This window comes from Tubulanus polymorphus, chromosome 6, assembly GCF_964204645.1.
Source record: "Tubulanus polymorphus chromosome 6, tnTubPoly1.2, whole genome shotgun sequence".
Classification (NCBI taxonomy): domain Eukaryota; kingdom Metazoa; phylum Nemertea; class Palaeonemertea; order Tubulaniformes; family Tubulanidae; genus Tubulanus; species Tubulanus polymorphus.
The window spans coordinates 5,793,038-5,853,985 of record NC_134030.1 but is presented as its reverse complement, the minus strand read 5'-3'; the positions used below and the strand labels follow the sequence as shown (position 1 = coordinate 5,853,985).

The 60,948-nt window shown below is 39.0% G+C and overlaps 3 protein-coding genes across 6 annotated transcripts; 1 reads left to right on the top strand and 2 right to left on the bottom strand.

Moving 5' to 3' along the window:
• The first annotated feature begins 1,312 nt into the window (after window positions 1–1,312).
• LOC141907266 (uncharacterized) lies at window positions 1,313–10,839 on the top strand. Its single transcript, XM_074796865.1, has 13 exons — window positions 1,313–1,394; window positions 2,074–2,184; window positions 2,386–2,493; window positions 2,568–2,717; window positions 2,796–2,927; window positions 4,444–4,575; window positions 4,898–7,525; window positions 7,703–7,840; window positions 7,994–8,030; window positions 8,177–8,217; window positions 8,328–8,412; window positions 8,562–8,656; window positions 10,090–10,839. The coding sequence occupies exons 1-13, from the start codon at window positions 1,313–1,315 to the stop codon at window positions 10,146–10,148; spliced, it is 3,798 nt and encodes a 1,265-aa protein (XP_074652966.1). The 3' UTR covers window positions 10,149–10,839.
• A 4,120-nt stretch (window positions 10,840–14,959) lies between these two features.
• Window positions 14,960–18,264, bottom strand: LOC141907609 (uncharacterized). Of its 3 annotated transcripts, none has more exons than XM_074797305.1 (2): window positions 18,146–18,264; window positions 14,960–17,114 (listed from the first exon to the last, which is right to left on the bottom strand). In XM_074797305.1, the coding sequence occupies exon 2, from the start codon at window positions 17,098–17,100 to the stop codon at window positions 16,540–16,542; it is 561 nt and encodes a 186-aa protein (XP_074653406.1). In that variant the 5' UTR covers window positions 17,101–17,114; window positions 18,146–18,264; the 3' UTR covers window positions 14,960–16,539. The 3 variants fall into 3 exon arrangements, with proteins under 3 accessions (XP_074653406.1, XP_074653405.1, XP_074653407.1); XM_074797304.1 differs by lacking the exon at window positions 18,146–18,264 and adding an exon at window positions 17,931–18,134; XM_074797306.1 differs by lacking the exon at window positions 18,146–18,264 and adding an exon at window positions 17,535–17,850.
• A 5,503-nt stretch (window positions 18,265–23,767) lies between these two features.
• On the bottom strand, window positions 23,768–45,271 carry LOC141907527 (sex peptide receptor-like). Of its 2 annotated transcripts, none has more exons than XM_074797199.1 (3): window positions 45,215–45,271; window positions 26,750–26,810; window positions 23,768–25,318 (listed from the first exon to the last, which is right to left on the bottom strand). In XM_074797199.1, exon 3 carries the CDS (start codon window positions 25,179–25,181, stop codon window positions 24,003–24,005), a length of 1,179 nt encoding a protein of 392 aa, XP_074653300.1. In that variant the 5' UTR covers window positions 25,182–25,318; window positions 26,750–26,810; window positions 45,215–45,271; the 3' UTR covers window positions 23,768–24,002. The 2 variants fall into 2 exon arrangements, with proteins under 2 accessions (XP_074653300.1, XP_074653301.1); XM_074797200.1 differs by lacking the exon at window positions 45,215–45,271 and adding an exon at window positions 36,167–36,218.
• Between the last annotated feature and the right edge of the window lie 15,677 nt (window positions 45,272–60,948).

The window sequence follows — 60,948 nt, the reverse complement described above, 5'->3', positions numbered from 1 at the left end:
TCAATTTACCCGCATTTAAATCGTTACATATAGGCAGGGGCGTAGCCACCGGTCCTGCAACTGCGATACCGGGTATGTCGCACCAATAATTGAAAAACCTACTGTACTTAAACATCACAGTAAACGTTATTTCACGTTGGGGCTAGTAGGTGGGGGTTATCAAATTGTTTTGCCGGTGACAGTTGTGCAACACTAATAAACTTATCATTTCTTTTATGAATGTATATTTCATTTAACAGGTCAATACGCCATATTTTGTGGATGAATATGAAAAGGATAGATTTGATGCCCCACATGTGCCTAGATTGCATCTCGGAGCCCCATTGGGCTATGATACAGTTCAGCAGTACTCAGAAACCTAGGCTTAATCCGCCCCTCGTGGTATTAGAACATCTGGAACTGCCCATAGACCAAAGATAACCTTAGTGCCATTATATCATCTACAGACAGAAAATTCACTGAAATATGAGCTCTCATTATCACCAGAACATATCTCAGACGTTTCAATATTCAAAATCTTCTTGGCGGAGGACCCGCAAAACAAGGTGCAACTCTAAGGTGATATATAATGTGATTTTGACGGAATACGATATTTCGATGAATAAAGTATGGAACTGTCTGAACTACATTTGATTTGTTCAGACAAACAAACGAGGTCGCTTGGTTTTAAGACTATAAAATAATGAGTTCTACATCACTTGCGTGAGAATTACTCCGTTGAACCTTGGCCAACAGTTACTAGATCAAAGGCATCCTTCAGAAGGACGTGTCACCTGATTTTCAATTGAACTTGGTATACCGTATTTAAAGTTCACAAACACCTCGTTTATAATGTTATAATATCATCGTTATCTATGTTTGTGCTTAATGTATCGCATTTGATGAGAGAATGACGAGAACAATCGATTTTGCAGTAAATTTGTTATTCCGGTATCGTAGGATACGAAAACAAAGAGCATCGATATATTGTCTACGCCGTCGATGAAAGATGAGGTAAACAATCGAATTTGTGTTGTCCGGTGTTGGTCACGTCTACCTGTCCACCCTTCAGCAGCGTCCAGTCGGTATATATGGCGCCTTCCACGCCATACCTATCGGGTGCTTCAATCCCTATTTACCGCCATATTCATAGATTTACATAAGCAATTAATAAGGACTACGATTTCGTTAATTACTTTCTAAATAAAACTAAAGGAAACACTACCAAACTTTTGCAAGCATTTGCGCGGAATTTACATAGAACTTTTCGCCAAGTTCGGAATCAGGTATCTATGGACGAAAATTAGTTTTTGAAAAAAGGAAAATCGCAACTATGTGTCCGAAATCAAACATGGATCAGACAGAAGTGTGGATTATTTTGATAATGCTGACACTGTCATCTCTAATCACAGGAGGTAAGTTCGAAACTTTTACCGGAAATAGAATCTTATAGTTAGATTCCTTTTCAAACGGGGTATTGAAAATATATATGCGATTTTCGAGTTTTCTAGCGAGCGTGATATATTAACATTTCGTACAAGATAAATAAACGCATTTCGTGCATTTTCTCGAAGTTAGGCAAATGTACTGTAAATTGATTTATATACTGATGTTTTCCAAATAATTAAGATTAGTTTCTAAGAAATAATTGAATTTTATATGTGTTTGTTTTCGTTTCGACACGGTATTGATGTATTAATGTACAAAATGAGTCATTCACAATGCAATAAACCCGGGATGTTTCTGACGTTTCGTGACGCAATTACTACGCGTACTTCCATATATAATATGATTGTTTATAACGCGTTATTTAGAAATTGTTTAGTGCACGTCAGACGTTTCCTCCACTGTGATGCATATATGCGAAAAACCACAGCCAGTTCTATAAGAATATATTCATATTCAATTATTCCATTAACGAAGAAAGAAAAAACTCAAAATTTACAACAAAGAATTACCATTTTTTTCCTTTCCTTTTACCATATGTTATATCATATGTACCACGACGCGTGCGGGCAAAAAGCGAAGTAGAAATGACGAATAACCACGAAATGCAATATTTGAGAGAACAAACTCATGCATTTTTTTCTTCAGTGACTACAACTTGTAATGGTACGACGGAATTTACGTGCAACGATGGAACCTGCATTCCTTTATCCGCTCAGAAAAATTCCGTCAACGACTGCACAGATAATAGTGACGAAGGTAGACAATGGAAGTTATAATTTTCTAGAATTGGAGGGTCCTATCAAAAAGATACCTTATTACGATTTCATCCGAAAATTCTTAAGTACCCTACTCTGTCATGTATTGGTTGTTGACAATTAGTTCAGGACGTTATTGATAACCTGAAGTTAATCGTAGTTTTCTACTCTTAAATTTGTTTTTTTTCTTTCGCTTTTTTAGTGGACAATCCCTGTAAATATCCAGCGTTCTCCTGTTGGAACGGTTTGTGTAAACTGCAATCATGGGTACTCGATGGCGACGATGATTGCGCCGATGGCACTGACGAACGTACGTAGTTTTCGTAGGCTTTTACTATTGAAGCAGCAACCAAATGAAACACTTTAATTCATTTTATCTTTCAGAAAAATTAGTCGGGCACAGTTGCGCTTCTTTGAAACCGGGTGGTTGTTGCCAGTGCAGCCAGTACGTTCCTCATTCGAGTTGCGTTAGCTCTTTTTGTGTCTGTGATTCCGGTTTTTACAGGAATCTGTTGGGAACGATTTGCCACAGAAGTAAGGTTTCGTCCTCAGTTCCGACTTCCTATATAACCCGCATTGTCTATGTGTAATTGATCGTGTTTTTGTTTCTAGGAAAAGTCGGAGATGCGTGTTCAGTGGATCCGGATTGTTTCAATGGTTTCTCTAATTCGAATTGCACGAATAACCAATGCGCATGCAACACTGGGTATTATGGCAGTCAAGACAATACGACTTGTATAAAACGTAAGTTTGTATTCGTAACATTATTAATTTTGTTCCTTAACGTAACCGTCCGACATCAATACGTAGTTGACCTCCGGACTATCGAATTATTAAAACCGTTCTACATTGCATAAACCCATTCCTGATTGATAGATATGGCTACGCAGCTCGTCGTAGACGGCCTATAATTGCCAGTCGGTTCCCACGAAGAATCACAAACTTCGCCTGAATTGGATTTATATACATGTACCTGTGTATAGTTATGGAAATAATGCTAAGCTCTATTAATAAGAATATATGTACGAATCGAATAGAACAGGTTACAATCTATAAAACAATTCAATTAATAACCCATGGACTAGCATATACAAACTATTCAATAGACCCTTTGTGTCAGATGGGGACGCAGGGATGAATAATATATGTAATGGATCTTACCCTTAACCGGGGTTATCTTTCCCGGTGCACGATCGAACACAGCAGCCAACCCATTAAAGCATATATTCAAGAAGATTTTCGACTCATTATCATAAATTGCAAATCTTCAAGATCATACATAATCGAAGACAACTAATCGATTTTTAAAATTCGGAAATACGTTGCTAATAATTGCTATTCACTCTCTAGTGTCATATATTTGTTTTATTTTTCACACCTTTGAATCTTTACGCATCCCTTATCCGTGTGTGATTAACCTTAACAAATCAATTACATTTCAAACGTCTCTTATTTCATCTTTCATCATCTTATTTCAGTTCAACATTTTATATATTTTGTTGATACCTCAATAAATTTAGAGTTATTTTCCGTTTCAGTTGTTTCAGATGTTTTCCCAACTTTGCTTTTCCAACTCGTCATAAATCATTGCTTAAGTGTGTTCCTATGACTTTTGATAATAGATTTAATTTTAAAGCCTAGCGCACATCGACACTGCGATTGGAGACAACTAGTTGCAAGGCAGTTTTCGGCGCATGAGAGAAACTGGCTGGATGCGATCAGTTGCTTGAATGTGTCGATGTGAGCGAGCTTACGATTGGTAAGCGTCGATCTATCTCCAGTTCCAGCCAGTTGCCCATGTTCTACTTTTGAGCAACTGGTTGTACTCAATCGCAGTCATATCCGTCGATGTGCGCGCTCTGGATCTCGACGATCGACACGCGCCATGGAGTTGCTGCAACTGACCGGTTGTAACTAGATTTCGATGTGCGCGGGGTAATCGTTCGGTAGGAACTAGTTGTCTCCAATCGCAGTGTCGATGTGCGCTAGGCTTAAGGGTTTTTGATGATAGAAGACCTTAGGAAGCTGTCGTATGGTTTGGCTAAATTGATACCTCAAGTCTCATTTCTACTAATAAGTTGACCCGGCCGGCGCCTATGTACCTTGTAAAATATTTCTTTTCAAATCATTTTAATCAATTTTACCATAGAAATTATTTGTTTAGCCTAAAATGCTGTCGAAAACAGAATCCCGGCATGGACATGTGGGCGTTTGATCTCTTATCGATTCATTGATCTATATTAATATGATTGATTTTCAGGGAAGATATCGGACGCTTGTTTCGTAGACACAGATTGTTCGGACGCCGTTGCCCTAAGCAACTGTACCGACAATAGCTGCCACTGTAACTCGGGTTACCGGCCCGAAAACGCCAATACCCAATGTGTATTGCGTAAGTAAATGATGTGTAGTGCGTAGGATGTGTAGTTAGAAATTTCATTAATTTTTTGCACTTTTCCATTTTTTTGCGGAGTGACCTGAATGGAATGAAGAATTGCAGATGCCAACATCCGAGTGCAAGTGATTGAATGTCTCCTAGAATCGACAAACTGCTTTTTTATCAAACACATTATCGTTGTATTTTATTTGTTCCATGTTTAGATATCCGAGAAGCACTAACGTCATCAGTTTTAAGTTCGTGTGAAATTGATACACCATCTGAGAGATACCAAATTCTTTGATCTATAAATGGAATATCTCTGGTCGTTTTTCAGGACGGATTTACGATTCGTGCGCGGTGGATACCGACTGTTCCCACGCCGTCCAACATAGTAACTGCGGCAACAATGTTTGTACCTGCGACTCCGGTTACTACTCGACCAACGTAAACGCTACGTGCACATTGCGTACGCTGAATGACGTCACGCACTGCAGCGTGGACACCGACTGCAGCGACGCGGTGGCGAACAGCGTATGCACGGCGGGGGGTATTTGTCTTTGCGGATCGGGTTTTCGCGAAGAAAACGGCACATGCGTACGCCGAAAAATATACGAAACTTGCTCATCGAACGCGGACTGTATAAACGCCGTTACCAACAGCAATTGTAACAATAACCAATGCGCCTGTAACCCGGGATATTACGTTACTGCCGGTAACACGACATGCGTAGCCCGCGAAGTTAACGACGTTTGTAACGTTGATGGGGACTGTACCCCGACGATACAAAACAGTAACTGTACGGATAACACGTGCTTATGTAATACGGGATACATATCCACGTCTAATGGAACTGCGTGTAGATTAAGGCAGATAGACGACCACTGTTCTTTGGACACGGATTGCAAAGATGCCGTCGTGGACAGCTATTGTCCAGCGACTGATCAGTGCACTTGTGTGCATGGCTTCATCTCAAATTCCGCTAAAGACAACTGCACCCTTCGTCGTATCGGTGACGACTGTAACGTGGACATAGACTGTTACAGTGCCGTCAACTCGACGAACTGTACCGCTAATACTTGTGTTTGTAATAGCGGCTACTACGCCGATATGAACGACACGACGAGTCGAACCTGCACGAAGAGGATGATCGGGGACGTATGTTCATTACACACCGACTGCGCCCACGCGGTCGCTGACAGTAACTGCACGGACGGTCTGTGTGTCTGCAATAGCGGCTTTCTCGACGATGGATCGAATGCCGTCTGTTTGAAACGAAAAATCGGCGATGCGACGTGTAACCTCGACTCGGATTGTAGCGATGCAGTAACCGACAGTCACTGTTCAAATGGTACGTGCGTCTGCGATAGCGGCTTCAACGCAATTAGCGCAAATACTGTTTGCGAACGTCGAAAGATCAACGACCAGACTTGTACCGTCGATGCCGACTGTGACGATGCCGTAACTAACAGTAACTGCACCAACGGGACGTGCTTGTGCAACAGCGGTTTCACACCCGGCTCGAATCTAACCACTTGCACATTGAGAGTGATCGGTGATCAGTGTTCCGTTAACACGGATTGCGAACACGCGGTCAATCAGAGTTCGTGCACCAGTAACACTTGTTCATGCAACACCGGTTACGTATCTCAGGATGGCGACACTCGATGCGTTTTGAGGCGAGTTTTTGATGCTACATGTTCTATCGATGTCGACTGTTCAGCTGCTGTTACAAACAGCAATTGTACGACTGGCACCTGTTATTGCAACAGCGGATTTCACGCTAACTCAGAAAACGACACTTGCACGCTTAGAAAAATCACGGACGCAACCTGTTCAATAGATACCGATTGTTCGCACGCTGTCCCCAACAGCAACTGCTCAAACGGCGTCTGTCTTTGCAACAGTGGTTACAACGCCGAATCGGGGAATAGCCAATGCCGGAGACGAAAAATAGGGGATGCCACGTGCGTGGTTCACACGGACTGCTCACACGCAGTCACCAACAGTTTTTGCAATGTTGGTACGTGCGCTTGTCTGAGCGGGTATAATGCCGAGAATGCCAATACGCAGTGCATCCGAAGAAAGATAGGAGACGCGACATGTAGCTCGCATCCGGATTGCTCCGACGCCGTTATGTCCAGTAACTGTACATCGGGTACATGTGTATGCAACAACGGGTTTTACGCCACTGTAAGTAACACTGTGTGCACAGAGAGACAAATATCGGATGTTTGTAGCCTTCACACAGACTGCATTACGATGACCAACGTGAATTGTCACAGCGGAAGATGCACTTGCGATATGGGTTACAAACCCGTGAATACAAGTCATTGCGAAAAACGAAAGATTGAAGACTCCTGTTCGACGAGTGCCGACTGTAACGCGGCAGTAGTGAACAGTAAATGTCACAGCTCCAAGTGCGCCTGTTTGGGCGGATACCAACACTCTGTTGATTTGACGAGCTGCGACAAACGTAAAATAGGAGACAACACTTGCCTAGCGGACTCCGACTGCAGCTTAGCCGTAAATAACAGTCGATGTCTGAACCAAACCTGCGCTTGTCTGGTCGGTTATCATCCGTCAGACGCGATGGATGACTGCATCAAAAATACAATACACGACACGTGCTCGATGAACGACGAATGTAGTTCCGCCGTCACCGATAGTTCGTGTCAATCCGGAAGATGTCGCTGTTTGAGCGGTTACTACGAAAACGCGGACAACACGACGTGCACGAAACGTACGGTATCCTCCGATTGTTCGAGTCATGACGATTGCACGGCTGCCGTGCCGAAAACTTTTTGCAACAACGCAACAATCGACAGCAACGTCACCGTTACTACAAACACGACCGTGAACGGAACGGAAACTAACGTCACCAGTCACGTCGTCAGTTATAAAAACACGTGCGCTTGTATACCGGGGCATAGTGAAATAGACAACGGCACTGAATGTAAAAAACGTAAGTATTTCACAATGTATACATCTTCATCACATTTCGCTTTATACTTCTTACTTATCTGTCTTACTAACAAGCACTAACATCGTGTTTTAATACGTACTAAGCAACAAACCGTCGGATGGAACGAAATGAAGACGGTGAACGATATAAACCGAATATTTCTTTTTCCTATCATAGGTTTTATCGGTGACAATGTAACATGTTCGACTAGTGTCCAGTGTTCGGCTGCTGTGATCGCCAGTACGTGCAAGAACGGACTGTGCGCATGTCTGGACAACTTTTACGACATTCAGAATGGAACTGTTTGTCAAGAAAGTAAGTTTTTGATGGAGGGAACTTTCGAAAAAAGACTTTCTAGATTCGTAGATTTCTCGGACAGATAGATACTTTCATTTATGAGCTTTTCTGATTTGACAGTATAGATTCACTACGTTCAGCATCAAAATTACAATTCCTTTCTGATTTCAGATCTGATGCCAAGTCAAGGAGCATCGACGGATGACTCGTAAGTTAAATATCCGATTTATACTTCGTACCGTACACGTCACTACATGCATTTCTATTCAATGGCCTGATAAATTATCAATGTTAATTTATCTTTATTAGATTTTTCGTACAATTATTTTATCAGTTTTTCCTCTGTTGATTTAGTTGTGAACTGGCCGGATGTATATCGGCTGTTTGGTGGGGAGGTACGTACAATTTTCGATTTCTTTAAAACATCATCTCTATGTCAATATATCAATGAAAATATCAATTACTGTTAAAATAATCAACGAAACTTAAATTCGCTTCTTTGCAGTTATTGGTGCGTCTATCATACTCGTGTGTTGTTTGGTAGCGGGCGCCATATTCTTTGAGTTCTATTGGAAAAATGCTAAATTAAAGTAAGTCCTCCTAATTGTAAAATGTATCAAGAAACCGTTAGTAAAGCATAAGTAAGTTTAATGTCAGCATTGATTCTAATACCAATCCCAACATATATCGAATAATATTTCTAGGTTGGTTATTCATTTATTTCTCGTTTTCTGAATAGGAAAAACGCCGTCGATCCAGCTGAGAGTTACAACGACAAGAGCAAAATGGACGCTAAGAATATAGATGAAACAGATAACCAATCTGTCGATGCAGGTATGGCGTTGAAACCTCTGAAGATCTATCAAGATTTTGCTAAATCTTTCATCATCGTTGCCTCTTAATCATTTTCGGTTATTCGATTTGCTTAGTTTTTATTACTTAACGTTTGTGGTTATTCAATTTATTTTACTTTTCGTTTGATTACGAGATCGAAATACACTCCTTGATATCAAATTGTCCGAGCCCTTCAAATACGTAATTTGTCTGCCGCGCACAGTTGCTTGACTAACCTCAAAGTTAAACCCCCGAATTATATTTGCAGCTGATAAATAAATCGGTAAGCGAGTAGACGTTATGTATCAATTTCATATAGAGGAGTCGTTTAGTACATATAGCTTATCATTATTCCGATTTGTTACTAAATACTGTGGTACGAAAGGTGGGCAGGAAGCTACCCAGCAAGATGCCAAATATCTATAGATGGAAAGATCGTTGATGAAGTCAATATACTCACAGTATTACAATCTACGGTTTCGAAACGATCATAGATGTTCATATTATTTGGCTTGTTAACTGTTTTAGCAATAGCATATACGTGTAGAAAACTCACCCTTCATACTCACCATTGTGACGATATAGTTGATGTATGCTTCATAGATTTCGATTATACTATTTCAGTTTGGTCGTGGAAGTTAGTATGTCCTAGTTATCATATTCATTATCACAAAGCATTATATGTATCATCATGATATCATATACTGTAACACAATCACCACAGATAATTCACCGTATTAAAATATATATGTAAAAAACATGATTGCAAGCAGGACGTCCCGGTCATACACAGTGATTTTCTGTCACATGAGGGCAACCTATGACGATGCCATGCCAAAACAAAACCCGTGCAACCTTCACAGGTTGGTTTCTTCTCTACAGGCCACTGCGGAACTCGGGATAGGATCAATTAATCCACTTGGTTGTCTCGTTTACCAGACGCGTTGCAAAGGTTATTGTCTTATCGATGGAATTATCTTTCAGCTTATCCATTCACTCTACCCGGGTGACCTGTAGAGATGAATTGACTGATTTTGCTGCTATTTCTCTGGGTGGTATTCTATTTGCACCCACATGCGTGTTATGTACACCATCTTTTGAAACCGATGTTTGAAAAGAAAACATAAGAGGTTATTGCAAGCAAATTTCACCGATTTTGCAGTGACCTTTGCAACGTTTTCTGTATTTGCACATTCAATGATTAAGGAACTAATGAACTAAACCGTCGTAATGGCCGATTAGACGCTGCTCAGGTTGAGTAAAGAGAGCTGGAAAAAATCGTCAGAAATATAGATACATAGATGTTGTAAAGCTCTGTAAATCTCTTTCAAATCTTCTAACGGATTTCTTATCATTCGCATCATTAGAAGGATGTTAACTACTTCTATCTTATTTCTGTCTGAGGATGTAATTCACATTCGTTTTATTTCTAGATGGACTGGTGGTCAAGAATGAGGACGAATTCTTCGGAAAACCCGATTTCGATGAATGACGATAAATATCGTAGTTTTACGATCGGACGTTATAAATACGGCATAGGAATTGTCGCTAATTTACCGGACGTTTCTTAAAAAACACTCGCACCACCATTACCGTTACATACTTGTTGCCGATACTAAAAGACTTTAAGAGATTGATAACTTTATATTCTGGAATATTTAAATATGCCGTCTGTTCAAACATAACGATGTGGCTTTTACGCTATACATAGTCTATGTCATTATTATTTGTTATGTGCTTTATGTAAATATTAATTTATCGGGTCTGCTTATATATACTCGCACGATGGGCTAGGCTAGTGGTATCATAGAAACCGATGAACACACTTGAAATGTGCCCATATAATAGGGCTGGTCGTATGACTAAGTTTCAATAAGGTCGGGAGCAAACGTTGGATGGAAATATTTTTGTGGCATCGCCAGCGCAAATTGAGGAGAGTAGAGTTTGTGAAATGATCAAAATGTATTTTTATAGATTCGTTGGAAATTTACATTTGAAACATCAAAATGTTATCGAATGGTTATACGTATTAATTGGTTTTTTAAGTTTTAGATTTTTAAATAACGCATAAATATAACCGAGTAAATTATTCACTGTAAAAAGGGGTTCGTAATTATAACAAATTTGTTATTGCTCAACATCACTCGATTTTGTATATTTAAATGATTGTGGAAAACGAACGAAACCGAAAATATACATATTATAAGTTGTTTACGAAAAAATTAATGAATCGTTTATTTGTTTTTGTCTACCTGGCTACATCAGAATTCACTAGGCTTGTTCGATATTCCAACGCAAATAGCATGAATTAATTTCGCTGATACATCTATCCCCGCATCACAAACACGACTTTCAACTATTAGTCAACTGTAATGATCGGCTGGTCCGAAATAATTACAGATGATTTCATATTATCGAATACAATCGACGAACTGAAATATTCAACGCACGAAATCTTCGAATCTAGTCAAAAGTGGAATGTAATCGATGCGGCATAGGCTACACAAGCGGTGCGATGGTTACCTCAACCTGTTTGGCGATATTTGCCTATTTAGCTGTAGTTAGTTTTTCTAGGGAAACTACGTTCGTCGCACGAAATGTGGAATTGAAAAAAGACGTTGAAATCGAGATATTGAATGGAATGAATTCGGCGATACAATGCGGCAGGGGTTGTGCGTATAGAAGATACATAGGTGTATGCCTGGCGTTTAGATACGACGTTGTTAGCCGAAAGTGTTCGATTGTAAAGACCGGTTCCGTCGTACTGCGGCATTACGACGATTTCCCTAACGAGGAATATCTACTCATCCTGAACCACATCAGATACTTACAGCAAGGTATGATGAATATGATTGTCGTGTTTCGAGCAGCTTTAGATATAATTGAATGTAATAAAACCAGTTTATACCCAGGCTTCGGGGCTGGGTCTCACAATACCAAAAACCTAATGAATGAATACTCGATTTTGGGTGGATATTAGTTTTTATTTAGTCATAGATGCTGGAAATTCATTTTAGCATTCCGAAATGCCTAAATCGAGTTGACAGCAGCTGTGAATACAATATCTAATTTAACAAATATCACGTCTTGATATGTTCAAATGCTGCAGAAAACTGAGAGGTATTAAAATTCGATGCATTAAGTTATAATGCCAGGCATTATGTACAAATATATTAACCTATAGGCATAAGATAATTTCCGTCTCCTTTCGCAGGCGTTCGATAACGAAGTGATCGATGCCCATACCACCAACAACATGTTCGAATCTTTAAATTTTTCATCAAACCCTATCTGGACCATTTTCAGCGAAACATTGCAAATGGACCACGAAAGGCAAAGAATATCGTGGCTTCATCATCAGACACGTTCGGGAATCAATTGTCAACGGTGGGACAGTACCGCGCCTCACAAACCATACCGCCGGCTTGTACAAGATATCAGTGAATTCGAAGACATCAGCTCCGAATCGGTGAACTATTGCCGAAATCCTGACGACTCAGCAGAGCCATGGTGTTACACAATGGACCGCGAGATGAGATGGGAATATTGTGCCGTTCCGACATGTTCGGATGACCACAGTGTACTTTGAAGAGCTAATACTGAAAAACTGCTAAATTATCTGTCATTTGGAGTAAGGTATATGTAATATACCTCGATTTGACTTACTACAACTAGAAATAATTGAGAAATTATCGTCTTTTCATCGTAAACGAAACGTTTTACAGTTTAAGTTTTTCTTATCAATACAACCAAGTCTCAAGATTGTCAATGAAACAAAGATAAATAGAGATGCGAAAGTGCTTCGTACTTCGAGAAAACGAATTTGGTAGAAAAGCGTACTTACCCAGTTTAGTCGATATGGCAAGGTTTTCTATTTTGAACAGGATAATGTGAAGGCGATAGAATGTTAATGCTAGGTGCAGGGCTCAGCATACAACACTGATCATATACATTTTGCATATTCTGTGTTTGTCAAGTTGATAATATATCAATGGATGGGCAAACAACACTGGCAACACACGAATGCAATATATTTCCCACCCAAAAATGTAATTAGATTACGTTACCGACGAATGGCAAAAACAAACGAGTAGCAATATAACACGCAAATTGTGTTTGTTAACGAGGTATGGGGATACGCCCCGTTTTGTGCAGCGAAAGTTTCGTATGGTGTATGCACATTATACCTTAGTGAAAACAGATCCAGGCAGACGTTTGACAATTACATCGAGTTCCACGCTGGTCTGGATCATGGTGGTATAAGGCTAAAAAGACAAGTGACACCTTGTTTCTCCTAATCGGTCGGGTCATTTTGTTAATTGCCGCGTCTATAATATTTACTTTATCATGACTTTAAAAGAAATTAATGTAGGTATATAAGCGGCCGGCCGGGTCAACCTTTAAGCTCAGCAAAATGAGAAACAAGGTATCACTTTTTCAGGCTAGACTAGTTTATGCATCCATGTTACGAACTAAGATGTCTTTTTTGTGGTACAACAAGCGATCTTTTAAACCGTGAAACATTCAAATATTTCTTACCAGTTTAGACCGGTTGTTTTGATCACAATTGCTGTAGTCCTTCGAAAACATTTTGATGATAAAATCTGCAAACTTCTTTTGAGAGCCATATGGAGGCACACCCCAGTGCCGTGGAGCAGCATATGGAAATCAATGTTTTAGAGTCTAAGAATCCACTGACGTTATTGAGGCCATGCTATGTGGCCAATGACAAACGCTAATACGATTTAGATATGATAAAAACGGCTTATGACAAAAGATAACAAGTGTAAAAAATGTCGCGCATTTGTTTAAAATTCCGATCAAAAAGCTTTTTGCCATGTAGTCTTTTCGAGAGATTCCTCCTTGCTAAACCTCAACCAAACGATTTTCAAAAGAAGTAAATCTGCCAACAAAACGGTTCGGTATTTTTTGCGGTCATCCGATGTTCTTAGTTCGATTTATTCATTCGTCTAGATCTTCCGCAATTGTGCAACAAATATTTAATTAATCAAGTCTGTTCTCGATAATTCTTACCTTTTGTTTTTAAGTACTATCATAAGTGTTGTTCTTTCTATTACTCCAAAAACAACAGCGACTGTTCACAATTTCTAAACCGTTTAAACTTGTTACCAATCAATAATGGAGTCAAAAGAAATATCTTTCGGTATATGCATCTCTCTAAATCAGTATATGCATATTATATGTATCAGGCTTGGTCACATCTGTTGTAAATCATTATATTCGTGTGATCTATTCAAAATGAATATGTACTATCTCAATCGCAGACGCGGCGACCTTCGAAGTGGCATCGATCATTCTACTAAAGGTTATTCAACACGGACATTATATGTTTTTATGTAATTTGCTATTGGTAGTCCGGCTTGTTGTGTGCGCAAAGAAAGAGTCAACGACGTACATTTCTAAATCTGATTGGTAATTCTAATAATGATCTTATTAAGAAACGACTGTAAGACAAAATCCATAAACAAGAAGCCCATGGGCCTTGAAGCTTCGGTACTGATGTTATGAATTGAAGAACATGTATCGAAGAGTGCTCTTTAGATTGGCTGGCATTGGACGTTGGCAGTGGATTTGGTAGGTATGAATACTTCAGGTCAATTTTTCCCTTCGATGTATTTTATATAAAATCGAATTAAACTTGATATGTTTTGGAGGTCGAATTGAATTTACACATCTGTCGCTTCAATATTTGATTTATAGTAAGCGAATTTCCCTACCGGCCACAGTTAGCCGTTTACCCTAATGATTTGAATATTGATACTTCATAAAAGTTTATTAAACTTAAGCCGTACCAAGCGGGTTACTCGACTACGACTGATATTTCAGAGTGAGATGTGGTTTAATCTAATCATACTGATGAATTAAAAAGACCAACAGGTGAAACGGTCACACGACGTATTCGTTCACACCAAGGTAGTCATTGATCGACTTGGACGGACCGATGAATGAAAAAATAGTTCTATAAAAAGAGACAAACAAAACGATCAGTTGTCATACAAATAATTCTTTTATTTTATTACATACGTTCCTGATGCGTCGTAGTTTATAAATATAGATAAATAATATTACTTTTTTCAAAATCACCATTAAGTTATTATAGGTGTTATAATGTAACGGCGAAATTGATTATTTTTTTACATCGTCAACATAAGCAATATACATATATATATATATATATATATATATATATATATATATATATATATATATATATATATATATATATATATATATATATATATATATATATATATATATATATATCATATAAAGAATATCATATTATATATAAAGATGGCTTGTTATGTTTTTAAACCGAAAACAGACAAAGATTGAAAGCAATTAGGAAAAGCCGCGGGACTAAAACTAACAATTTCAAAGTAATCATCCATTTGCAAGTTAAGTTTTTGCAAAAAGGACGTACATACTATGTTTAACAGATTATCTATAATGTTTTCTCTAATTCACCTGAAAAAAATTATCGCATCGAAATTTTCAATTCAAATCGAAATGCGTGTCTGTCGACGGGGAGGGGGATGCAAAGCCATCACTGAGGTAAATGCATCCGAAAAGTTTCAATTTTATTTCATAATTTTCTTTTAAGAAGTGCATTTTACACGATACGTATAGTTGAATGTATGAATATATTTACAAAGATTAGGTTTGTTGATATTTTTAAGCTTCACCACGGATTCTGAAGCCATGGCTAATTCATATCAGTGGATAAACTAACGAATTTCATAGATAAACGGAATAAAGACGGTGGTTATAACCGACATAGAACGAGGTTCCATTAATTCTGACTGAACAAATTTCACAGGGTTTACACTACTGCGGGGTGCCTCGATACACTCTTTTGGACCGTCTAAAAATGTATGAGTTTGAAGCCGGTGAATTTCTCAAATTTAGCGGAGATCTGAGGTCCTTGTAAGTATTTCTAGAATTTCGAGGAGTTTTCAAGAAAGACGAACCCTTTTTAATAGTTTCGCTTTTCGCGAAGTATAAATGAACATGAGAGTAATATGTTTAAAAGTTGCTGTAGAATGAATAAATATAAATCTAAAACGGACGAATATTTATACTCGGGGCCGAGATACAAAGGATGGAATTAAATGGAGGATGGAAACGAACGCGAGTGAACTCATTCACCTCAGACCAGCAGGACGGCAATTAAGTCTATCTTATTATTATGATTATTATCATCATCAATCTACTCCAAGAGACTGAGAGGGACGGTTCAGATTTCGAGACGGACTTAAATTCAGAACTGGATTTTGTAGGAAAAATATTTTCATTTCGTATATACGGCTAACTCGATCTGTTGTATGGAGTTTCAAAGTGGATTTTTTTCTTCATTTCATTACACGGAAACTAAGAGTAAATCTAGAACATGGAAATCCAAATAATCTATACATGGCCGTTTCAAGTAACGTCCAGTCCAACAATGGAAAAACATAGATTATACACCATAATACGTGAGTACATAGTCAGAGTAAAATACACGAACTTTGAAAACTTTGTGGAAAATTATATATACTATCTTATAAGGTTGTTTGCGGAATGTACAATGTTGAAGTATTCCATAGCTTTTTTCCTGCTGCAATTTTAAAAAATTAATACGTATATATACATTTAAAGTATAAAATAACATTTAAGACTTAATTATACTAGTAAAATAAAATACATACTTAATACAGCCAGGCATATAAAACACAAACGTCATCTTTTTAGTCAATAGATTCTTTATGAATCTGCGGTCTTAATTTCAGGTGTTATACTTTGCAGTATCCACACGTACGAAAGTACATATATGCTAATAGAAACTTAACTCGACAGGAATGGTACAAAGTCAGACGTGGCGTTTAGGCTTTCGTATCTTGAATGCTACTGATGCCGAATTTGTGCGGACGTTGATTGTTCGATTGCCTTTCACGGTTCATTGCTTTCCTCCAGGCGTACAAGAAGCCCGCTTGTACGATGCACATGATGAATACTATAACCGCTAGGCACATGGCCATAACCAACATACCGTACGCCACGTAGAACTCCTCGCATTTTTTCAGGCTACGGGAGCTGACCCCGGTTTGATAGTTTTGGTAATAATCCAACGAGTCACAATAACCTTTCGCGTTTCGCATTCGGAAATAGAAATACAACGAGCCCAAAACGACGGCTGCAATGGAGAGGACGGCGAGAACGATACTCAGACCCATCGCTATACCAGCAGGCGTTCTCTTGACCCGGCAGGCGGCATACACGCAGAATGCACCCACAACGATATCACAAATACCCGCCCAAAACTCGAATGCTCCGTAATAATTAAATTGGTAGACCACAATTTCCACGGCTCCGGCGACGATTGAAAGCATTCCGAACATAACCTCCAGCAGTCCAAAAATTATGATAAACGCGTTGCGTCCCATGGTGACTTGCTTTCCTGAAAAATAGAGCAAACTTAGCGGTGAAAGTTGAACCCTCCTTTGCATACATTAGTTCGTACCTAGTTAGTTTAACGATATACGACGACGGAAGTCAAAACATTCTTCAACCGTGTATAATTCTTTCTCTAATGACACTCATTGTTTAACGAACTATGCGGCTTACGGAGATCTATTATTCATGAAATACCTACGTCTGTTGCCAATATTCTTCAGTTCAATGAATGAAAAAAAAAAACAGGTTAGAATGTGTCTTGAGTCTATACATGTCACCTCATTAGTGCACCGACAGGAAATATTCAGATACTATTGCTTTTCGAAAATCAGGATTCTTCAGGGGGTGCAAAATTCTCCGATATTTCCCTGACCCTTGTATCGACCCCTGACAACAATTCCGCTGATCATATCATAAGGCATACTCAATTGCAGCTATTCCTCATAAAGAGGTTTCTTGTGCTCGTCATGAGCAAGAACACACGACACCAACCAATTCAAATTCCCCAGATTTTCTAACAACAAAAATCAGTTTCCTGCATGAAAAAATATCAAAAATTACCTGATATTCCCTGATAAGAACCCTGTTACATAAATTTTCATATAGATTCCAACTCCTTAGTTAATACCTAAACTTTACGTATGTTCTATTATAATTCCGTGATGAAGGAGTTATTTGAAATGGGTTTGGTCCCATCACTGACGCGGCATTTAAGTGAGTCATTCTTCAATCTTCTCCCTTGGAAACCGTTGAGTGTGACCCGGGATGCAAACGTGGATTAATTTACATACATAATACAAAGTGCGTAGATTATAGCTACCTTTTTGATTACCCGAATGGTTTAAAATCCTGACCAGGCTTGCCGTATTTATAACTACGTACACCGTGAGCATACGATTAGTACATATGTATATATACGCAATTTACAACATGTCCGCGAATCGAAGGGTTCTAGAGATAACAAAATCCTTATCACCACATTTATGAACCGTGTACAAATAATGGAGATACCGTGTATTGGTATACCCTACGTACCGTCGTTCGGCTTTTATTTGAGTTTACGAAATGGGTCAAATATGCACGACAATGGCCCCTGTGTATGTCGCGCCTACATAAATTCCTCGGCGTTCCTTTGTCGTTCGATAGTCGTGCGCCACCCGATGATGACGCGTTAAAATGGCGGCGGATTGTCAAATGATATGCGACATGTTTATGCGACACGTAGCGGCATATAGACTAATTAATTTTCGTTGTGACATATAGCGAGACGACTGTCAGAGGGTCTCCCATTGTAGAAATAAATTGTTAATTGATCAATTTTGATAATTCTAAACGTGGTATTTAACATCGATAGTGTCGCGTATTAAAGGCCGCAGTCGTATTGATATCTTATTCATTTTTGAATGCTTGCGGTGGTAATTTCGCGTGGTCGAATTTTTGTAAAACTGTTAATCGGTACAAATATAAAAGATTAGAAACGAAATTGAATTAAGATGTCCCACGATGAAATTTTATACGATGGAATTTATTAAGATGACGTTTCGACTGTTTTAGATCAGCGATCATCAGGTGGAATGACCAGAACCAGAAATAGCAGGCATTTATTTTTCTGATCATTCCACCTGACGATGGCTGTTAGTCAACAGCCGAAGCGTTTTAAAAATTGTATCAGATTCCTGTGGGACTTCTTAATCCATCTACAATTTACGCGGATTCGAGCGTTTTATTCGACTTCTAGAAACGAAATATCGTGTCCTTTAATCGTTTTAATTTTTATTCTTGATGAATACGTTTCGTTTCTAATCTTTTAGATTTGTTTCGATTGGGTTTTAATTCCGAGTGTTTTAATACGTCTGAGTGTGGCTTACCTTACCTCACTGGTCGTCACGTTCAACTCGACAGAAGTTGAATAATCCCTGGCAAGCGAGGATGTTTTATAGCGGCACTGACTCCTCACTTTAATCCGTTCATCACGTATTTATGTAAAAATCGGGCTTTTATCTTGGACACGTTGTGGCTCAATTCGTCAGCGCTGTCAAATTCTGACTAATAAATAGAATCGATTCCCATCAACATTCACTCGAGATTTGAAACAAAAAAAGAGAAAATCGACTTCGTTACGCGTGGGGATTTTTTTTTCTAGATTTGACAAGTAAATTAAACGCTGCCAATCTACTCGAAAGGAAAAATATCCGCATCCGACAAGTAAATCAATCGCTGTCAAAAATGAAATAACAGAATAATGCATATAGATTTCACACCGCCGTCATTTTATTCGAAAATTGCATGCATACATTCTTTTTATAACATATATTTATATATATTAATATCGCAGTATAAATTGTACATTAAAGCGACGTTGTTTTTTTTTTGTAAATTTTCATTTCACAATCAAGTCAGGTGAAGCTTCAGGAGAGAGGAGGGACACGGGGGTGCCACCGACACAACAATGAAGGGAAATATGGATTTTGTGACTAGAATTAACGATTTGTGCCTGAATTTATGAATTGGCAAACAGGTTTTGGGACTGAATTCTGAGAAACATATCAGTCAAAGAAGGCATATATATAACATTGGTCGAAATTGAGTGTCTTCGATCATCTCAACCTGGGAGGAAAGTTGAATTTTATTGAAATGTTCGGATCGTAATCGAAAAATATTAACATCGCAAAATATTAACGCTTTAAATTTAATTCAAATTTTTTCAGGGTCAAAGAACAATCGCTCATGTTGGTCTCATTGCCTACCTATGTTAAAAATGGCCTGTAACATATGCGAAAAAAATGTCAAGCCTTATTGAAAACGCGTGCTGTTTGCTTTATACACTTCGAACACGAATATTCAAAAATGTGCTCCAACGAATCTATGTACACCGGTTACGCTACCCAAGTATTGCCAGAATATACAACGAAATAAAAACAATATCGTTCTGTCGGTAGCATTCCGTGATACAGTCAGATTACTTAGAAACATAACATATTAGCGAACTTAGGAGTATACCACCTGAACTGCAATCAAATACAACAGCATTTTTTAGAATTGATAGACACATTGATTTATATATTCGATAGCTGGCTGTATCGGGATGAATAATTAATATTCATTATATTATTTGAACCCGTTATAAGCGCTGGCTTCTCGAATAGACCCCCGTATAACCGAACATCGTATAGTAAAATACATCGCCGACCTGTTGCCCAAAGGCTGTTTGAACTTCAGCTGCAAAACAAATCGACGTTTTACAAACCCGTAGAAATATTCTCATCGATCTCCCGTTGGAATATTCAAACAGCCTTTTAGCGAGCAGGCCACGGTTTTTCGGCAACATAAGCTAGATTGCCTTTTTTCATGAACACCATTATAATCATCATTATATCATTAATATATGAACATCGAATATGAATGACAATTTAAATAACTATATAAGCATGTAATTAGATTCGAGTCATTTTCATCTTATCAAAAATCACCGCGCGGGGGAAGTTTTTACATCTCGTCGAGTGTGAACAACGTTAACAAAACCGGGAAGACAACTTCACAAATGGAGGTCGATATCAGCATTCGCCGTAGAAATAGCGGAAACGTGAAGACTTTAAGAGCCCTTGACACATCAAATTTACAATGCGAAATTTTCTGATTCGGTCGGTCGGCAGTCAGTGTAGGACACTCGTTGACGAGATAAGGAAAGCTTTTCAATCCTTGAGAACTAAGCGACATTTATCGATGAAATGTAAAACCGAATTGAATTATTTTTCGTTGATTTTCTTTTTCAATCTGAACAGAATCATTTCTGCTGGTTTGACCGTCAAAACATTAAAATGGGTTACGAAATAAGTTTGTCTAGAAATGACGGACCAGCGTCCACGTTGGTAAGTTCCAAAACACCGGTTGACTACGCAGGAAATGCAACTTTTTAACTGGTCAGATCTGGTCAGACATGAATAACTCTGGCTACTTTGAAATCACGCGTAAATCCATCCATCAATCATTCGGGTGACCTACAGTCAAAGGTCCAGTTCCATTCGCACAAAAAAGAAATTCTTTCATACAGAATCTTCATATAATTTCGTTGTATATAGACGCTTAGCTCCACACACCACTCACCACAGCATCTTTATACATTCATTCTTAAAGCAATCAAACATTTTGCAGGCATCAAGTCAATTTTAACATGGTCAAACACCTGAAACTTATTACTGAATCATATTTCCACTCACTCGCACACGCACACACACGCACAGATACATACTCAATGGATTCATTTTAAACAAACATAAAGTTTGAAAAACTTACTTAAATGCATGGAAGCCATATAGTCATGAAACGAATTCTTTGTTTCACGGTGGGTTTGAATGAAAGGATTAACTGCATAAAATCCTACTGCATTATAAGTTATTTCCAAGGGTTTTCGTGTTTTCTGGAGCCAGTTGCAAAATTCGATCCAAGGGAGGCGCATCTCAAAGAATCGACTTGAAAAATCGAAGCCGCTTGAGAAAATATGATTACGATAATGATACACACTTACACAACATTAAGCACCATTTTCCAGGGCGTCGTTTCAGAAGAGCTAAACCGTATCTTAAAGAAGCACTTCCAGTAGTTTAGCAGTTTATTTGCATCAGCAAATTTAATTAATCTGCTGGGTTTCTGATGATATCACCGGAAATTTAGTTTTTTTTAAAAATCGAATTAGGATGGGTAGGCAAACACCATACGTTAATTAACCTTAGATGACATAAAGGCACACGGAAGTCCGACATACTGGTCTGAAAGTTTCAAATGTACAGACCCAAACAGACAGGCGTACTGCTAACATCATAAATCAAGCACTCACTCACTCTCGTTGTCACCACCTGTCAACATCTACCCAATCAATTCGAACAGACTATCAGAGATTCGTTAATCATTAACAAACATCACAAACAACGTATAATCAGCTTAAATCCGTCGTACATAATTCATTCATTCTATTCAACTATAAAACAAACTTACTTTGTGAAATAAGATATCTATTTTTCGATTAACGTCGTATATTTGGTCATTCATATTTGATCAATCACCAACATAATGAATTCGAAGGATTTAAAATGACGTTTTCGGTGAAAAAACCCTATAAATGACGCCTGTACTTTAGTAAGCGTAAAGATATGTTTTCAATGTTAGGGCTATGTAATGATAAAGTTTGTCGGAACCTCGAACAATGACGGGCTGACGAGATACCAAGTACATTCCGTAATATCACACTCCATTCATTCAACAGCAATTCATTCGTTTATTCATTCACATTCGTCGCGAATTTCTCATTCCACAATAAGCAGTTCTTCAGTCTATACATTCGAACAACATGTAACTCAACAAACAAGCAGCGCTGACATTGTCTGCAAACCAAATCACGCTCTTGAGAAAAAATCAAGAAGTTCCCATACAGCCAAACAGAAATCCCAAGTCTGCCGCTAATTAATTTCGCCCGGAAGTACGCTCACGGTCATCGATCGTACGGCGTTCGATCAATGTTTTGCACAATATTCTAACTAATCAACAGATCAATGAGGTTTATCAATCTTCATCAGCAATCGAGCATATTTTTTACCAGCAAATGTCATCCATCACTCACGCTAAACACGTCAACGTGCGTGCGCACGAGTTACAAAATACTACGAATTCGACCGCAGAGCGACCGTCCAGTCACAGTCAGCAGGGAATTTGGCGTAAATTGGCGGTGATTATTTTTTGTGACGCCATCGTCGCGTTAACCACCACACCGACATGCCGATATTTACCTCGGATTTTTTTTGTACAATCAATTATGTACACATAACAAAGACCGTTCGCGTCTTAACAATATAAAGGGATGAACATGCTACAGATGAGAAAGAGGGAGGCACACACATGTTTGAGAGTTTGCGCTAACTTACAGAATCAACTTTCACGATAAAGTCTAACATGTTAAAACCGATCAAGTTCGCGGCATTTCTCAGGGGAAATTTTCCTGACAGTAAATATGTCTGCACGCAATCCGACATGACAGACCTTTTCATATCTTCATCTACACGGAAGACGTTTTCGCGGAGATACAGCACTTGCCTAAACTAAAGTTCCTGAAACAAAATCGTTCATGTTTTCGTTCGCTCGAAGCTCATAATAATCAATATGTACATGCGAACTTATCATTCTCGATCCAGTTCCACAGTTCTGAATTCAGGCTTAGAATAAACTCATCGAAAATTAACTATCCGTTAGCTATAACTCACGAACTGCGGAACAGGATCGTCTAATAACAAAAAACTAATTATGGTATTCAGACAATAAGAAAACCCACTATAATATTCGTCATTTTCTAGACTATTCAACCTATGTTTTCAAAAAAATATAATTCTAGATTTTCAACTTAAATCGCGGGTGTCCCGTTACTCAATGTTTCTGAATTTGGCTGTTCAAATTTATGGATAGTGTATTTTTGCTACATACATGCACACACACAACGTTGCGAGATTTCTCATTATATTCACAAGCATGAAACTGGCACTGATGGATCTAAATAAATATATACTACTTTCATATCATTAATAACATTTTTATATATACTCTTTCGGGATTATAGCTTTTTTATAACAATACTATTTTCATCTACCCATCCTTAACTACTTTAAACAACACGCAGTATCAACACACCCACGCCAAAAATGGGCAGCAGATGTACTTTTCAAAACGGCGTTAGCGATGATCAAAAGTCTACTCTTCTGGCTCACCAGGTGCGTGCTAAACATGATGAAAAAGTGTCGTCTACTTTTCTTACCAATCAGCATCTGAAACTCTGAAGATTGTTATCGTGGATAACATATAAAAATCGACCCTATACGGTAGTTTTATTTTGTGTTTCTTTCCTTTTTTTTTAAATTGTCGTTTCGTTGGTGACGCAAGTCCGGCCGTTTTCCGTAGCAAGGGACATGTATTGCGAATGCTCGCGGTCCAGTGGCATCGGTCCTTTGACGAACAAGCGCTTGAACGTGTCGCGAAACTGCTTGCTCATTCCGGCGTAAATAAAAAAATTCACCGGATATGAGACCAGTATACAAAAGTTGGTGAACAATGATAACAAGCCGATGGAATTTTCAGTTAAAATCTGTAACATATAAGTTTCATCAATAACCCATATCATTATCACAATACCAGACGGTAATTCTACGACAAGAAATACGCCAACGACAGCGACCAACATCAAAGTCGTACAGTTGCTGTCTTGGATTTTCTTGCATTCGCTTTTTTTGTTCTGACGTAACAGCTGCATGCGGCGGCGCTTAGCATCCCGCATCGTTTTTATAAGCAACGCGTTCAGTATGATGAGAGAGGTACAAGGGATGAAGTGTATAAAAATAATTCGGAACCACAAGTAAACGTTATAAAATACTACGGCGTTCTCTTCGAAGAAGTCCCGTTTTACGGGCAAACACGTCGTTGTCAATGTATAGTTATCGACGACGCTCGGACAGTCCATCGGTTCGAAGTAGGTGTCGACGAATTTACTTAAATGACATATCGTCGAAGCTATGTAAATGATAAAAGTACCGATGACGGCGGTCTGTACGGTGCACCATCGCCGTGCGGCTAACGTATGACACACATATATATAACGTTGCACGGCCAGCGCGACGGTCAGCCAAATGGACGCGGTGTGAAATATAGTTGGTATTCCTCCTGTTATATACTCGTTCACCATACACCACTCGTACGGTACGTATTGTTTATGGTGCCCAAACATGTAGAAATAAACGAACGCCGGCGAGGGAAACACGCCGGTAAACGTGTCCGACATGGCCATCGCCACAAGCAACATATTCGTCGGTGATCGCATGTGCGGCTTCAGGAGTACGAGACATACTAAGCTGTTTGTGATTATTGTAAACAATATTACGATAGGAGTCAGGTAGCCATTCAGTACGATTCTGTAGTTGATCAGATTGCCAAACGCCGGCAATTCCATCAGACACGAGTTACTGACACCCAAGTTATTATGTTCGTTAGAATTTCTGGCCACAGTAAACCCTTCGGTCACACCCTCCGCGTTACTCATGGTTCGCGAGGCTGTGTCCGTTTTTTAGAAATGCGTTGAAACTTTAAAGTATGTCCTATTTTCGCCTGGCAGTAACGACCAAACTCTGACTATACGGGTCGATCACATCATCCACATTTCACCATGTCGACGAATTTCTACAAAGAAAAGAATCACTTAAAATAATGTAATACGACTACTCATTAGGGTAGTCCACATACATCGTATCAAGATCGATCTAACTGAATCTTCGGTTTGACGAGTATATGGAATTAATTCTACGTCGTTTCTGTTCCCTGTTTAGAGATCCAATGAACACTAGTACTAGCTGAGTAATTATTTACGTCACTGAGACTGACATTTTTACTGTGAGGCCATTTACCTCTAGCCTTGTCCTTATTATCATGTTTATCAGAGTTCTTGATACTCATTTGATCTCTTAACTGGTTCACCTTCACTCCGTAGAATTCAAGTCAAACTTCACCTTCCAGGTATTTCTCGTTTAACTTTCATATTACGATACGTACGATACGTTGAAATTTCGAAGCATTGAAATGATCAACAAGGTTCTTAGCTTAAGATTTATACATCTTCACAAATCACATGCAACTTGTTCATACGTATTTCGAAAAGTCTGTTTACTTTCTTTTGGCAAAATCAATTTCTTGCGTAGTGTCTACAGACAAAAGCATTTCTCATGATTTTTCAGACAAACTGATATATCATCAAACATTCGAATTGACCAACCTTAGGGTATTTCCGTAAGATATGATTCACTTGCGACAATAGATGTCGAGCCCACTCTGGTAGGCGTAAACACAACTTAGCTTTTATTGAGCCGGGCGCACAGACAGTCGTACAAATATCAATAATAACTTTATATTTTTCCGCATATAAACGAAATTATGATCTAAGCATGTTTCTATAATATGCGCGCGTACTAACAATACCCTAGTGGCTGGACTCGAACTGAATTTGAGGTTTCGCAAAATGTTGATTAAATTTATTTTCATGAATGTTTTCTAGTGCTGAACACTGCGGAACAAAGGAATGGATTTCCAACTGTTGTGTGTGCGTCTGGCTCGAATCCAAAGTTTGCACCGGATTCAATCACGATACACAGCAACTACAATACTATCCGCATTGACCCTCATGATATTTTGACGCCAAGCAAAAGTTTTAGTTTTTACTAATGAATTGATACATCTCATTTTGTTACAGCATTTGAACTATTAGTTAAACTCGACGTACAATCGTGAATAAGAAGGCCTTTAGCCCGAACCCATAGTTCCACACTTTGTGAGTTAGATTTGATCGCTTAGTCTTCAACTACTCTAACATCATATAATTCTAAGACTCAAACTTACAACAGTGGAACTGGACATACGGGATGGATTATGAGTGAATGGAAAATAAGGTTCTCGTTAAGATGGCGTAGGGAACTTAGATTTTCTTATGGTAAAATATATCTACATGTTGAAAACGAAATATGACAGATTACGTCAGAAACAATACCATTGATTTGGATGCTTATTTACAAAATACACTAATCCATGACTTATACTACTCGATATGCGCAAAAAACTCACCCGATTCGTCGAGGAAAATTCTTCTGTCTTGTAAGAATGCAAGCGTTAGTGTCGATCTCGACTAAAATGAAACACAAATTCATAATTCAATATATGATAATGAAGCTGGGGACGTTGACAACGCGTGTGGTCAAGCAAATGGATGCTGCACCCATCAAAAATAGCTATTGCATGTTATAAGGTGCTAATCAGATGGGCTCGTATTTATCACCTAGCACGCTACACACATATTCACATAATTTATCACATAGCTTTAAAATAGAATTCTAGTCCTCGGGAGTTGTAGAAATATGCTCACATTTTTAACTGGAAAATTATTTGTTGTTACAACTTTCGCGTATGTTTTTGCTGCGATGTTCAGTAAATTTACACGACTAAAATTCTTTTCAAGACGGCCTTAAGGCACTTTTCAGATATTTATTGCTACGTGTCAAATTATCGTTAACGCGTATAAGTCTTCGCGATCCAGGTGCTTGTTTACAAAAAAAAAATGACTAAACGCATCATTAAAGTTGCGGTAGTGCGTCAATGACTGTTGCAACTTTAGAAACGGCCCTCAACACTATGATTATGAATACGATCTAAACATGGAGTTGAATGTGGTTATTTTTCAAATATCTAACTTGAAGAGTCAAATCCTAACTGACAACTCTGACGTGAATACGTGACCAGCTACGTGGACACTCGTTCGTACGATTATGTCACCTTACGGTGAAAAACCCCACAATAAAATGGATAACTCTAGGAGAGAATCTGACGTTTGACTCTATATGAGCCATTTTCAAAACTTTATTGAGACAGACAATCACTTGTCTATAGAACCCAGTATGTTGTTACGCTGTCTGAGACCTGCACTGTGGATGTACCTTTCAGACATCAGAGAATTAACCACTTTATCTTCATATTTCTAATCATCCTCATCAAACATTAGTTTTTCTAATCCATATATATACTTGAATAATTCCCGAAAAACCAATATGAATTAGTTATTTTAATCGGGATTTTCTATACGTTCGTGTAATTCAAGTCGTGGTATTCATATACTATTCCTCGCTGCAGCCGTTTCTATTTTTCATTTCCCATGAGGAGTGTCGACTAGACTCTTCTATGAAACTTTTAACGAAAAAAGCAATTATTCAAAGGTATTACGAGACACAATTCCCTTTCTACCCAATATCATAAAAATAGGCTGGCATTTGGTTTAGGGTATAATTCGAGACACATGCATATTGCGTCGAGATGTAGGATGAAGCTACAGGGTTTAAATTACATAGTGCGTTCTTGGCGACAGTTCGTAATTGATTTTCCTATTAGAATCCCGTCAAAAGCGATTATACTGGGATCAACATTCATATCCGTTTTCACTGTCGTCGCAGTTTTTCAATCCGTAGAAAATTGCGGTCGACCTCATCATAACAAGAACAATGTCCGTTTGAGCTATAATTTCTGATTCATTTTTTGCACCCATTTTACCTATATATTTAGACGCGGTATCATCCGACATAATCGCATAGCGCCATGGACACACCGTTCCCTAAGGTATTTCACTTAATCTTTCGTCAGTATAGACGACGATGAAAAGGAAAGGATATCAATGACGTTATCTGAGAATATTTGATACGGTTTCGGCGCAAATCTTTACGTGGAGCAGGAGGGAATTTTGTAATGACACCGGCGGCGACGACGATATGACCAGTCAGATCAATACGTTCAAACCCGGTAGATTATTAATGAATAGTTTAGGCTCGCGGGTCAAATACGCGGAGAACTCGTCGTCATCTGTACCTGAAACGTTCGCCGCGATGTCAGTACGTATCCTACCATTTGATTGCGCGTATCGTTGACAGGAAAACGTCAAGCGATCTTCGGTTATTTGAGCTAAAACAATGACAGAGTTAATACCGTGTATTTGCTGAACATTTCGCAATAATGAACGGTTTTGAAGCCAAGTAGTGGTTAACAACGCGTTAATGTTACACTCGATGCTGACAGTGACGGCTAGTATTAGAAGTTAGGTGTAGTGTGTTTGGCAGGATAACGCCGTTACCATTACATTACTTTTCCTTTCTAATTACCCCTTGATCAATCTTATTTTCGTTTCATACCCTAAAATGATTATTCGGCGTAGAATGAATATTGTGTCATTGGCGATGACGACAAGGATGCACAGATGTGTATCCATTAAATCGAATTGGACGTTTATTTTTGTTTTGTTTAGGAAATTGCACCCATTTCATTCAATTACTGGCAAACTCTCACATTTTGAGGGTGGATAGTCTCAGCAATTACTTCGAGAGACACCACCTAGTTAGCTTTGTCCTTTGTCCTTTTTAATCATGAAGTCAGTTACAAGATATACTTAATTTCGTTGACAACAGAAATAAAGTAATGACTATTTTTATCCTCTTCGAGAAGAATCATCAAAGAACGTGTCTAGCAAAGCTCGCTACTTAATCCTTTTAGGCGTGGAAAAACATACGAAGTTTTTATGGTATCATTTGATTGAAGTTCTTTAGCCTGTTGTGTCCCCCGGGTGTCAGATATCCTTACACAAATAGAAAACGGTTGCCCAGGATTTAATTGAAAAAGTCACAAAAAAATCCAGAAGAAAAAATAAATCCAGGAATTCACTTCAAATTCTTCAAAATTTCACTTCAAAATTTTTTTTTGTCTTAATGTTTCTTAGTATTCGGTTACGTAATTCGTTTGGTTCTCACACCTATTGGTTTTCATTAGCTTTGGATCAGCGCTGGTCGAATCTCCAGACATGCAAACAGATTTAGCGCTAATTTTTTATTTAGCAATATCAAGAATGAATGATGATAAAACCACACGCTATGCTACCCAATGTAAACCAAACAACACACGAACATTGATTTCGTTTGTTGATATCTTGACAACGGTAATCCATCGGATGCGCGTGATTTTACTTCTTATCGTCTGCTAACGTAACAAACCGTTACACGAACTCATTGATTCTGCCTGATCGAGCATCGAAAGAAACTCTCTCCGCTCCATTCAACCTTAATCCTCCTACTTATAGAAAAAAACCGAGGATATCTTCATTGAAAGTAAGGAGCAGGCCTATACTTAAACTAGAATATGAATCTGGTGGAGCGGTGTGGCCGAGTGGTTAGAGCGTTCGAGTCTGCCAGGTCGGGGTTCGAACTACGTACATTAGCGTCCCCGGGAAATACACTTATCCTCATTGTCACTCTCTACCCAGGAGTAAATGGGTACCTGGCCTGATAGATGACTCCGGAACGCTTATTAGTTGATGTTACATTTCCCCAGAGAGAGATGACTGATACATGGTTTGAATTTATAGGCTAGGGTAATAATACTGGAAACTTAAGCGCTCTGACCAGCTTCGCTTGATTTAGCGCTATATAAGACACATTTATCATTATTATCATCTATTTGCTGAGAAAATAAGCAGGAACTTATTCAGTGCCTGGTTTGATTTTTGAATCAACTCAAAAAATGGAACCAACTTCGGAAGTGAAAAACCCTTTTTTCGTATCGACGAATGTCCATCAGAACTGTACGAGTTGTTCGTTAAAGATAATACTGGTATTTCTATTGAGATTCTTACAGATCACGTTTTCTCATGGAAGATGTTAGTTTAAAAAATACTTCAATTAATCATCTGAGACGCGTATAAATGATGCCTATGTCTAGGCCAGTCGTAAGCCGCAGTTCTTATGATAAAAATCGGGATCTATCCTAATTAAAGTGACTAATTTTTTCGTTTTCGTCGAAGACGTTTTCAATCTTGTGAGGATGAGCGCTCGTAATCGTGTCCAATCTGGAGGTATTATGTTTGACTTTTTCAAAATAACGATTTTTACATACAACGAGAATGTCTTCCTGAATACTCATTGCCGAGGTAATGCGGGAAATTCTGCCGATCGGAAAGGATACTCCGACCAATATCCTGCCAGATCAAGATTTCGACCGAGATCGAAAAACGAAGTAGCTATATCGGGAACAGGGCAGATAAAGATAAGGAGCAAAGAAGATTATGTTTGACATGTTATTAAATATAAGTGGGCTCAAATACCCCGGTGAATGTATATAGAGGATTTTGATATAATTAAAACTATGGAACAATAATGCGATTGCTGATTGTATATTCGGTAAACATGATTTTAATCTTTATCCCTACTAACGGGTGAAGCGATTCTTTAAGGTAGAGCCATGAACTAAAATGAACCATGAACTAAACTATTTCTAATTTAAAGGTCTCGGCAGATGTTGAGACCGTGTGACTGCACTTAAACCGGAAGAGAGCTGACGTACGATGTAGGTAGGGCTTAAGCCAATTAAACATGTTCGTTACGCATTTCCGACTGTCTAAAATTAGGGCGATTTTCTTAATTGGATTTCCTTTGGAAAAATCTGTCTTCTTCAAACTGGAGAAAGTAACGAGATGCATCACATTAATCAGTACGAAATAGAATTCAGTATTAAACTTCGATATTCATGTTGTAAAAGATCAAAGGCTTTTAAAAGCGTTCATTCTCTTGTCACTGCATAATTTACAATCATAACATCAACGTAAACAGACTCGTTAAGAAACGATATTCTTTGATATGTACCAGGATCATCAAGATTCATGCTGTGGCCTGTATCTCTGCCACGCAATGAAAAGGACAGGACTACGTTTATAAACAACTATCTCGACGATGACTGGAAGAGTTTTCAAATCGAAGATATATTTTTCTTCATTATGCATGGTATTGAATTTATTTTGACTACTGTTATATTATCTTCTACAACGAATAATCTGTGTATTGAAAGATGGCGATTTTTTATCCAAAACCAGAAAATTAAAACTACAAAACCCTGACTCCACGTATAACCGCCGATATAACTCAATAACCAGCTAAAATTACTCGGATGTATACATGGTCGATGATTATATTTAAGGTCTGGGAAATGTGACCAAGCACTGAATAATTTTCGTTTGTTTATGATATCGGCCTATGAGAAATGATACATACCACTGCTTTGGTTAAAAATGTCGGCTGCTTAATCGTTCAATGACGTTCAATTTAGACGTGAGTGTGCTTGTCGTGTTTATGTATGTGTGTGATTGGAAACCGTCGAAAATACAATAAAATTCATCAAATACAATTCATATCTCGTTTGTTCATCTTTGAACCTGAACAAACATAGCGTATATCCTGATATGGATCTAAGCGCATGATAGATGCATATATCGGTTTGTTTTAGCTATGTATGTATTGAGTTTTTGGTTTCATAGATGTTCGTCTGTATATAATTACCCTTCGGTTTATACGTAAATGCGACGATGAATATGATATGCCACTATTTGCCATTACAACATTAAAAAGAAAGCACTTCAAAATGTTAAACCAAACTCACTATATATTAGCGATTATCGGCTTTTCAATCAGTTACAAAGCGGCCTTTATCATCATCACCGCGATCCCGTTGTTTCTCGTTCGTTCCCGTTGTTTCTCGGTGATATTATTGGACATCTCACAACGCCGTCCTTGATGCGTCGTTTTGTATGCTGAACACGTTTCAATTCAAGATGTGTAAAAGATTTCACGGTGATTAATTTCCCTAAAGGCTATCGATTCTACGCATTGGTCGAATTAACATTTTTCGTCTCACAAGGGCATAATATGTCTCTACAAAAACTATACAAAAACTAACTGTAAATTGACTTACTCCACAATCTAAAGGTGAGGTATTACGTAAGATATGTGGCAATGGCTCTTGTTCATTATCCACTTTCAAAATCCATTAACCACCAACCTTTAGCATGAACGAATGTTTTAACTGCGAATGAGACTATAGCGGGAACTACTTCGAACTGAATGTGCATATTTTCTCATACCGAATAACGTAATACTTTATATGGATTAATGGTCATCACGGACGAGTTGGGTGTCATCTCGTTAATCAATCTACATTTTCTGTACGAAGCGCGACAAATATTAACGCCAGATTAATAGAGCTCAATAACGCAAGATGCCGAAGTTGATTTTACGAGTCCGGCAATGATTGGGACTGGGGTAGCGACGAGGACATGAAGAGATTAACGACTGTAACGGGATCGAGAAGCTGAGTCCGCTGCGGTCATTGATTGAAAGTCTTCTCTGTAATTACTCTGGACAATAGCGACCGTCATCACTCGTTATAAGTCATTTTGTTTTAGCGGGGTCCATATTGTCATTTTATGCACGCCGGAACATCAAGCGTTAATCAAATATTTACGTTATTGCAGATTAAATAGTTCGAATGTTAAGATGCAAAAGATATGGCTATTCAACATGATACATAGAATAAAACGCAGTCTGATCAGGGCGGGATGTTGAATACGCGAAGATCAGATTCACGAAAGCGAAGTTATTGAGAAGGTTTGTCGTCTCGTACTATACGAAACATCATATAAACGCGCGAATTTCGATGAATGACAAGGAACCGTTTGGTTTTTTCTCTGGAGAAATCGCGAAGGGTCTTGCGCGAATATTCGCTTGTACACCAATATTTAGATTCGCATCTTTCTCGGGATATCTGGCGCAGAATCTGTAAACGCCGGGAGGCCGGGACTGCGGACAGAAATTGTCTGATAGCATCGCCGCGATAGCCAATTTAATATTAATTTGATTCCTGCCAATAGGAAATCACTTGCTCGCTTTCTTTCTTTATTAGTTAGGACGCGCAGCTGTGTTTGCCATACTAACGACTCACATGGGTCATCTGATGCACATTTAATGTGGATCGTCGAATTGCAATCGTCTTAAGATTGTCGTCTGTCATGAACGAGCTCTATTAATGGCGTTTGTTATTGCAACACAGTGGATCCTCGTTTTGACACCGGTATAATACCATATATTAAGATTTTGAGTGGGCAGTAACCGAGAAAATCCGTAAAAAGTTAAGTGTGTCATAGTATAGAGATCAAGCACGTTGACGTCACCATTTACTTGTTTAACGGTAAATACAACGTATCATTTTGAATCATCGATTAACTGTATGCATATTTACCCAAAGAATCTGATGTAATTTGATATCGAGTCGCGATTAAGGAGACTCGTTCCATATTTTCTTTATTACGTTATATACACCGTAAGAGAGACAATTATACATTTCATGTCAAATCGTATTTCAATATATTTCGTTTAGAGAAAGCGCGCATTATGACCGATTCATTCGGTGTTCTTTAATGACACGTGGCTCATTAATGCGACTTGTACAATAACAAAGCGTGCACTATTTTAATGGGTACTTGATGGATTTATTCGATAAAATTTCGACGAAAACATACGTCTGGAAACTCTCGTTGGAGTCTTTCTGTCTTTCTTTTAAAAAAATTCCAGAAACAGAGATTCGCGATGTAAATCACGCTAATAGGTAGAGAGAGAGCGCCATACGATGATTTGTTCGGACGCAAAAAAGGAGAGAGTAGTGCGCACACATAGCAAAATGCACTTTCGAGGGAACACGGTCGTAAATATTCGTCAGAATCTATCACGGAATCGCGGAATCTGCTGAAACTCTAGTGGTAGCTAAACACGCCAGAATGTCACACTCGGGGAGCAATTACATCGCAAAGGCGAAAATGTTCTGTTAAACTGCCGAAAAACATATATACATGCATATGTATAAATGATAACACTTATTTGGTGGTACCTCAATGACAAATATATCAACACCAATCCAAGGCTGAGTTTTCCAACGGCGTATGATGTTTTCATACCGACGTTTATTTTTCAAAAGTTCACGGTAGAATCTCTACATTGAATAGCTAGCTAGATAACTTAAGACGAGACGTGGTTAGTTACAAATGGTGATAAATGTTTTTAAAGGTCAAAAGCCGAATGAAAAAACAAAATAGTTTTCGTAAGTGAAATAAACACGTTATTTTTCAATACAAGCTGCACGCACGTATCGCGAAGTGAATCAAAACGTTATTTCCTTGTTTCGTATCCCTCAATTCATTCTCATTTCACCGGGATTAATTTTCTCCTCCGACTTTGGGGCGTAGAAAAGAAGACGTGTAATCAGGACACAGTAGTTCACAGATGAGGGAATTAGGGGTGATTACCACGTTGCCGAAATCATTAGCTCTACTCTGTGCAATCTTAATTAAATAAAAGCCGATCAGTGTCGTCAACTTTGAGTTCTTTTAATACTTTAATTGAATCATAGGGTGAACTTCTGTTGGCACCTTATTAACCTTATAAGGTGAACGTGAATAGATTTTATTTTTAAATTCGTGCAATGAAGAAGCTCCTTCCGCTGCATGCGTATTGCATTCATGTTTGTAGTCGATAAAATCGGTGTGTACTTTTCGAACTCTGGAAGCATCGCTAAAACGCAAGAGAGCGTGGCGGAAATAGATGGGAATACCATATGATTCAAATCCTATATGTGTATTAGGAAATCACTCGATCTGATCTGCACGAGTCGACCCGATCTAATAACATATAGAATGATAAGATTTATGGTCATTCGCACGCGAAATGTTGACAAAGACTCGCTGTAATGGATGTTGTATTATGTTAGGTAGAACTCAAGTAATATTCTACGTATCAACTAATTAAACTCGAAATTCAAACGCTTCGCTCGTTTATTGTCAATCTCAAAGTTTTAAACGTGTATAGCGGTCTCAAATGTGACGTCAACGCGTCAAAACTGATCGTCAAGCGCCGCTAACGCTTATGGCAGATTAGGCGAATTTCTTCGGCGAATTGTTCGCCGTATGTTTTTCCGAATGCGACCAAGGTTGACACATTTAGGCGAATTCGGAGCGGAGACTGATTTGCAGCATAAATTCGTCGATCAAATGATCACATGATTGTATTTTTCACTGGTTGGAACTAGCAATCGCCGATTAATGGTTCGGTAATATCTAGCATGTGTCTTGTGTCGAAAATGTGTTGTGACGTCCATGCAAGACCTATATAGTCAGTTCAAGTTAGGCTTATATCTAATGGGACATAGCAGTAGGATGTAGAATGGGTAATGAAGAAAGAATTCACTCGGTATCGTTTTCCATCAAGATTGAAATGACTGGTAACGAGTGGCAATGAATTAATGTTTACCTGCACTGACTGTTTGACGTTTCGAGTTTGTTACTTTGTATAAAATGAACGCCCGCCCCGGTATGGAGAACTTTTTTTCCCGCGACACTACTAAGAAACGTCAAAGGTTTCACGTGAACATTTCGTTGGCATAGCGATGCCGCCCTATTATATGGCATCAGAATGATACCCTTATCGGTTGACATTCTAAGAACAAGGTGAAAAGTGATCCATCCGAACACAGAAAACAAAAAAGAAAAGCGCCCACGGACAATGTTTAACTCAGAGGAAAACAGTACGACTGATATCATAATGTAAACTAAGAAAAAGGCAATGAATCTTTATGCATTACCTTGTCTCATCGAGTCCGCTAACCGATAAACTCTACCAGAAGATCTATCGAATATTCATACGTGCGTGATTCAAATTGGCTCCAATTAAAGTGTAAAGTTCCCAAATATATCCTTAGAAGATTCAGTTACCATCACGTATTTCTTCATAACCTTCATAAGCTTCACTTTACACGGTAAGAATCTGTTACACGATTTAGTTCCTTTGTATTCGTGGCTTAGAAAACTTCAAGAAGAATCCCGACATGTGCTGTGTCGAACTGGAAACTGCTTTTATAACGTTACCAGTTAAAGCTTCTGCTTTCCTGGTGAAATCCCTTGAGTTACAACGTCTGCAGTTCATCTCAAATAAAAACATTTGGAAAAAATGCAAGACGCAATTTCGTCTGGGAGTTAGAAAAAATGACATCACCGCGGATCTATGAAGACGAACTGAGCTGAAGTCAGGGTGCTGCCGCCTAGTGACTGTTTCTAGTAACGCTGGCAGCGCTGTCGGCAGTCATCTCTTCCTACCCCGATATTCAAGATCGAACCTGTGACCTGCACACGATAATAGATCAACATATTATAAAAATCAATGGCGAAAGATGAATCGCTTGAGAAAGACAATCGTTTAATGGACAGACCGTGCTTACGTGCATTAGGTAAGTTCGTTTCTCTGAGAATAGCGAACTATAAAAGCATGTTATTTTCGTAATAACCTTTCCTTATCATCGGGGCTTGACAACTACTATTTATATACCTCGAACGCCACGCGCCAATCAATCTATAATAAAGACTCCCAGCTGTTGTTTTCACCCGGGTCCATTTTATGATAATAATATTATTAGCCAATTTTTTCTTCATTCACTTATACGCTGTGTAGATCGTTGTTGGTGATCTATAAATCTCTATAGATAGTCGTCGTCGAATTTTCATAGAAAATTGATTTATACTGACGAAAGCAGAACCTAATAGATTGTTGTCATTTGACGATGAGAAATCAATTTAGATCGAAGGGATCTTTCGTATTATCTTCATTTTATGAAATTTGACAAAGATTACGGAGATGTTACGACAACCGAACGCGGCAACGGTTCAAACCCCGGTCTGGTGGCTTTGAGCTATTATCAGTCCACGAGCTAGCCCGTTGATCTCACGTTTCAAACGCCGCGACTGAGAAATTTATTAGATTCCTGACAGTTTTACGAGGAACGAAACGCCACTCAAATCCGCATGTGCTTGTGTGTTATTTGTGTGTGTGTAATTTTAATGAAAATATTGATGTCGTTAGAATCGATGTCCGCAACTGTCTCGATGTTTAACCTACACGATCGCTGTAGAGGCGAAATGAAAAACCCGCCGACTGATTTTCCATCTACAAACGGCGCAGTTTTCCGAGGAAATCCCGGCGAAACGATATTCTTCTGCGCGATTATAGTTTTTAGGATATGACCGCGCAGCGCGTCAGATGGATGTGAAAACGTCATCGACCAACCAGACGTAAACATTAAAAAAGGGAAAAAACGCGGCGTCGAAATCATAGCAATATGGCGCCGAGTAACGATCACCAAATTGCACATTTAGTGAACAGATGCGGTTACGCATGCCGAGCTGCCACTGCACATCAACCGTCTATTCATTTTTTTCGTCAATATTGGTTTTTACGTTATGACCGTTTACGGCCAATACACATTAAGGGGTGCGTATATCCTACTCAATACGGTCGTAAATAGAATGACTTAATCGGCCCTAAAGTTTACCAACAGTGCTATAAAACAGCGTTTATACGCTGCTGGGGAGACATTAATGTCATCCCCGGGCTTAGGAAATCATTCCTTGCTGATGTGTCGCCTATAAAAGACTCTTATCTGGCCAACGCCAAAAAGCAAATATGGCCGGAATTTCACGGCCTCTCAGTGGACAATCACCGGCAAATTCATCGCATAATTACGGACGTACTTACTCGATTAAACGCAACTTGTCAATTTCTGCTCAGGTCTTTAGTACGAAATCCGATCGAATAAACGTTTTATTTCCATAATTTGCAACTATTTACATGCGGCGACCCGTCTCCGCACTGCGCTCTAGATTTATCTTTGTTATTCCTCACTTGGCGATTATAGTTTCGTCGTCGGTTTTCAAACGAAAAGGTTTCTGGAATGGCTTCGAAGGTGATCCACAGCCTCATTAGCGGTTTTATTGACGTGGATTTCCCTTTTATCAGTAGCAAATATCGGCAAGAAAGCGATTTTATTAGTCGCTCCAGCCTGCTCTCTCTGCCAGTGTCAAGCATGCGCCGCGCGATCGTACCTAATTACGGACGGCCTAGACTATATCTTCTCACCACCGCTCCACGCTTTACACGCCTATCTTAAAACAACAGAATGGCCCCGCAATAGCTTGATTTTTAATGTTTTCATAACCGAGAACAGTTCGTGAATTATGCGCAGAATGATATGTTATCGACAAGAATATGCGCGCACAAAACTTTAAACCGGATGCCTATATCCAAAAACAAGATGGCAGCGGCCACTAATATAACACGTATCACTTAGTAGTATAAATTAGCATTGGAGAAAATCACTTATACCATACACACGTAGAATTCGTCTCGTTGGCAAGACGTTCCTGCAATAAAAGTGAGTCGTGCCTTTTGCGAAATGTGTGCAACGAGATTAGAGGCATTTGAAGCTTTATTCATCTTCAACCGATCAGTTCTTTGGTATAGTTGGCTTTTCTATGGGTGCCTCTGATTTCCACGATGATATTTGTTATGGCTAGCTGTCGGATGGGACTAATTACCTCGAGGGATGATACTTTCATTCTATTCATACGGCGAACAAGTGCCGGTTCTTTCCTGGTATATAAGCATTATATGCGGCCAGATCGGATCACGATTCATTGTCCGATCAACCACTTAGTTATATTAGATTTTCTGCTCAGGTTTCCTCTCTCAGCATTGCCAGCATTGTACGAAGAAAGCATTAAAACCGAGCTCAATAAATAGACGAATCGGTAAATCTTGATTCAGATGTTTCGCTCCTGAAAAGCCGCCTTTTGAATAATATTTTAGACCAAACGATGTAAGATTGTTGGCGTTGTTTGTGTTAAGTCTTACCGCTAAGAGAAGAGGATAAATACACACAAGAATAGGAACTCATTCTGTAGTTACGTTTAGAATTCCATTCTGGAATTTGATCATCAGAAATGAACCATTCAACTCTCCTGGGTGAATAAAATCCGACGCATTAAGAAAACGTAGATCCAGGTGTCGTATTCTGTAAGAGGTGCCTTGAAATAACTCCAAACATTCCATACGTTTATTAGAATAGAAATAATGTTACATAGAAATCCCCCTAACCCCCCCCCCCTCTATAAGGTTAGTAGCTTCAAGATGCTTAGGACAGGACCCCAAAAAAGTACCAAGAATAAAAAGGAGGTCCCCATAAATGTTGCCATACTTCTACACATAGAATAGGTGACGAATTTCGGTTATAGGTACGACAGACTGATGATGAAATAAGGGATTCTCTGGATTGTTTTGGTCTGGAGTAAGGGTACCAAATAGGGTGGGGATTCGCTTCAATATTCGGTTCGGATGTACTAGTATAACTGTACTGGAATACGACTCCTTTCAAAAGGTTTGATCATTTCAAAGTAAGGTTGGGCGTGTGGGGCGATACTGGCCTAGAAGCCATTAGCAGGATTTACGCGCCTGAACTTCTTGTTTTAACATAGGATGCGGGGGATTTTGGAATAGTGGTCTGAGCTCCTAACATCAATTTGCCTGCTAGTGATTGGATCAGTCATGGCTACCAGAGGAGTCACTTTTCAAATCAAGGTAATTGGATAATGTCATATGGGGATACGCACAGAAGGTGGCTATCTTGGAAGGAAGGGTCTAAAATATTGTAAGTCCTTTCCCATTCGTTTACCTGTGCAACTGTTCAGTTTCTTTATATACATTGTGAACGAAACCTTGAAGAATCCAGCAAAGTAACCTCTAAAAAAAGCTCTTTGCAAAATGGTTAAGGTCAAAAGGAATCTCGTGTATCAGGCGATTAGCTTACATAGAATTCTCAACGTGTAATTGGATTGAATATCAAACGCGGTTCAAAGGGAAAATAACAGATCTACCAAGAAACGAACTACCTTCGGTTAACAAGGTAGAACATAAAACCGTACGAGAATCTGAAAGCGACTGGCGTTTAGAACAGCACCCAGTTCAACAGTGAGTTAATGTTTGACTCTAACCAACTAATTTTGATAAATCTGGAACTTCGAACTTAACTCACACATACTGCAGGCGAGTCCTCATAGATATATGGAGACAGTAACAGTCTTATACGTGACGTGGAAGATTAGAGAAAACTTGTATCTAGGTACTTTAGCGATCGACTTATAATCGAATAATGAAAAGAACGAAATAGAAGATAATGGATGACCCAACCCAGACGTGTTAAGAACCGACCGAAACTACTGTATTCCAACCCTAATTCATCAAAATGGGGGCTTATTACTGACAACGGCGCCATCGTCCTGTATATTACTAATATCTCATTATCATCGTGGTCACTAATTATTTTCTTTCTATTCATCATTTGCAAGGAGGAAGATATCTTATTTTTGTCCCCGAAACTATCTATGATTTATGATGTTTTACCACCGGAAAGTATATATTCAACATTATTCAAGCGATTCTGTTTTTCATACTAACGGTAGCGAAACAGTCTGTATGAATATGAAAATCAACGTTATTCTAACTAGAAAAATATTGTTATTCTTACTTGAAAAATATTGTATACGCTAGGTCTAGGAAACTCGTATTCATATTTTCTTTGTTGTTTCGTTTTTTAAATTCGCACGTGCATTCGACAGGAAAAAATTAATCGCTTAAACCCGGCACAAATTGATCCATTTTTCACAAGGATTTAACGCACTTCATTCCGCGAAAAGTATGAAATATATACATATTCTTATTTTAATCAAATCACAACTTGTATCGAACGCGTCGACTAAATCATTTGCATTCCAATCCAAATTGTGCACGTTGGTATTATAAATGATGTGTCAACGGAACCAATAATCTCAATCCGCAACTGTAATGGCCGTTATTATGTTTGAACAAATATGTTCATTACTGCTTAAGTGACAGCAGGTGCGCGCTTATTTGTATTGGCCTTCAATAACGTGCGTTACGCATCCCTAAAATAATGTTTCGAAATGTTTACTCCGATAAATCAAAAATATCAGTCCATCAAGCGTCGAAATTCCGGACGAGTGGCGGGGTTTGGGTTCATCAAGAACTTTCGTGTCTAGGACGTTGCTCAAGGCTGGTTAGAATTAACCAGTAGTTGACATAGTGACAAATTAATGTTCATCGTCACTGTGGTATTTATCCGTCCGTCATCTTTGACCAACCTTTGAGCAACTGGCCCCTCATTTTAGCACAGTTGAATGTAGCTACAGACTCGTGGATCACTGTGGATAAAATCACTTCCAGGACTGGCTGGAGGGTTGGGGCTTTCGCCCATAAACCCGAGACAGAGTGAACGATTGAAATAAGAACACGTCGTTCGTTGAACGTTTGTGTTTGAACCAATGAAATGCGATTCCCGGAAAGGTCACAAACAACAAAACCTTCCTGCAATGAAATGACTGCATTTCTGAAATGCTGCGCAAAAATAAGAAGCAGTTAGGTAGCTTAATTTAGTTTAGGCCCATCAGTTCTTTTGTAAAATTGCCTTTTCTATGGGTACCACCAAACTTTCATATTATTTCCTTTTTATATTTGTGGCAATACTCATTTTCCGCCATAGATTCTGCGTTCCTTTAACTTAGTTTTCGGAACCTGTGTCCATCCACACTTACGGATTGACATCACGGATCAGTCTCCGCGCAGTGGTTCCTGAAGTCTGTCAAACTATTTGCGTATCATCGCGCTGTATTTTGTGTGCTTACCTTGGGAGAATTTGCGGTGAAGAAACATCACATCGTCCAGTCAACACACAAACACTACAGATTCAAATAGCGATAATAATGCGGTAAATTTATAAATCACACCACCAGTAATTGTTGCCCGGCTTCAAACCAGTTTTTGAAATCCCGCGGCAATCTCTTCTTTGCAGGAGTAATTCAATATAACGAAGACTCACGGTTGTCTAATATACCTGGGACAAACAGGCGCTAATGTAATTCCTTACATGAAGTCTCAGTTAATAACAAATATAATGGTAACCGGTAAACCTTAATATCGTATCTAATTTGCTGATTGCTTATTCTAAGACGGCGTTGCCGATTGAAGCATCGCCACTAAAGACGCTCCAGCTTCAAAGGACGAACGGATATATCACGAAATGAAGATTAATGTTAGCGAAACCAAATTAGTAAGCGGGAGAAAACGCCCTTTGCGCGAAAAGGTGATGGCATTACGGTTTTAACCGGAGCCGCAAAATGGTCCGGTTACTAATTGCGATCTAAATACATTCCGCAGGTTTTCAATCATTATAACTGAATCAGCGAAACGCAGACACATTTGCAGCAAGATGTAGATTTATTGCTCGGCAGTTTATTGCTAAGAAAACACATAACAGAAAAATGCGCGTATAGAAATTCGCTATGCGTTATACGCATCAAAGACGGACGCATTTGATTGAATATTGACAATGTTCTCATGAAGAGTCCTTAAAACGAACACAAATGATTAGCAGAAGCAATTTTACATTATTTTTATTTTGAAGACTGACAGATTTATCTTATAAAGCGTAGGATGAAATATATATACACGAAGTTGAACACACGACACACCCGAGGAGACAAACGTTGCTGCGGATAATGATTTGATAAATGTTATTCTCTTAATTACGCATCGAAGTATAGATTTTTGACAGAATTTTGCACTCATTGGTCTACTTCTATCGATCTTCTCATTCACAATGGCTACTTTCTAAATCTTAAAGCTTAACATCTATCTGAATGCGGCGATGTATTCAAAAGACTAGTTTAAGTATTGCACTTTTGCCAATAAATTATTTTTATCATTATCTATCATATTTGGTGCCTTTTTAAATGAACACTGCTTTAAGGCTCTTACATAGAACATGGATACATAATTTAAGTGTGGTTAACTATATAATGAGCTTGAAGAAAAAGATAGGTTTTAAGAGTTGCATTACAATAGGAATAATCACGATAATCGCCGATAAATGCTACCAATAATTTTCGATGTTTCGTGAACAGACGAAATGAACAAAAACATAATCGTAAATACTGAAATACTCGACATATGAAAAGTCGGTTTCCGGGCAGTAATTCACATTGTCGAAAAGCGCTACGAGTCAAATTAAACGCAAATAGATCAACGCTCTTCATATATAAATGACGGTTCTATTCGAAGGATGCTTATCATCAAAATGACGTGATAAATGTTCTTGTGTAACCGACGGCGTAAAACATATCTCCTGTGTGTTTAATTTAAGCGTGATGTTTTACTATAACATAACACACGCCGGTTGAAATATTGCCCATCCGACTACACCAGCCAACTGCCGATTACTATTATCACTACTATGCGCGAGTAATTCCGCCGAAGGGATGTTGAATTTTGCTATTAAATGACTTAATCATCGCCAGTGTCCAAGTAAATACGCGGAAAATGTAAATACGATTTCAACAACATCGAAGTTATATGCCATCGGCGCGGTGTAACAGTAAACCCCAAACCACTGAACTAAATGATCGCAAAATAAGCAAACGGTAAGGTAACTCGGTTCATGAGTGCATTCGACATTTCGACATCAAATAGAACTGCAATTCGTGTATAAAAACCCTTAGCATATTATTACATAACGAAGTCAATTAACGAAGTCTTCAATTGATGTTTGTTAATAACGGCCAATGCTTCAATAACATCAATGCAAGCAAGTTGATATTGATCTTAAACAGACGCGACCCTCTCTGCAAATTTCTTATGCTTCCAAATATTTTCAACTATAAACGTATATGATATGGTTTCAGTGTTGTTTTTCTTGCTTGTTTCACCTTCGAATAAATTTTCTCTTGATGACAAATTATCGCCGCTTTGAAGTCACCGTGCGCGTTGCAATAAGAATGCTTTTTTCTCTCGACCTAACAGTATAACTGCATCACGTCCATCGTCGGATCAATGTCGACCACCGACACGCGCGAAAACAATAAAAAAAGAAGCGAGGAACGACGATCAACCTTCTGTATGAGCAAACACGCGTCCGATCATATTTGAAGCGAATAAGGAGCGAATATGACAAAAAAGTCCATTACGATATTTTACAGATAGACCCTTCGGAACTGAGACATACAACCTACTTTTCTAGAAACAATTCAAAGCAATGAGGTAATCCAAATACGAACAAACCGATGATTCTATGTATCGGAAACTTTACAGCCAGACATAAGAGCAGCGCGATTCATTTTATTCCGATCCCAAGGTCGTCGAATTAACAATTAACACTATATCTATTACTTATTACTACTCATGATAAACTGGGCGACGGATACTAGCATCTCAACAAAAAATTGATTAGAAACTAAAAAAGAAAAAAAGATGACCACGTCCTCAATATTCAAGCGGCGGATGCAATTCAACAATAAGCCATAGAGTAGAACGGGCTAATGGCCGTGTTCCGGGAAATAGTTAAAATCTTATCACTCGTCCTGTTTTGTTTTACTAAAGTTAATTAAGCATTGACTTCTAAAAGAGTGGCTCAGGTAGTTCAGATTGTCAGTATACTGCAGATATGCTAGAGTTGTTTGACAAGTTAAACGCTTTTAACTGATGAGGATACTCCACCACCTGACAGGAACAGTTAGAAACACTACGCGTTTCGCGCAGATTGACGGATGATAGAGAAACTTATACGAAACCCACCTATTTCCACCTGACGTCATTCGACGAATTTTCTGTCTAAAACGAATCTGGAGAGAGCACTCACCGCCGCCGCCGCGCTGCTTTCAAATTGTGAATTCGAACGTGCTATCGCGTGTCAATAATAATATTTTAACGTTCTGAAAAGCGAAAGCGTAGTACTTACCACAGTTGTTCTTTGGTAATATATCCCGAATGTCTACTGTCGAGAATGCATTATCACGACGGCACCTGGCGCTTGAGTTAATCGTTAAAACATGAAAAGATCTGATTGATATGTGATTTATTTCAGCCAGCACAGATTGGGAATCGCGCGGCGTGTACGGCGGGACCGACGGCACAGATGCCGGCGAATAAATTGATACAATCTGTCGATCGGTCGAAGATCTCGCTGCGCGATCACGGCAGCCCGCCAACGTATGCATGATTCGCGAATGCAACTTACATGTTGCATTCTGCTGTCGGTATCACCGATAAAACGATCAGATTTTGCTTGTGTTCGTCAACAAGTGTATATACAAGCAGCTGAATAGAAGACAACAGTCTAAAATAACAGCTGGTGACAATTCGAAATTCAGTTTTAAGCGATTTTATCTACAAAAAACAAAGATCCAGCCGCATGCGACTGTGCTCTCTATATACGAGGGAAGGGAGGTTCCTGGGTGAAAGTTTTCAAAACAAAGCTCGCAGTTCATGGAACACTAATTGAGAGGCGAAGTTTAAGTTATTTGGATCTTGACTTTGTTTAGAAAAATGTCAATAGAAAAATGCACGAACTGAAAACTAAATCTATCTATTGGAAGCGGTTTCGCTTTTGTCTACTTTTGTTTCGGTTCGACAATGTCATATTCTGAGCCTTGTTTGCATGACATATAAAAATGAATGCAATTATTATTGTGCTCGTTTGAATGATTAAACCTTTTGTATTTCGTTAGCTTAAAACATTCGTTCATTTGAATGAGAAATGACGTCTATCCATCGATTCTAATAATTCGTGATCTAAAATGAAGGTTTTTAATCGACTATCACGATGCACACGATGGGCTAATTTTGGATATGGATAGAATTTTGATATTAAGAAAACAAAAATCGATTTTATCTTTGATCGAGACTTGAAGAGAAGCAATGTGGGTGAAATATATTTCCAAGATTCTTTGATGCAGCCCCGAAGCGTGCAGCGGTTTTCATCGCTAATTAATCGATGGTCGCGTTTTTATGTTGTTTAAATACCGTGATCGTTAGATACCGTTACAAGCAAGCTCTTGTTCGTTATCTTTCGAATTTATTGTTACCGTTATATGTGATACATACCAACCCCAAACTGCATCGCTGCCGCATGTCTGGCGGTTGATAACGAAACGATATAAGTATATCGTAATAACCAGGGGGCGTTTCGCAGACCTAGATGCACTAGACGTTATCGCGTAGAAGTCTTTGGATGCAGAGATTCGGAAAATTGATGATCTGAACACAAACGCAGTATAAAAACATGCTGTGCTTTTCTATGTATGGGCTGTAAGCTGCAGTTTCACCGTTGAACATGTTTTAAATGAAACAGACGCTGCACAAAGATTATCGTTATTACTATCATTACAATTATATCATTACCGGTGAAGTTTTAGTCGTTTTGCAAAACCGCTCCCCGAAAAAGATTCAAGAACTGATATTCTAAGTTTTGACGCATTCCTTCACCTCACCTATAGTTGAACGGTTGGTAATCGTGCATACAAATATATGGACGCAGGGGTCTCATTTTGACGTATCGTGACAAATGAAACTTTAAGTCGATTCGACGTAAAGTTTCATTTGTCACGATAACACAATACTAATGGAACTTTAATGATACGTTAAGTCGGTCTGTGAACCGGGTTCCTGATATCAAAACTGTTTGGTGTTCTTGAAAAGTTGCTTTCTTGCCTAAATTAACAGGCACCTGCCAATGTTATATTGACAACCGGTACCGAGCGATTATTCTATCGCGCGTTGGTTTAGCTTAATGTTTTTTCTGGCCGGGGCGGCTGGGTATTGACGCAAAATGCAATTCTGAAGCTTTATAGAGTTAATCATGACGAAATAAACGGACGATGATATTCGTAAATTCATATAGACTAGACTTCGACAGCGCTAATATCCGTGACTGTCGGGAACATATATGCCCACTGGAATACGTTTTTTTTTATCGCTGGACGGAACAATGACTGAACGCCAGACCGGTGGCCAGCATGAAAACTAATGTTATTCACATCAGATGAATTCACCTTCATATAATCAAATCTTCCCATCTCCTGATGATTATCTCGGGTTAACCTGTCAAACTGTTCTTGATTACATTATCTCAAACTCGGCGGCGACGACCACCGCGGCATTCTCTGTGCGTCAAGATTTTCATACACTATATATGGAATAGATCTTCCAAAGTGAACTGAGCGACAGGAGACAAACGACAATTTTTTTCGTCGAATTATGACGGATTTCGTTCCTGTCAACAATAGACACTAGATGAATTTTTATACGTCAACCACGTTTCTTCTTTGTATTCATCCGCGGTCAAGAGAACTGGTTGAAAGGACTGACGAATGTCTTCAAATGGAAAAACACCAAGGACACCATATGGGCGTTAATTCTATAAATGACTAATACTGAAAGCCCCTCTTCGTTGCATGTATAAAAATACAACCCATATGCGCGGTACAGTCGAGGACGCCGGTTATTACCAACGGAGGGATGAATGGGCAAAAAGTAAACAAAAGAATACATCGCATTGATGTTTTGGAGTAGTTTTTCGTCGGCGTATAAATACCGTAGGAGAACATGTCACGAGCGCGACATCAAAAGGCTCTATCATCTCGTTGTCCTGGACTCGTATGCTGAAGTGTGGACGTAAATCTAAGAATAAACAGCAGCCCATCTCATAACGATGTTCGTAGGTGCATCATCTATCGTCGCATCGATCAAGAACATCAGACCGTAACATCTGCTCACTCCACGTCCGTCCGTGTACGTACGAGCAACGTCCATTTTGAAATAAGATCATCGTTGAAGATTTATCGAATTGGAAACTTGAAGTTCAGGTTATTTTTGGAAGGTCTCGTGTAGCAGTTAATCAAGCTGATGCATCCGCCGCGACATCATTTTACATTTTGTCCACATCATTTGGCTCGGCTTGTTATTATTAATGCGCATGCAGCGATAGCCGCTTCTGCAACTTGGAAATAATTGGCAAACTGACTAAGAGCAGCGACTATAGGAGTTGAGCACTCGATTTATTTCCATGTCAAAAACTAATCATAATTGCGATAGCATGGTGTCATTATCCAAGGAACAGATCATATTTCAACAGCCCGCTACTGAATCAAATGAGCAAGCTCGCAATAAGCCAAGAAGATGCTCAAAATGACTCTAATACCGCATTAATGTCAGGCAAAGACGCCGTCTTGTACCGCTAATAACCTTTCTTCAAGAAAGCTTTCAAACGAATTCCAATTTCATACCGAGCAATTAATACATTACGAGCAGATTTTCCACTAAACCCAGATCCGTTCGAAAAAAAGCCCAACAAACCCAAAACAAACAACCGACATTAATCTTTCTAGACAATGTGGATACGGCGTAACGATTATATTTTTTGGATCCAATTACGATAAAAGGTTTTTAAACGGTTTTAGCCTATTTCTGTACGCCAACCCCGAGCACCTTCTCAAAATTCAACGCCGATGTCGAATGTCCATTCGGGCAGAAATAAACTGAATAAGTTTCCTCGCCGTGGAAAACGTACATATACATTATTCACCTCATTTTGACGGACGTAAAAAAAACTCCGAACCGATTTTCTATCATTTCGCGCGCCATAAATATTTCAGAATGAAATACAGACGTGAGGAAAACATTGATTTTTACGTAGCCGCGGCTACCGACGACAACGTCGTCACCGGTAGCATTCGCACAACTCGCAGCGGTGAAATTATCCGATTCTAAAAGCGCGTAGTAAACCGGCTAATGTTATATCTTTTCCCGACGGGAAACTTCTCATTAAAATAGATCGAAGGAAAATTATCATCGTTACGTTTTACGCTACAATAGAGTTGCTAGTTGACACCGATAAAATCCCTTGCGATACCCGTCACAGATACTACGTGTTTAAAGCCCATTCTAACGTCAGACTAATTCATTGCTATCACCTTTATTTCTCTGTGCGAAATGCTGAATTCTGTATATCCTCATGCGAAAGATTCTGACGTTATTAATGTGTCATTTTCGATTTCAGAATATAATAACAGCTGGGGTCTTCTTAATCAATAGATTGAAAGCACCATTGAAATAGTATTTTAACGAATTTCATTCGTAACTTTTAGGACTAGGAGACACATTATTACGGCAATGACTCAACCCACAAAAGGAAAGCGCCGGACGTGAATTTTTTTGTTCAAGATTTAACTCTGGGACGAAGATAGACGAAAATAAACTAATTTTTAGTAAAACCTGGCCAAGGGACTTAGTGGAAATTGCTCCTAAGTGGCTCGACTTGGTTCTGAATACGTGCGTACGGTTCATGGGCATTTTTAGTAAAAGGTCTTCAGACGTTAGACATGTGAAGACGCAGACATGGCCTCTGAAATAGCGTATAATTTGTGTTTTTATCTCCGTTACTGGACTGATGCATGAAATTGCTTTGCATACTACTCATTTCCCGGGTTATTTTACAGCCGGGAGCGGCGCTCGTCGGAATTCCAAATGCTCGTATCATCAAAAGGCGGTCGAGTGTTTTTACGCGCACGCAAAATCCGCGTCGCAGCCCGCGGTATCGGTTCTTAATGCGCGATATTAATTTTCGAGGGCTGCGAACCGGCGGCGTAATTCGGGAAATTACGGCGATGACAAAACGATCCTAGATTATCGAAAGATGATTTCGCAATTTACTTCCGTTTTCACGCAATTTTGTCTTACGCGAAAAACGCGTACTTCAACAGTCCGAGTCCATCGGTGTTTAACTGCCAACAAAGACTAACGGATGATAGGAAAATCATTTCGTTGAATCATAAGAAAATTGATTCTGTTTTATTTGTCGAAAAACTGGCTGTTATCAGTCGCCATCACCGTGTTGATCGATACCACACTATTGCGATATAATAAAATCCAGGGGTCGCTTCCATAGTCTAGACTTGAAAGTGTTATTTAATCTTAAGAATGGTCTTGAGTGGTTGTTAGATTGGCCATAGAACTAAGTTGGTCTTAGGACTAAGCCCTGACTGTGGACTCGGCCCCTTGGTTAGTAGGCATGCTTTCTACGATCCCCGGCGAGTGCGCCTAATTTCACCGTCACTTCTCGCGTTACATCAACTCAAAATTTGAAGTTACGAGAATAAAGTTTCGGCGACATTTTTTTCGAAATGAATTTTACATATTTTCTACACATATTTTGAAATAATTGGTTTTATATGTATAAATCATCGAACTTGAAGTGTATTTCAGTAATACATCGTGTCAGCAATAGCGTGCGTACAATTACAGCGAAGATGTACTTACATCGTCGCCTGGGAACAAAAATATATAACACTTACGTGTTAATTGCAAATATGAACGAGTGGTGATAATTGGGTAAATGAATATATGTATAAGGCAGGGTGATTTATAATAGTGTAACTAATGGAGTTGGACATCAAGTTGAAATACGATAAGAATTGCCTGGTGGCGATTTCAAACCGTCTTCGTTAATAGTGGTATAAAATTGATTATGAATGTAATATGATAGATGTAGTTTTAAACACTTCAACCAATGGTGATTGTTTACAAATGATATATCCTGATGTACATCGCTAGGATTGGAACCCGAGCCTTCCGTATCCGTGACTTCGATGGTTGAACCCGAACATGAAACCAATCGAAGAAACCTAGTCATCGCTCGTCGAAATTGAATTGATTTTTTCGGGCGAATGTTGTTTCATTAAATAACATCACATTATTATTGTATTAGTTTATTCATTAATTCTGTCAAAGTTTTACTTGAAAATAAATCATTATCATATCAATGGTTAGAGCGTTCGAATCTGGGTTCGAACACCGTACGTTACCGTAGTATTCGGGGGAGAGACACTTATCCTCATTGCCTCTTTTCACTGGAGTAGACGGCTGCCTGGTCCGATAGATGACTCCTGAGCGCCTAGCAGCTGCTCGGATGTTACCTCCCCCAGGGAGAGATAACTGGTTAGAGTTTTAGGCTGGGGGTTAAAATACCTATTTAATGGAAGGCTCCGTGTTGAACATTGTATCGCAGCGAAAAGGGTGCTATGGGAAATTAAATAACTGTTGCTATTAAATCTAACTCCTTGAACTAAATCCCCTGAAAATCATTACCCGAATTGCGGTGATAATAACGGTAGTTTATTGTTTTAGAAATGACAAAATTCGCATAGATCACAGAAATATGAACGACAGTCGTATATGTCATTGTTGTAAACCATTTCCTTGTCACTTGAAATTCGATACATTTGTGAAGACAATCTATTATCATTAGTGACTAAATAAGATCAGAAACGAACTATACGTGCGGTGAATGTGACGTGAAGAGGAAAACGATTCGTTTACCCAGAACTGAAAATATTGGCAACAGTGCGATGAAGGTTAGATGTATATGAAGAGTTATATTTTTGGAACATTTTTCAATTTACAAAGTCGAATACAGTCCAACCACAGAACTGCGGAACGGGTGCAAAATCATTCGTGTCATTCGAACCCCGAAAATATAAATCCCGACTATGTCGTCGAATACCGGGCGGGTGTAGGCAGTTTATCTTCGCGATAGAAACCGAATGATATTCAGTAGTATAAAACTAACTAGCTAACGCCCGCAGGTTTTCTTCACGTCATCCGCTTGGTTCCTCGGCGTTGTTTTTTTTCTTCCAAAGTGACAATGCCAGAAGAACGGATCAGGCAACGTTGGAGAGGTGATGAAATTGCTAATAAGGAATACGACTCAATTACTTTTTGCAGCCGAAACAAATGATACGAGGTCAGATACGCGTCGCAGTTAGCAATTTGCCAAGCCGAAATGGCAATGGCACGTCCAGAAAATAGTTTAAAAGGCTTGGCTCATTTCACTGACATATCATGAAATGACTTCAGGTCAGACAGGCGAGGACGGTTGGGCGTATGTTAGACTACATCGTTATCTTCGTACTTGACTCGTAATTAGGAGGCAATCATCGAATTCAATGAAACGACAGCTAAATATTTCCAGGGCACGTTTCAGTGTCTGTTCAGAAATTCTCAGAAGTGGACACAGGGGGTTTCTGTTTTTCTGTTTAACGTCCCTGACGTAGCAGAATATCTAACTCCCGGCGGCAAGACAAACTGTAAAATTATCGAATATCGAATTAGTTCATTTGAAAAGAGAATCTTGGCTTCAAATGCAGTATCCCATTTGCGGAAAAATATTTACATTGTGAATTGATGTTCATTACAAGAACCAAAGACTGTATGAATATCGGCGTTCTCGCGTCATTAATTTTGAAATTAAAAAACAGTTCTCGCTAGCGAGCGACAAACTAATATTTACAATGATAAACCGAGCGGATTGCGCAGCTTTTTTACCGACGAACAATCGTCTCTCTCTAAGGGACCGAAAATGATTGCCCCGAATTAGTATGTACTGCCACGTAACGGATGTCGTACGGTAAACATTGTTATAGGAAATGAGACGCTATATGACAGCTGTTCCAGGTCGGAAAATTATTCAAACAAATCATAATAATTTCAAACACGGAACAGTCATTTTTCAATCGTAAGTGTCGTCTAATGGAGATGCATCGCCAAATGATATGCCACCGAATAGGGGTGTTAACACTCTACCAGTCGAGACGAAAGATGGTTCCCATCGTTCCCATCGTTCAACATTCGAATTCTAAGTGAAGATAGGCTCTATGCGATAAGTGCAACCTTAGTCGATGAACGCCATGCCCATCTCTAATGCCCCGCACACGTGGACGCAAGACCTCGCCTACTTCCTTGCAACTTTTAAACGGAGCGAGGCCCCGAAAATCTAAAACACCTGTTAGAAACCAGGAAATCGCTTTATCAAGTTATAAGTAATCAAATCGTATTGTCACCACGTTGACATTAAATAGATAATATATTCTAGGCTTACCTTCAAGATTGGATATAAATATTGTAAATCGTTCTTAGCTCGTAATTACATGCTGTTAAATCTCCGTGTACGTCGTTACTTGCAACGCTCAAATTGATATCGTGCAATTGTAGAATTCTATTGTCAGGGCAAATATCTTTTTTTGTGGACAAAATACACATGCAGCAAAACTTGCTTAATCCGGATTTTGGTCTAGTTCGGGCATTATTTGCAGTCCTTTTGTTCATTAATATACAAGAAAATGATTTTCTATCCAGATTTCATGTAAACTGGGTGAATAATGTGGGCTCCACTGTATCTATCTATCTAATCTATCTATCTTCAAATAGTAGGATCAGTAACGCTAATTGTTGATGTAGGTTGAGAGGGAAAAATCTCGTCTCCGAGACTAGCACCGGGAGGAGTCGAATCCGGTGTTTAATATCCGGTCTGCGTGATCAGAGTGTTTCAGAATACGGTGACGAGGGCCCTGAATATTTTCTCCCGGTCTAAAAGATGGGGTAATTTCAATCGTAATCGAACTTGCCTTTTATCGTTGCATAATTCAATAGGATCTATCGTTACATTGAAGAGGTTGATATTTCTTTTCGCGCTTCAGAATCGATGTTCCTTTTCTGCGCACCACTCTCCGATGAAATATCGGCAGAAAAACCTCGTCTCGGAGACGAACACCGAGAAAACTCCAGATGCTTGACGAATAATGACCCTCTTTCATCTGTGTTCGTGCAGTGCCGGGATTTCTCAGATAAATACTACTGACATTCAAGTCGGTTTCATCTAGAAATCGTTTCCTAATAGGCGGGACCGGTTGAAAGTGAAATGAAGCGACTTTGTCCTCAATAATGTAATTTACTATCGTATATCATAAGACACAATCAACCTCTACAGAATCGAATATAAACGACGTTTTCTCTATAATGGCGTGGTGGCATATCGAAATCGACGGCTGAACCAAAGATGAAAATGAAATCAAAATTAATGTTTCAGTCCCACGGTACACCTTTTTCAAAATGGAGCGTTTTACTGGGATTGATCCGTTTTCTATTTATTTCATAAACACGACGTTACCTTGAAATGATAATAAAGGGTTAAAATGTCTGTGGGTGGTTTGATGAATATCGATGGTGCAGACAGATTTATTTATATGTACCAGAAACGGCTGACGACGCCATTTTGTGAGAGGCGGAAATTGCCGATGATTTACGGAGATTGCCCCGCCGTAAGTCAAGGAATGAGGGTTTTAATCGCCTCGATATCGAACTGTTTACTACCGCGATTATATGCCATTTTCCGATGGTGCATGCAATAAGAACGGTTTAAAAACGAACCCGAATAGAATTCGAAGACGTGATGCGCTTACCCCGTTAAATGTAGAATAACAAAAAGTAGAAGTAGCACATTTTAAGAGTCAGGGACTTCTCAATTTGCTGCGTAAATCTGTTATCATCAAGGAGCTATACGACAAATTGTTCTTTTGCGACAGCCCCGAAAAGAAGAGAAAACTGTTCAACCGTGCGCGTATTTACGGTTTGATGTACGATTTATGTCCTATCATAAAAAGTTTACTGGTAAATTAACAAACTCGGTCGTATATTTCTGCTATATCTGGGATATGACCAAATCAACCAACGATCTCGTAGCTATTGAATGCTATTGGATAACGCATAAAACTGCGCGCTCGGATGAATCTCATCTCATCGCGTCAGTTATTGTCTACAATGCGACTGATATACAGTGGACACATTTCTGACATTAATCGTTTTATTATGTTTGAGAGTGACAAGAAATTGGCGTGACTGGGCGGCGGCGATGTCGCGGATTCGGTATATAAGATCGTTTGAAGAAGAAATTAGTTTACTTCGATGCGACGTAGCTAGCGCCGTTTAATCAAACATAGACCTGACGTGGGCGACGGTATAATCCGTTCTGTAGATTCCATCCGGCTAACAATCAACAATCACCTTTAATCATTATGACATTTTAGTGCGAATACAACCGTTGATTTCCCCGATCGAATATCAGAAAACGTTATGAAATGTATTAAGTCACGACGATACACGATGACATTAAACATTTTTCTATTTCATGGTGTCGTCACACAACAACAACAGCAGCTCGCGGGCAACGTGTCGACTAGTGTCGTAACGCCGGCAAAAATCAGTTCGTATGTCATCCGTTACAGTATGTCTTATTGAAAGTGGCCAGATTTGTGAATCGGTATTCAAATTTTTGCTCGTAGCAGCGCGCTCAGAGTACTCTTGTGGGACGGAAAAGATTGAATTGTCAGCGCAAGAGACGCAGCTATGTAGAGATCATCGCTGATTAACGGACAAATCGAGCGTCTTTAACTGTTTGCTCATTATGGCACGATATATCACCATCTCGCATACGTCGAATCGAAGGAGTTTTACAACGTATCGAGGGAGTTCTACAATGGCATCTTGTTTTAGAGCGTAGCGTATTCATCATTTTCATTAATCATTCATCATTTCGTTGTAAAAGATACATCATGAAATCTGGTATTCGTTTCGATAGTTAGGCATTCCCAGAACCGAACTGAATTGATCGCCAAAGAAAAACGGGTGCCGTTCATATTTCCCTGTTTCCTTATTTTTCATCAAACCGAATTATCGTTTCAGGCAGTCAGAGATTCTACATATTTAACGTATTAACCGTTGTAACGTCACAGTCGGTTAACTGAGATTACGGAAGGAATTCAAACTTAAAACCAACGGCGGCTTTAATGTAATCGGATATGAAATTCTTTCCAATAGTGAATAGGAACATCTATGATTTCGTTCGAAAATGTCAACATTTATCTGTAGCGGAATCGAAGACAATAAACGGATTTAAAATTTATCGAATACGTGACAATGTAATGAAAATTTTGTAATCATAAAAAAACACATGTGGACTTTTTTGTGTAAAGGAAATTTTTGGGCCGTTTCATTTGTCCTGTTTTTTACGACATTTTACGATGAAAATATATACTCGCACGGATTGAAATAGAAGCAGAAAAATTCGACGTTGCCCGAGGCTAAGAAGTTTACTCGCTAGTCATCGACCTCGCGAGGAAAACTTGTTCGCAATAAATCCCTCAGTGTCGCAATTTCTTTCGGAATGGTCGAGCATCTTATGCGGCCAATTTTGTCCATTTCACGCATCACCAAAGGGAAATATTATGCAACTTTTCGATATGAAAGATCGTGACTTGACGTATTGTACGTAAACGAGGCGTGTTCATCGTGACTTTTGGTTTTTTTTACACAGAAATCGACAAAATTGACACCAAGATCACATTCACGACCCCTGCGAATATAGATAGCGGAGAATCAATACGAACAGGGAGTTTTTATCCCCACGTGACCACGCCACCTGAAGGGTTTTAAGTCTGGGGAGCAGTTTTGATGAAATTCCTCACAAGGCATTTCACGAATTAGAAAAATCTATTACGTTCGACCTAGTCTAAATCTTAACACTTGCGTTAATCTAAATCTTCAAAAAACCTGTTTTAAGGTTTTTGAGATCGGCTGTTATGACCAAACCAGCTTAGAATAAATATTTTCTGAAAATACGAGTGCAACACTGGTCCCTGTGGGGGAGAATGCGTTCAAAATTCGATAGATTTTAAAAGGGAATTTCATGCGAATTAGGAAATTCCATTTCTCAATCACCATTTCTTAAATGTTGAACGAAATGGGTGTGGTCTGCTCGACTTGTCCGCTGGGAGTTAGATGCTTTTATAATACGGCCGTAGGCGCTCACGCCGAGTTATGAAGCCGACGGCGTTTTTGTGATGTTGTCATGAAATGTTAAAATCTATTTGTACCCGAGAGGCTTAACGACAGATTCGAAGATATCTGACGACGTAATGGGATATCCAAACACCGACGTAGTAAATCGATTGAATAGATACCCCGACCAGGGATGAAGATTATTGACGGGTGCAAGGCGATTATCATAACCGAGTTTGATGGAAGAATTGTGATAAAAAAACTTATGGATTTATCACACAGTTCAGAGGGGATCGAACGTACAAGTATGTACTACGATTAGAACACCCACTTTCAAATAGTCAACTCTTGGTGACAGTGAATGGACATTGATTTGCTTGAAATGTCAACATTGTAACAACCTTTTATGCAGATAAATCCTAATCTAATCTAATTCCAAATCCCGTTTCACGATGTGAATTGTCATTAATGAAAACGCTACTGATAGAAGTGGACGTACGGTTTGTAAGGGAAATAAGGCCGGAATAGGCAGGACAATTTTGAACGCAATTGCAGCAAGTTCATTCGTGACAATTCGGAAACCCTAGCATCTTAGTCAACTCAGCACCTAGCCATTAACAAATTCATAAATTAATACGCGTAGAAATATATTTTTGATTGATGTGCGACATTATGTGTTTAAAACATTCGCGGGAACCTGACTCGGAAGGCGTATGCTCGGTTACCGTTGATATGTTTCACCCATTTGCGCGCGTAGTTTTAAAAATCAGTTATGAGACGTTTTTCCTTTTTCCAGGATAACTCGTGTGTCTAACGTGCAGTTTACATTGTTTTACGACGAGACCGTGACCATCCACTGTGTTCGCTCTATTTGCACGGAAACGGTTGTAAAACCTACACCGTGACTGGTCTTAAAAGCTTTGGTTGTGAATTCACTTTGACTTCCTGCTTCCCAACAAATTAATATAGCGCGCTAGCTGGGAATCCGATTTCTATTTGCCATTAATTACTTGAAAATGACAAGGAAAAACCCTACGATGACAAAATGATAAAATATAGAAAATTACACAAAATATCACCCATTGTTGAATAGAAAGAGTGTACACGATGTCCAAAGCTTTTAGAGGGATATCAAAGCTGAAGTCTTTGGGTTTAAGTCCGATTAAAAATACTCAGGGTACGGCTGCATTTGAAGATAAAAAACATTCAACTATAATTACTTCCTGAAAGAAATGGAGAAATCTACAAGAAAATTGCGCGAGAATTTTTGATATTGCAAATGAAATTTAAGTAATTTGGTCGATGGATTCGCTGAAATCAGTTCATTTTAGAAGTTTTCATGAGTGAAATCTCATCAATCTAGTGCCCGCTAATGATGTTCTAGGTGGCGCTAATTCTTTTGAGCGATAATAAAAAGCATGATTGAGAAAATGAAAAAGTTTGGATGTTTGTTGTGATGATGGTTGCTGCACATCATTGCTTACAGCGAGTGTTAACGATTGTTGCTCCGCACAAAGTGTAAATTGAGAAACCCCAGGCAACCTTTGTACCGCGTAATCACAAATGTGACACACGCCAGTGACATGTAATTATTTCTCGTTTCAAAGAAACAATTAAATGGCTGGTTGGCTGTCGTAAGTGGCGTGTTCACACGGTTTTAATCGCCCTTTGCGCTTAGCTGTCTTTGAGTGTTCCTCCACTCCGGTTACATTAAGTTAATAACGATCATTAAAAGAGTTGCGCTTTTTTAATCTGGATTTTTCAGCGAGAAAGGTCGCCTAACTCCGCTGTGCTGCTGCTGCTGCTACTGCTGCTGCTGCTGTTGCTGGTGCTAGTGTTTTTATGTCGAATAAGCGAAGCGACAGGCAGATGGCAACACCGCAGGGGCCAAACATGAATTTGCGAAGTAGAAATTGGATAAACGATGAAATTCTACCGAAACATGATTAAAAATCCTCGAATTTTTAATTTGCCAACTTTCCATCTACATCTAATAATACAAATAGGATATTTTCTTTCGCCTACGCATTTGTTGATGCCCTATCCGTAGCTTGCATCTACGAGGGACCATAGCTGACGTCGTATTGAACTATAACCACTAACTATAACCTTGTTTCTCGAATCACGTACATTATGCGTGTATCAAGATCGCCAACGCTTGCGCGGCGAGGCCAGACTGGACGTATAGGCCATCACCAGAATAGCAGCTGATTATATTACCATATCAATTCACAAGGGACCAAACGCTAAGCGACCATCACACTTAAATTCCATGAACCAAAGCATTGATAATGAATATTCGATACAGGGTCGCTAATGTCTAGCGTATAAAGATATGTTGCTTTCTTTTTAAGTGTTCCTTATGATAAGCATCATATTCATGATCAATGGAAATGTCGGAACAATACCCACGGTCGTCAAAATTCTGACGCAACACATTATTCTCTTCCGGGTCCTTAAGCATGGAAATTATTCAAATATTTCCATTTTCCCGTTTTGTAAATCCAAGCAACAACAACAAAAAAAGCAACCCGAGTCCATCGACAAACTAGGAAGATCTCACTTTTCGTAGGCCCCGAACGGATGATTTTCAAATGAAAATGTCTGTACTTACGTTTATCTTACTGCGTCTTAGACTTTCAGAGTTTCATCTTGGGGGCTCCGTTCACATCAGGAATTTTGTCGTCAGATCTGATATCACTGAAAAATTGGGAAATTCGTTCATAAATCTCTGCAAGGTTCATTTCATGTCAACAACTGAAAGAAAGTGATCTGGATATAGTATGTTTGATTACATGGAACAGATTTTCTTTCGTCAAGGACATCATGAATAAATTATACTCTCGATGCGGGGATCATCCACCATCCGTGGCAAATATTCACTCAATGCAACGCGGTGGACATGCAAATAGAACTGGAAACATGGGAATTTATCCGAATCAGGCTGAAGCCTCCATGTGTTTTTCTAGTAAACAATCACCTAATTGTTATGCATTAATAAAGTCAATACTAAGGATATAAGTGTCAACACGTCAATACGCATTTTTATTCCGGGGAACATATCCGTCGATAAAGCGGCCGCGATTAAATATCGTGCGTGTTGTGTGCGCTGTCCTTAATAATTCTCAAATTAAGCCAATGAGCTATATTTCCATCCCGTGTCGATCGGTAACGCGCTATCATTAGGGCAAATTGCGTTCTGACTTCACCGAGCACGGGGGCGTGCGGTAATGTAACTCAGGGGGGCGGCCTACCTGCAATCACCGCGAAAAAAAGAGAATATTCGCCAAATAAGTTACACGTGTATTAGGTAGGATATACTCGACAAATTCTGCCTAGTTCTACCGAATATTATCCAACAACTCTTTTAACTCGTTTAATTCGACGCTGTAGGTAAAATTAGCTCATTTTTAATGATTTAACCTTTGAATCAGACATTCATCGGTAAGTGTGCGGAACTGCGGGAGTTATACGGTTCTCAAACCGAAACATATGGGCTTCAAAATGCACAAATCGACTGAAATTCTGCTATAGAAATGAAGAATAAAAGAAAGAAATTCTAAGGAACGACGAGCAAAGATATAGAGTGCACTCTGTGCTAAGTCCGACGTGCATATGTAGGATACTATAACGACACAGGCAGATAAGATACTAAAATCTGGCACTCGTCGAATGGGGTTTAGTCGCTATAACCAAAGTAAAACCACGGCAAACATCATATTATTTTACTCATTTGTGGAATGGAATGCACGTAACATGAGAAATATATATTGACATTTTCATCGGGTATCAGACGCAAAGACCGCGTCGGATGAGGTATTCAGCTGGTTTCCACGGAGGAAAAACATTGTTCCAGCAAAAAACCGATCGCGATCGCGTGACGAAATATTATGTATCATAACTAGTCAGCAGTGGTGAGAAAAGAAGATTTTTGACGTATTTCTTATCATTTTAAACTAATGTAATGACGCATTGAGCTATCATACAGCCATTATAGCCCAGTACCCGCGCAGCCTTTGTATAAAT

What these genes read in the sequence shown, in the direction of transcription:
- LOC141907266 (XM_074796865.1), top strand. Translation starts at nt 1,313, where the DNA reads ATGTGTCCGAAATCAAACATGGATCAGACAGAAGTGTGGATTATTTTG. An exon ending in GTCATCTCTAATCACAGGAG is followed by an intron (nt 1,395 to 2,073) that starts GTAAGTTCGAAA and finishes TTTTTTCTTCAG; the next exon opens with TGACTACAACTTGTAATGGT. An exon ending in TGGAAAAATGCTAAATTAAA is followed by an intron (nt 8,413 to 8,561) that starts GTAAGTCCTCCT and finishes TTTTCTGAATAG; the next exon opens with GAAAAACGCCGTCGATCCAG.
- LOC141907609 (XM_074797304.1), bottom strand. Translation starts at nt 18,003, where the DNA reads ATGCTCACGGTGTACGTAGTTATAAATACGGCAAGCCTGGTCAGGATT. An exon ending in CCATTCGGGTAATCAAAAAG is followed by an intron (nt 17,115 to 17,930) that starts GTAGCTATAATC and finishes TCTATTTTTCAG; the next exon opens with GAAAGCAAGTCACCATGGGA.
- LOC141907527 (XM_074797199.1), bottom strand. Translation starts at nt 25,181, where the DNA reads ATGAGTAACGCGGAGGGTGTGACCGAAGGGTTTACTGTGGCCAGAAAT.